This window comes from Galeopterus variegatus, unplaced genomic scaffold (genome assembly GCF_000696425.1).
Source record: "Galeopterus variegatus unplaced genomic scaffold, G_variegatus-3.0.2 Scaffold6608, whole genome shotgun sequence".
NCBI classification, from domain to species: Eukaryota; Metazoa; Chordata; class Mammalia; order Dermoptera; family Cynocephalidae; genus Galeopterus; species Galeopterus variegatus.
This window is the reverse complement of record NW_007732719.1, coordinates 49,933-121,967: the sequence shown is the minus strand read 5'-3', so window position 1 is coordinate 121,967 and position 72,035 is coordinate 49,933. Positions and strand designations below refer to the sequence as shown.

The 72,035-nt window shown below is 39.3% G+C and overlaps 2 protein-coding genes across 2 annotated transcripts; one reads left to right on the top strand and one right to left on the bottom strand.

Annotated features, from left to right (window-relative positions):
• Positions 1-13,010: 13,010 nt before the first annotated feature.
• On the top strand, positions 13,011-40,662 carry VBP1 (von Hippel-Lindau binding protein 1). Its single transcript, XM_008591075.1, has 6 exons — positions 13,011-13,123; positions 15,703-15,827; positions 25,324-25,390; positions 26,523-26,621; positions 37,248-37,386; positions 39,598-40,662. Exons 1-6 carry the CDS (start codon positions 13,031-13,033, stop codon positions 39,666-39,668), a joined length of 594 nt encoding a protein of 197 aa, XP_008589297.1. The 5' UTR covers positions 13,011-13,030; the 3' UTR covers positions 39,669-40,662.
• Positions 40,663-65,921: 25,259 nt separating this feature from the next.
• Positions 65,922-72,035, bottom strand: RAB39B (RAB39B, member RAS oncogene family). The gene is made up of 2 exons (XM_008591073.1): positions 71,677-72,035; positions 65,922-68,858 (listed from the first exon to the last, which is right to left on the bottom strand). The coding sequence occupies exons 1-2, from the start codon at positions 71,889-71,891 to the stop codon at positions 68,432-68,434; spliced, it is 642 nt and encodes a 213-aa protein (XP_008589295.1). The 5' UTR covers positions 71,892-72,035; the 3' UTR covers positions 65,922-68,431.

Here is a 72,035-nt window from a genome sequence, read left to right as displayed (position 1 = left end):
CCTGTCACTACAAAAAAACCAACAAACAGCAAAGACAAACAATAAAATGGAAAGAAAGGGGAAAAAAAGATATATGAAACCACCATAAAAATCAATAATATGCCAGGAGCAAGGCAATAACTTTCAATAACAGCTTTGAATGTAAATGGATTGAATTCCCCACTTAAAATATAGACCAGCTGAATGGATTGGAAAACTAGACCTTTCCATCACAACCCTAAATGTAAATGGATTGAATTCCACTTAAGAGATAAAGCCTGACTGAATGGATTAAAATGCTGGACCCAACTATAAGCTCCCTATAAGAAACTCACTTTGCCTGTAAAGACACACACAGACGAATAGTGTGGAATGGAAAAAATATACCACATAAATGGAAACCAAAAATGATCACGAATTGCTATACTTATGGTTAAAATAGACTTTTTCTTCCTATCAAAGAAAAGCCTAGGACCAGATGGCTTCACTGCTGAATTCTACCAAACCTTTGAATAATTAATAACAATTCTTTTTCAAACTATTCCAAAAAATCAAAACAGAGGCCATTCTCTCAAACACATTCTATGAGGCCAGCATCACCCTGATACCAAAACTAGACAAAGACACAACAAAAAAGAGAAAACTACAGGTCAATGTCCTTGATGAACATAGATGAAAAAATTCACAGCAAAGTACTAGCAAACACAATTCAATAGCACATCCAAAAGATTATACACCATGATCAAGTAGAGATGCCAGGATGCTTCAACATGCACAAATCAATAAATGTGATAAACCACATCAACAAAATGAAGGACAAAAAGCATACAATACTCACAATAGACACAGAAAAAGCACTTGACAAAATTTAATATCCCTTCGGGCCAGCCCGGTGGCGCACTGGATAGTGCACTGCTTGGGAAGTGCGGCGGCGCTCCCGCCCGAGGGTTCGGATCCCACATACAGACCGGTTCCTGCTCACTGGCTGAGCGAGGCGCGGAAGCAACGCCGAGGGTTGCGGTCCCGTTGCCGGTCCTGGTCCGGTACGGGGGCGACACTGAGGGTTGCGATCCGTTGCCGGACACGGAAAAAAGACAAAAAAAAAAAAAATGTTAATATCCCTTCATGATAAAGACTCTCAATAAATTAGGTATAGCAGGAAACTATCTCAACACAATAAAAGCCATATATGACATACCCACAGCTAACATCATCCTGAAATTTCAGCCACAGCAATTAGGCAAGAGAAAGAACTAAATAAAAAGCTTCATAATTGAAAAAGAAGTCAAATTGTCCCTATTTGCAGATGACATGATCTTATATGTAGAAAAACCTAAAGATGCCACAAAAAACTCTTAGAACTGATTCAGCACAGTTGCAGGATACAAAATCAATATACAAAAATCAGTAGTGTTTCTATACTCCAACAATGAACTAGCAGAAAAAGAAATCAAGAAAGCAGGTCCATTTACAATAACTACCAAAAGAATAAAATGCCTAGGAATAAATTTAAAGCAAAGAGGTCAAAGATCTCTACAATGAAGAACACATAACAATGATGAAAGAAATTAAAGAGGACACAAAAAAATGGAAAGACATTCCATGTTCATGGATTGTAAGAATTAATGTTGTGAAAATGTCCATACTACCTAAAACAGTTTACAGGTTCAATGCAGTCTCCATCAAAATACCAATTACTTTCTTCACAGAAATAGAAAAAACAATCCCAACATTCATATGGACCCCGAATAGCCAAAGTAATCTTGAGCAAAAAGAAAAAGCTGGAGGCACTACACTACCTGACTTCAAAATATACTACAAAGCTATAGTAACCAAAACAGAATTGTACTGGCAGTAAAAACAGACACATGGACCAATGGAACAGAATAGAGATCCCAGTAATTAATCCACATATTTACACCCAACTGATCTTTGACAAAGGTGCCAAAAACATACACACTGAGGAAAGGACAGCCTCCTCAACAAGTGGTGCTGGGAAAACTGGATATCCATGTGTAGAAAATGAAACTAGACCCCTATCTCTCACCATATATCAAAATCAACTCCAAATGGATTGAAGACTTAAATATAAGACCTGAAACTATAAAACTCCTAGAAGAAAACACAGGGGAAATGCTTCAGGATATAGGATTGGGTGAAGATTTTAAGAATAAGACCTCAAAAGCATAGGTAACCAAAGAAAAAGTAAACAAATAGGATTATATAAAACTAAAAATCTTCTGCACAGCAAAGGAAACAAGGGAGTGAAAAGACAACCTGCAGAATGGGAGAAAATATTTGCAAAATATGCATCCAACAAGGGATTAATATCCAGAATATACAAGGAACTCAAACAGCTCAATAGTAAAATAATAATGATAATAATCCAATTAAAACATGGGCAAAGCAGCTGAATAGACATTTCTCAAAATAAGACATACAAATGGACAATAAGTACATGAAAAAATGCTCTACATAACTAATCATGAGAGAAATGCAAATCAAAACCATACTGAGACATCATCTCACCCCAGCGAGACTGGCTATTATCAAAAGGACACAAAGTAAATGCCGGAGAGGATGTGGACAAGGGGGAACGCTTCTACACTGTTGGTGGGACTGTAAATTAGTGCAGCCACTATGCAAATCAGTATGGAGGTTTCTCAAACAACTATAGATAGAGCTACCATACGATCCAGGAATCCCACTACTGGGTGTATAACCAAAGGAATGGAAATCACCATTTCAAAGGGAAACCTGCACTCCCTTGTTTATCGCAGTTCTGTTCACAATAGCCAAGATATGGAACCAACCTAAATGTCCATGGATGAACAATTCAATAAAGAAAATGTAGTGTATCTACACCATGGAATACTACTCAGCCATAAAAAAGAATGAAATTCTGCCATTTGCAGCAGCCTGGATGAGCTGGGGGAAAATTATGTTAAGTGAAATAAGAGAAATACCATATATTCCCACTCATAAGTGGGAGTAATAAACGCACAAGCACAAAATAATGAGTTGAACTTTCCGAAGGAGAGAGCAGAACTGTGGTTACTATAGGTGGGGAAGGGGAAGAGGGGGAGATAGTGAGAGGTTGGTTAATGGACACAAAACAGCTAATCAGGAAAAGTACATTCTATTGGTGTCCTGCCAAGCTAGGCCTCTGTATTAATTAGTCCATTTCTGTTGCTTATAACAAAATACACAGAACTGGGTGATTTATAAGAAAATGAAATTTGTTGCTTACAATTTCTGAGGCTGGGAAGTCCACAGTGCAGGGAACACAGCTGGTGGTGGTGACAGTGACCCCTCACATGCAAGGTGGTGGAGCAGAGAGAGCAGAGACAGACTCTGCTCCTCTTTTAAAGCCCTACACACCACGCCCCTGACCACCATTTTTAATCCATTCACCACTGCACAGTCCTACAGTCTAATTACCTCTTCAAGGCCCCACCTTTCAATAACCATAATAGGATTTCCCATCCTCAACAGTTACAGTGGGGATTGAGCTTCTAATATATGGACTTTGGGGGACACAATTCAATCAACCCACAGCAGCATCTGTAATTAACACTAATTTACTGCATGTTATTGAATGACTAGAAGAGAGGAGATTGAATTTCCCCATCACAAAGAAATGAATAAGTTTTGTAGTGGTGAATATGCTAATTACCGTGATTTGATCATCACACATTGTATACAATATAACTCTGTACCCTACAAATATGTATAATGAGTACGTTTGAATAAAAAAATTTAAAAAATAAAAGCTCAGTACTTTTATCCCTTTCCACCAAGTGGTACTGTGGGTGACCCAGATGATTCCTGATTCCTATTCTCTGCTTCCCTAGACTCAAACTGAAAGATGTTTCCAGTGCTTTTCCTCTCACGATATTGACCCCCAATCTGAGTTCAATTCGACAAATATTTAAGTTCTACTGGGCATGGGTTCCTGTAACAGGTTACCGGGAATGAAAAGATGACTAAGACAAAGCTACTGCCTTGGAGGGACTTGCAGCCTTGGAGGGAGGTGGACCCCCAAACGCGATTTAAGAGACCAGTTTCCTTCTCTCCACAGTGATCAAGGCAGAATCCCCTGTCCGCCTCTAGCCATAGGCCTCGGCTCTGCCGTGGCTTCCTGTTGTTTCTGGCACTGGTCTCCCTGTGTCTCCTTTCCTGTTTCAGCTCCTTACTTTATCTCTTCTTTTCTTGAAAAGCAAAACAAAATAAAACACAAAAGGAATATATGCATTATTAAATATTTGTGTCTCTGTGTATACAGGGACAGCCTGTAGTCCCGTTTCTTAGGCACTTACAAGGTAATTTATTATATGTAAATAATTTCTTATACATACAGAAATTTTAAATCAATATGAAATTAATATAATATTATTATTACAGATAAATATATAAATATGTACTCATGTATGTATATATAAGGATAGATATTAACATATAAATATATGGGCAATACTAATTGGAATTTATAATGCATGAAATCAAAGATGCCTTGTAGAGAGGACAGGATACTTTGTCACAAACAGAATACGCAGCTTCTGAAATAGGCTCAGTGGCAGAATCTACTAGTAAGCCTAATCTTCGTGTTTACATGAACCAATTAACTAATTCAGTAAACATTTTCTGAGAAATCAAGTTTAATGAGGCACTGGGGACAGAAAGAGGAAGAAAGGTCCCTGACTCAAAACAAGTTTTGATCAGTTGGGGAGTTAAGAAAATACCCCAGCTATGCAATTAGCATACAGTGCAATAAGTAAATGACATAGGAGTGTAAACAGGGAGCTGTACATTTGGCTTAGGGTGGGAGGATACTTGATTTGGTACTTGAGGTACAAAAGGACCAGAGACAAGGGCATTCAAGACAGATGAGACAACATAGGCAAAGGACTTGGTGGGGAAGGATTTGGTGGGTTCACAGACCCATGATAGTTGAGTGTGGCTGGAGCTTAGGAAGTAGGTAGAAGCAACAGTGGAAGATCTCACGAGTCAGATTGCTAAGGAGTCTGGTCCTGCAGAAAAAACCTTTCAGTACGGGAGCGAAATGACAAGTGTTAGATGGTCTGTCTGTGCTGGTAGCCCAGGTAACGTATGATCAGGGAATGACCCAATCGAATGGGCAAGGGGATGTGGTTGCGCGGAGGCGTGTGAACTGCAACTCGACAGGACCTGCGCAGGGATTGCACAGAGGGCTAGGCGATGTGCAGTCGGGGAGCTGGCACCCCGGACTGAATTGTGCGCCGCTCCCCCAAGGCCCGCCTCCACAGCTCCTGTGCTGAAGCCCTGATCTCCAACTGAGTGTACTTGGAGACAGAACTTTGAGGAGGTGATAAAGGTGAAATGAGGTCATCAGGATGGAGCAGTAATCTGACAGAGCTCGTGCCCTTATAAGAAGAGACGCAAGACAGCCCTCACCAGAAAGTGACCCTGCTGGACCTTGATCTGGAACTTCTGGCCTCCAGAACTGTGAGAAAATACTTTCCTGTTTTTTAAATCACCCAGTGTGTGGTATTTGGTGGTAGTCTGAGCAGACTAGTGCAGGGTGACAAGTAAGACAGCGGCAGGAGGACTGAGGGCAGGGGTGGGGCTGGAGGACTACGAGCCAGGCTGGAGAAGACAGGGTGAGATTGGAGGACAGAGAAAGCTGGAGGGGTTGGAGTAATGCAGAACGGGTGGGTCTGGAGAACTGAGAAGCAGGCCGGGGCAGGGGCGATCAGAGAACTGGGGCAGAGCAGTAGGACATGGGGATGTGGCACAGACTTAGTCTGAGGAGAGCTAGATACTGCTGCTGCCACACCAGTCAGCTCAGTTCAAGGCGGTCTGTGTGTGTCAATAGAGGACCCTCTGAGCACCTTCGGTAGCTGCGTAACAGGCTTTACCTCACACCATGTGTTCTTCAGTTGTTTGGCCCCTGTAAGGGCTGCTTGAAATCTAGTTATGACTCTCATCTGATCTGAAGCCAGGCCCCTGGGTGGAAGCTCAGGGCCTCATCCCCTGGAGACTGCCATGGAGTGACAATTCGCCTCCTTTCTGTCCTCATCGAGAGGCTCATGGCATCATTTCACTGACATGGTATTTCATGGTTGGACCCGCCAGACCCTCAGCATATAATTGCTGTTGCTGGTCTCTAAGCAATAGCAAGCAGAGGGCAATGGTTTCCCGTGACTCTCTGTCTCACGGTGGGTAGGGTGGTCCCTGAGCTACATAAGCTCACCTTGGTCTGGGACATTTCATCATAGATTCTGCTCTCTGCTGGTTTGTTGTCTCTTGAACCTGTGTCCATACACTGTTTTCTTTGAGACATCATCTATGTTACAAATAAAAACAGATTATAGTATAGGAAAGGTGATTGATTTTTTAGAGATTATCCATTCCAGCCCTTTTTAGTAAGAGGAAAGGGAGGCCCGAAGAGGTTAGATGACTCCCAAAGTTTCTTGGCTCCAAATCCAAGACTTTTCCCATCATGTTCAAGGCAGACTGGTCTGACCTCATATAAGTCAGAGGATTGGTGACCTAAATGATGGTCTAGGTTGAGGACTGGTGTGGTTCCTATATCTTGGCCTGGGACCCATATCCATGTGTTTCATGCGTCTATAGTTGGATGCTTGGGTCTTAGTCTGTCTGTTCCTTTTCTAGGGATTGTATGTAGGTAGATGTTCTGGGTTGAATTTCATCCCCCCCAAATTCATATGATAAAGTCCTATGCCCCAGTACCTGAGAATGTGATAATATTTGGAAATAGAGTCACTATAGATGTAGTTAGTTAAGATAAGGTCATATAGGAGTAGGGTGGTCCCCTAATCCAATATGACGGGTGTTCTTGTGGAAAAGGGTAAATGTGTTCACAGATACACACAGCCAGAGAAGGCTATGTGAATATTGGAGTTGTGATGCCACAAGTCATGGAACTCCAGAATCGAGGAGAGAGGGCTGGAACAGATCTCCCCCCACAGCCTTTGGAGGGAGAGTGGCCTTGTTGACACCTTGATCCAAGACTTCTGGCCTCCAGAACTGTGAGACAACATATTTTTGTTGTTTAAGCCACTCAGTATGTGGTACTTTGTTACAGCAGCTCTAGCAAACTAATACAGTAGAGGAGGCACCTGGCTGAGGCCTCACCCAGAGCTCAGTGGGAATTCTCTTTTACTCTAGGTTCCAGATTCAGCTGAAGAGAACCTCTTCTATTGCTGTGTGGACAGTCAAAGGCAATTCTCTTATGCAAGGTGTGGTCTCACCATACTTGGTGTCTCTGACACAACACTGCTTTGCTCAGCTATGTGGCTTTTCATGTTGGTGTCCTAATTTCTGAACTAGATTATCTACAGTTATATGCTATGTTGGATTCTTCTAGTGTAATTTATCATCACCACCTCAATGTTGAGCACATTGTAGATGAAGCTCAGTGTGTGGCCCAGAGAAGCAAAGACAATAAAAACAAATCCCTAATATTAAGAATTTATGGGTTGATAGAGGCACTCATCCCAGTTTCTCCTTTTCTTTGGTACTGACATGGGACATTTTACAGTCAGCTAGAAAAGAGTTGGTCATATTCAGGGCACTTCAACATATGCACGAATAACAGGTCCAGTGAGCTGAGCAACATCATGGGGATCCAATGTTTTAGAGGCTAGTCCTGAGCCACACTGAGTGCCCTCTCCTACCTCATCTGTAGATGCGAAGAATGGCCCTTCTTCTTCCCCAGGAGGCTGTGAGGGATTGACATAGCATGAGCTGTGTGATTTCTCCTCATCATGAGGCCGTTTGAGTTATGTCTCATGTCCAAAACCCTCTCCCCTTAAATTCCTCTTTCTGTGCCATTCCCAGGCCCTTCAATTATCAGGACAGTAGCTGATATTTATTGAAGACTTACTAGGTACCAAGCATGGGTCCAAGTATTTTATATGTGTAATTCCATTTAATCCACTTAATAATATGTGCCAAAACCCTATAATTATGCATATTTTACAAAGGAGAAAACTGAGACTTATAGTGTTAAAATAACTGGCCTAAGATCCCATAGTTCCCAAAGCTCATAAATAATCAAGTGGTGACTGCCACATAAGCTGACTGCAAAGCACATGCTCTTAGTCTTAATCATTGTGCTGCGAATGCTCCATCCCTCCCAATAATTACCCAGGGAACCTTGTGGCTGAGAATTTACCCAGACTTACACCAAAGGTCTTTGCATAGGAACCTGAGGAATCAAGCCCAAAAGAGATTCAGGGACATGGAAGCAGAGTTTGAACCTGTCTACATCAATGCTTTTTATTGTGTTTGATGGGAAAAGAAGAGCTTGGGTGAACATGAGATCAAAAGGATTAGCAGGTTGCAATTACCCACCCACGGTCCCAAGATCAGGTTTTCTAAATTCAGAATGGCATAATTACAGAAGATTCCAGAGGGATCTAGTGGGATGTAGTGATGACCATGGGATGCAAACTTAGTGCACATGCCTCAGTGACTCATCAGAGGTCATAGTCAAAATGGAATAGCAATAGAAGTGACCCTGGAGACCCTCTAGTCCAAACCTCATTTCACATGTGAGGACACTGAGCCAAATAGGTGAAGACACTTGCCTAATGAGGCACACCTTGCTTTTGGCAAGGCTAAATTAAAACCCAAGTTCTAGGGCACACTACACTGGCAAACCTGGGAATGGATTCTGGAGACAAATCAGGGTAGTCCCCAGGGTCATCGTTCTGGGAGGTGGTTAGGTGGTGGGCTGCAGGTTGCAGAAGGGTTAGTTTCCTGGAACAAAGGACCTCTCCACGTTACCTTAGATAAATAACTTCAGTCCCAGGAAGAAGGCAATTGCATTTCTACATATCCACCTTCTGGGAAATTCTACTGAATGAAAGCACTGAAGGTGCAGTGGGAACAAACAGTGAGAGCGTGACCAGCACATTCAACAACTCAGGGTAGTGAGTATGGAGGCCCATTGAGAGGTCTGGAAATAGGAGATGTGTGTATCTTGACTTCCTGGGAAACAGGAAGAGGCTGCGCAGGCTTGTCTGCATGCAGGGGCACTATCACAACTGGGTACCCTCCAGGAGAGTTCCCATGCTCCTAGGGAAACTATGCTTTCTGCTTGTTAGGTTTGGCCAGACAGAGGAAAAGAGAGAGAGACCTGAGTAAGAACCATTTCTGCCAAAAGGTTTATTCCACTAATGTGGAGGGGAGACTGAACCAGATCAGTTCCCGTGAACGAAGGAAAGCATGGGCTTGACAGGGCTTTTAGGAAGGGTTCAGACAGAGTAATGGGCAATTTTGAAATCTGTGGCATGCAAGGTGACACAGTCCTTGTGGTCCGATGACATCTGGTAGGTTAAATCATAGGCTCTTGATTAGCCACTATCTCAGTACAAAGCATTCCAGCCCTAAGGCTGCTAGACACAACCTATAAGACGTTCCCTTGATGATGATGGTAAAGTTTACCCCTTCCCAGGAGAGGATCTCAGTTCCCAGAGCAGAAAAGGGAAAGGGGCGGGGGAGTAGGGGGAAAGTTGCTTAACCTGCCTGTGCTGATGTTAAACTAGCCATGAGGCCTAATACTGTTCTCAAAGGTCAGGATTAGAAAGTCTGAATCAGAAGCTTGAGCAGAGGCTGTCTCAGAACACCCTGAAATGCTTGGCATTTCTCTGAAGGCTTTGGGCTGTTTTCCAGTGGACTTCCTGAGAGAAGATGCCCCCAACAACCAGGCCTGGCAAAATAGGAAGCACATTTCCCCAGCCTCAGGATTCGCAGCTCTCTAGCTTTCTGAGGCTCCGGAAGAGTAGGACAGAGCCAGTTACACGCACAGGGCTGCCAGGCAGAGATGGAGTCAGAGTGGTTGCTGTGGGTTCCAGGCTGTTAGCTCTTGGTCCTCCGAGGTCTGGAAGATGGTAAAGACATTACCCTCTTCTCCCAGGGGACTCTAACTGTATGTAACATCTTTTTCTTCCTTGTCCGCAGAGCACGTCAGTGTGACATTGAAGGTGCTATTCACAGAAGTCATTAAGCTCCAGCTTCCCAAAATATGAACCACTGGTGCACTGGAGCTGGCTTGTACCAATGTGTAAGGCAAGAATTGATTGTCAAATTTTAAGAAATTTTGCAAGATGGTTGTTAAACTCAGCCATCATTCAAAATTAAATTATAAAAATAAATTATTTTAAAGACCAGGGTAAGGGCCAGCCCAGTGGCGCACTGGAGAGTGTGCCACTTGGGAGCGCGGCGGCGCTCCCACCGAGGGTTCGGATCCCATGTGGAGACCGGTTCCCGCTCACTGGCTGAGCGCGGTGCGGGCGCAACACCGAGGGTTGCGATCCCATTACCGGTCAGTAAAAAAGACAAAAAGGAAAAAAAAAAAAAACTAAAATAAATAAATAAATAAATAAAGACAAGGGTAATAAATACTTAAAGTTACTTTCTAGTTAGTTTTCTTAGATTTCAGTGTTATCTATACTCTTGAGGTTATTTATATCTATTGTAGCTCTACTTTGTAATGATGTTACTACTGGGCATGTCCTCCCAACTCCATATGGGTTTAAATCAGCCATGTTGAAAATATTTATACGACAGAAATTGGCAAATGTTACAAACTAGGGCTTATTTTACTGTTTGTTGCTCTAGACTTAAGAAAGTGATGGAAGAAATGTTACTAATGCAGATTCCGCTTAAAAGTGGGTCATGTTTGTAGTCATTACATCATCAATAGGACAAAAAACTAGGCAATATTTTTCTGGTATTTGAAAAGCATTACCCAAATGAGTAAAGGAGTCATTCACATCATTGATGAATACGTGCCAATACATAAGCCTTTGTTGAATTCCTTTTTTTTATTACTTAACTTAAATGAAAATATCAACCAACATTCATATCAGAAGTACACCAGTTCATCAGTTGCAACCACACATTGTGTAGGAATATGTGTTTGGAAAAAATCAACAAAAACATTCTGCGAGAATCAATTGGTTATATGGAATTTACAATAAAGTTTATTAAATAAAATAAAATTTTATTATAATTTATGAAATTGTGTGCCACATATCCTTTGTAGCAGTAAAATTTAGAAAAAAATGTGCACCTGCCTCCATAGAGAATCAGTTGAACATTTATCAGCACACCACCATGTAAAATAATATTTGTTTAAGAAGTTATTCTGATTCCTGATGTATGTGTTTTAAGTTTCTTTTTTTTTTGTTTTATTTTAAAGTGTCCATGGTGAAAAGCTACCACTGTTTTAAAAGTCTGTTTTAAAAAAATGCTTTTACTAAATCAATGTAAAGATTAAGCATAAAAGTTGTGGGCTACTGAAGGGGTACTAAAGAACAATCATATTTAAGTTCAGGTAATAGCTACATTGGGAGCTGTCAGAGGGAAGCTCTTTTTATTTACTGGAAGACAATAAAATGACCACATTTAGAATTAATAATCCTAGTGCATGCTTGGAAAAGGCTGCAATGAGGCTTCTTCCTTCTGCTGCAGCCATATAAGGAGGGAGGTAGAAGAGCCAGAAGAAACTGGCATATAACTTTCTAAGCAAGAGGAGCCTGGAGAGGAAATAAATTCAGCAGTGTAAATATGCGAATCAATTGTCTGTATCTGTAAGGGAGTAGAACGAACGTGAGCAGGTTTTTGGTTTCAAGCTATACAGAAAAACCTGGCTCTAAAAGTCAAATAATATATTTCTTAGAGGGATTTATTCCAGAATAAATTAGAATTAGTGATGATTTGGAAGAAGGCTTTGATTAGTTATACCAATGATTAATACAGACATGGATTAGTGAAATTGAACGAAACTTGTGAGATATCACGTTTTTTTCTTTCGGGGACGTGTTGAGGTAGGAGATAGTAATGAGGAATGGTGTTCCCTTCTACTTCCCTCCGCAGGAACAGAGACATTATCTTCACGATGCTGCTTGTCTGAGAAAGAGCCGTGGCTGGCAGGTCTTCATCCTCCCAAGCCGAGGAGCATGGAAGCCATTGGAGAGCTAGTTTGGAGTCCCGCTTCACTAATATCTAGCTGTAGGATTTTGGAGAAGGTATACAGGTTCCCTGAGCTTTAGTTTCCTCATTTATAACATGAGGAAAACAATTTCTTCTTATATATAAAGAAGGACTATCTATGTCCATTTGCTCGGTCGCACGTTGATTATTTATGGAGACAAACGGGTACCAGCGATCGCCTCTGAGAAAGGAAACTTACTTTCCACGGCACGACTTCCCGTACTCGTGGCAAAATTTACAGAAGCGGATGAAGCACTGCTTCACTGGTGACCACTCCAGCGAAGGCAAAGGCAGGGACAAACAGGAAAGAGACCAAGGAATAATCACTTGGGTCTGTATGACACACTTGCTTTTAAAGGGTTGTAGTGGAGGAAGATGTTGGATAAGTCCATGGGCCTAGAAGCTTCGGCAGAGTTCTTAGGATTTTGTATGTAGACTAAGTTTTAAGAATGTTTGAGCTGGCGTGACGAAATTCTGATCAGAGGTGGCATTTGGGAAAGGCTGGTGAGATGGGCGGGGTATTTATCAGACTCAGGCCAGTGGCTCCACTCGGAAACAGACACAAAGAGCCCTTCAAGGAGCAGGAAGCTGCCTGGGTTGTTGGGACCAGAAAGGCGGAGGCCGAACCCTCCAGGTGGCGTCTGTGGCCCAGGTTCAGTCAGGTCCGAGAGACGATCGGGTTGCTGTGGGAGCCGTGACGGAGGGTGCCGCCTGTTCTGGCGAGGGCGTGGGGTCCGTCGTGGCTCCCATTCCCAGGGCTTTAACCCTGTCCGCTCACAACATCCCCAAACTCCTTTTCCCAGGAGTTTTTCTTGCAGCTCGGACTCCTCCTTCGCGGCCCCGGCACGCTTGTCACTCACTTGCGCGTAGCCAATCAACACCTACAGGTTAGGCTACTCGGCCAAAGGGGAAGGGGCGGCTCCTCCCTGAGCGCCAATGAATGCTCAGACTTACACGAGGGGGCGGGCCTTCAGGGGCGAGCAAGCCAATCACGGACTCCCGGCGGCCGGTGGCCTGCAGACGGTCGCGCGCTTGCTTCCTCAACATGGCAGCCGCTAAGGAAGGTTGTGGTACGAGCGAAGTGGCGGCAGGGAACGGGCGGAGACTTCATCTGGGGATTCCTGAGGCCGTGTTTGTGGTAAGAGGCACGCTGTCCCCCGGCACCGTGGCCCGAGGCCGCGGGCTGCTTCCTACCCCCAGCCCCCGCCCAGGCCTCGACTGTTGGGGGAAGGAGCTGAGCTGAAGGCCCAGGCAGGGAGCGCCCGGCCCGCTGCCCTCCCCGCACTGGGCGGCCCGGGCCCGCCCGGAAGAATCGCGGCCTGAGGAGGCCCTAGAAGGGGAGGGGCGCGGGCCGGCCCACGCCTGATTTCGTCCCCTGCTCCCTGGAAAAGGCGAGGCCCGAGCATGTCGCGGATCAGCCTGGACGCTGCAGCGACAGACAAATGAACATTTAGAACGCAGTTAATAGGCAGGACAGATGGCGCTAGCCGGGAGACATGGGAGAGGAGACTGATGGCAAAGCGGGGTATGGGAGTCGCGTGTGAAGTCTTTTGTGTCTTGCTGTGAAGTTAGGCTTTATCCAGTAGGCAGTGAGCTGTCGTTAGAAGGTGTCTGAGTAAAGCCGCGATGTAATCGTAGTTGGTTTTAGGCCCATCATTCTAACTACTTAGTAGAGAACGAATTGTACGAAGTTGAGAGAGGAGGCAGGGAACGCAGTTTGGAGGCTTCACAGAACAGGGAGACCAACCCCAGTCCAAACAAAGAGAAGGAGGTAGACGCTATCAACTCCATCCTCCTATCGAGCTATTCCAGAAATAGTATTTGAAAACTACTTGAATAATGAGAAAAAACCTGTCACTGGCTTTCCGGGCCACCATCATCTGTCTTTCCTCATTTAGTTGTACTGAGCTACTATTAAATCTTAATGGAATTTTCTCGATCTTTTGGTTTGTTCCTATATTGCCTTACCTATACCTTTTTGCTGTGTCTTACTTACATCCTTCAGAAGACCCATTTCTTTCGTTTAGACCACTCTTTGTATTGTACATTTGTATTTGCTGATTAAATTTTCTAATTATTTTCTTTAGCGATTTTGTGATTCCTCCCTGAGCTGTGCCATCTTATTTCTTTACATTTATCTCTCAACTAAATGTAACAAGAGATACAATTTGTTGAGTGTCAGGCATATCTTAATGATTTTACAAAACTCCAGGAGGTGGTTACTGTCATCAGTCCCATTTTACAGATGATGATACCTGAGGCACAGAGCCGTTGAGTAACTTGCCCCAGGTCACACAAGATGTAAGTGAAGTATCCAGGACTTGAATTTGGGCAATCTGTAGGGTTCCAGAACCTCAGCTTACCACACATGCTCTGCTACTGGGAGGAAAATCGGGTAGTTCTCTTGCATAGTGCCACTTCTCCTAGTCCTAGCACAGTGGACACTCAGGAGCCATCTTAGTATATAAGCTCTTAACTAGGTGTCTAATTGAATTTCCATAGTGCCTTAAATATCATAGTGCTCAGCTGGAGATGGCTTCAGAAATCTAATTCAAGAGGATAAACTTTATCTGAGAGCTTTATAGAGTCTTATCTTGAAATGCCTTTTTTTCCTAAAAATTTGTGGGCTATTTTTTCTAGACCTTAAAAGTCCTACCTACATGATGTAATAAGCAACCTACATTTTACCTAATTATTTTTATACTCCCAAACTAATGGGAGTAACGTGGTATTGCAGAAAGAACATTGGCTTCTAAATAGACCAGAATTTGAATCCTGTCTCTGCTTCCCAATTGCTGCCTAGCCTTGAGCATATTATTTTACCGCTTTAACCCTCAGTTTATTTAACTGAAGTTCAGATGACAATATTCACAGAGTTGTTATGAGAAACAGAAAATTTGCTTTCAGTATTGACCTACTACTACATTTGCTGTTTCTCATAAAAGCTCATCTACTTCCTGATCCTTATTTAATTAACTCTCTTTTCTTCAAGGACCAGCATATGTGGTATATATTAAACAGTTTTTAACACTAGTTTTACTGCTTTTCTTTTGACTAATTATTCCTATTAAAAAAAAGATTGTTCTGTTTGCCTTTATTTCAACCACTTGATATTTAAGGAAGCATTTATGGCTTGCCTTGAGAACCTAATGACTATATTGAGCATGATTTCTATGGCAGAATTTGTAGAATTAAAAATAAGTAGATAAAGTTGATCATTTCAGCACACAACCTGTTGAATCATTTTGTGACTAGGGCACATGAATAGGCAGTGTGTTTGATTGTTGGTAATTTTCATACTTACTACTAGGGCCACATGGGAAATGCATAAAAGAGGCAAGGTCATCCTTCTTTCCCTTTTTTTTTTTGGTGACCGGTAAGCGGATCGATCGCAACCCTTGGTTTGGTGTCGCCTGCACCGCGCTCAGCCAGTGAGCACACTAGCCATCCCTATATAGGATCCGAACCCCGTCAGCCCCTTCTTTCCCTTTCTATAAATAAAAATTAAAAGAGGAAGGTGAAAGAATAAATTAGCTATATGTGCACTTTCTGAAATGGTCTCTAACTTTTTACAACTCCTTTTTTTGGTTAAGAACAAACCTTTAGAGAGAAAGAAACAAAGATTTTTTCTTTTATATTTTAAAAACAAAGCAATCAAAAAATCAGATTAGTGGCATGGATTCTAAAATTGGCGATGTATTATTTTTGATATTAAAGGAAGATGTAGATTCTTTCATGAAACAGCCTGGGAATGAGACTGCAGATACAGTACTAAAAAAGCTGGATGAACAGTACCAGAAGTATAAGTTTATGGAACTCAACCTTGCTCAAAAAAAAAGGAGGTAAGTGTCAAAATTTCTAAGTTAAGTTTTTAATCTTATATGACTTGAACTTTCAAAAAATTGCGATATAATTTACATACAATAAAATGTCCAGATGTTAAATGTTCATTTTGATGGATTTTGACACATTTATACAGTTCTGTAAGCATTGCTCAGATGAGTATATGGCATATTTCCATCACCCAAGGAGGTTCCCTCATGCTCCTTTCTGGTCAACTCCCTCCTCAGTTCCCCAGCAACCACTGTTCTCATTTTTTTCACGCTAAATTAGTTTTGTTTGTTCTTGAACTTCATATAAATGGAATCATATAGTAACTATTGTTTTTGTGTCAGGTTTCTTACACTTAGTATAATGCTTTGAGAGTCATTCATGGTGTGTGTATTGGTAAATTAGTTCCTTTTTAGTGCTGAGTCATGTTCCATTGTATGTGGATGTACCACAATTTTTATCTCTTTTTTATCTCTTTGTCTACTGATGGGATTTGGGTCGTTCCCCCTTTTTGGCTTTAAATCTTTGTGTGGACATATGTTTTTATTTCTCTTGGGTAAATACCTAGGGGTGGAATTGCTGAGTTTTATGATAAGTGTATGTTCAATTTTATGAGAAACTGTCAAAAGTCCCCCAAGGTAGCTGTACCTTGGAGGTACACTCCCACCAGCAATGTGTGAGAGTTCCAGTTGTTCCACATCCTTGCCAACACTTGATATTTCCAGTCTAAAGATGGTTTTGAAAACAGAATGAATATTGAAGACCTTGTTCCAAAGCATCTAGTACCATAACATCTTAGATGTCTAGCTCATCTTTCTCATTTTGCCAGTGAAATGAGGGACCCATGGAAGTTATGACTTTCTGTGATTTCATAACATATAAGTATAGGACAAAGATATCTATGGTACTAACTCTTTGTTTCCCTATATTATTTTAGATAGCTATAAAGTCAGTTTGCTATAATAAATATTTACGGATATCTATTTGCTATGTGCATGTGCCAGCATTCTTCTGTCAGTTAAATACTGGGATGCCAACTAAAAACACTATGAACAGTATGTTCTAATTTTGGAAAAAAATGTATGTATGCACAGAAATGTCTGGAAAAATCCATACTAACGGTCTATTAACAGTGATAATCCCTGGGTGGTGAGAATATGGTGTTTTCCTTATTTTTGCTTGTCTTTATTCTCAGTTTTCTACAATGTACATGTACTGGTTTTGTGATAATAAAAGTTTTTATTTTTTAAAAAAGAATAAAGCCATTGGATTCAAGATTGCCTACAGGGAGGTTATAGATACAGAAGAAAATGGCCCTTGGGACCACTCCCTGGGAGAGAGGAGGAAATTTGTATATCAAAGTTATATCGCTAACTCTAGTACTGTGGTATCATAGGGTACTCACTCCAACCTTACATATGCTTTAGGCCTGAATGTGTGGTGTGTAGGGGCATAGTAAAAATTGCAGTATATACCTGCAGCCCTCCTAATTAGATGCACTTGGGATGCATCAGTGAGCAAAACAGGCAAAATCCCCGGCCTTGGGGAGGTTACAGTCCAGTGGGATCTAGACAGTCTAGACAGTAAACATTTGATTCAATACAGTTAATATTTATTATAAACTTACTATGCGTCAGGCCTTATCCTAGGATACATCAGTAAACAAAACATGAAAATGGGTGTCCTCATGGAGCTAACATTCTAGTGAGATAAATTATATAGTGGGTTAGAAGGTGATAAGTGATATGCAGATAAGAAATAAAGCAGAGTAAGGGGTATGGAGTGTTGGGAGGTAGGAACCACTGAGGGTTGTGAGAAGAGGAGTGGCATGATCTGACCTTTCCCTGTTATCTGAATCACTTGGGTTGCTGGTTGATAATATTCTCAAGAAGGGCAGAAACAAGGAGGTCCGTTAGGAGGCCCTCTCACTAATCTAGGTAAGGTTGATGGTGGCTTGCATCAGGGTGGTAGCAGTGGGTGTGGTGGGAAAGAGTCAGATTCTGAATCTATTTTGAAGTTAGAACAAGCATGAAGGGGAGAGCTATAATCTGAGATGGGGAAGACTGGGTGGAACAGGTTTGGGGAAAATCAGGAGTCGGTTCTGGACACATTTGAGATGCCTTTTGTACATCCGAGTGGACATGTTATGTAGGCAATTAAATATATGAGTCTAAAGTTTGGTAAGATCTGGAGATAAAAATTTGGGAATCATCAGTGTAGAGATGGTATTTAAAGCCAGGGGACTGGATGAGCTCAATCACCAAGAGAGTGTGTGTAGGTGAAGAGAAAGTGATCAAAGATCTGGGCACTGCAACAGTAAGAAGTTAGGGAGAAGAGGGGTAACAGCAAAGTAAGATAAGGACTGAGAATGGACTTGGACTTAATAAAGGGGAAGTCATTGGTGTTCTGGATGGGAACAATGTCAGTCCAGTGTGTGTTAAAAGAGAATGGTAGAATTAGAATAAGGAAAACTTTCTTGAAGAGTTTTACCCATTTTAATGTGGGTTGGTTGTCTTTTTTATTTGTAGGAGTTCTTTATGTATCGGATACTAATCCTTTCAGGTTATAAGTGTAAGAAATTTTTCTTCCTTTTGTAGTCTGTCGTTTTTCTTTCTTTATGATTTCTTTTGATCAGTTGCTCTTAATTTAAATGTTTTCAGTCAAAATTTCCCTTTATAGTTAACACTTTTTGTATATTGTTTAAGAAATCCTGTCCTATATTTCATGTTCAAAAAGACAAACTCCTATGTTTTCTTCTAAAAATTTTAAAATTTGCTTTTCACAGTTAAGTTCTTAATCCAACAGAAATTTATTTTTATGTGTGGTGTGTGGTAGGCTTCCAATTTCTCTTTTAACATGAATACAGTGTGGATATAATATTTGGCTCAGCACCATTTAATTTTAATGTAGTCTGATTCAACAATCTTTTTCCTAATGGTTAGTGCTTTTTGTATTTTGTTTAAGAAATCTTTGCCTATCCTAACTTCATGAAGATATCCTCCCATGTTATCTGCTAAAAGCTTTACTGTTTTATCTTTCACATTTAGATCTACAATCCATGGGTTACTCAGAAGTGTGTTGCTAAATTTCAAAACAATTGTGTGATATTCAAGCATGTTTCTTTGTCATCCATTATAAATTGGTAGATCTACCATCTTGATCATATTGAGGTTTGAAATTTTTTTTTGCAACACTGCTTCATAGGTGTATTGGTCCTTTTTTGTGTTGTAATAACAGAGTACCTGAGACTGGGTAATTTCTAAATAACAGAGGTTTATTTGGCTTACGATTCTGGGACAACTGAATCTCGTGCGGGCCTCAGGCTGCTTCTACTCATGGCAGAAAGCAGCAGGCAGCTGGTGGATACAAGTAGATCCCATGGTAGGAGGAAGCAGGAGAGAGAGATAGGGGAGGTGCCAGGCTCCTTTTAAACAAACAGCTCTCGTGGGAAATAATAGAGCGAGAACTCACTCATGACCTTCCTCCTTGTAGGGTGAGCATTAATCCATTCAGGAGGCATCCGCCCCCATGACCAAACTGCTCCCAACATTGCCAAGTTGGGGATCAGATTTTGACATGAGTTTTGGGGAGACAACACATCCAAACTCTATCAGTAGTTTTGTGTATTGTTCTTCCATTATGAGGCAGACAATATCTAGTTGTCTCTCTAGGATGCTCAATGCCTAGATCCATTAATTTTGAGTTGTAAAGTGATGATACTTGAATTCATTTATTAATAAGCTGGCATACGTCTATAAAAAGATATGTCCCCTCATATACTTTTTGGTAAACGTGGCTGCAGGAAATCAGTTTACCTCTCAGAGTTTCTTCCCTTGCAGGAATCTTAGCCCTGTAGTTCCCATCACCTCAGCACCTCTCTGCTGCCTTCCAACAGAGAAGTTGTGTATTTTCTTTGGCTCTTGGAATGGTTGGAGGTGGGAATACTTGTCTGCTGCCAGCTGCTCCATCTTACCCAAAACAATTTCTGTCTTTTTTTTTTTTTTTTTTTTACTTTTTAGTCTACTTTATGTTTTTGGCAGCTGGCCAGGATGGGGATCCAAACCTTTGACCTTGGTATTATAACACCTCACTTGAACCAACTGAGCAAACAGGCCAGCCCCTTTTTAGTCTATTTTATTAGGCACATGCAATTACAGGGATTATTAAGTCTTCTTGATGAATTTAACCCTATATATAATAATGCTTATTGTCTTAAAGTCTGTTTTATTGGATACTTATAGTTACCCCAACTTTTCTCTCAGCTAATATTTTCTTGGTGTATCTTTTTCTAATCCCTTTACTTTCAACCTATTTATCACATATTTAAGGGTATTCTCCATAAACAATATATGGTCGTTGTTTTTAAATCCAGCCATTTTAGATAAACTAATTTAACTTTTTGGGTATTTCAAAATCACCCTTTCTTTTATTGTTATTTCACCATAATTTGTCTCTGTGTGGATATCTACTTACTTAACTTCGTTGATATATGTCAGTTTCCTGTAGCTATAGATGCTTGTCTAGTTTGCCTTTATCCGTAGAGGATTTTGCTTTTGCCAGGAGCTGTGAGTCAGTACCAACCTTGGGCCATTTGAGCCCAGTTCCAAATTGTTACACTTTTTTCTGTGAACTCCCACACCAAACTGCAAGCCCAGGCTCAGGTCGACAGCTGGTATGGGCACCTGCCCTCACCCCAACCTTTTGCCAGTCTTCACTGTTCAACTCAAATTCTTTTCTCGTTTTTTCCCTTTTTATTTTTCTGGAATTTTCCTCACCCCTATGATGTTAGCTATGCAACAAAACTATTTTTGTGCATAAGCTAGTTGTTTTGCAGCATATAGCTCTATGTAGTTTGGGTGCTAACCTTTTTCTTTACATAAGTTGTAAATCTTTTTTTGCAGCCTGTCATTTAACTCTACTATCAGGCTATATAAAAGTTCTTTAGTATTTCATAATTTATGGGGTACAGAGTTGACTATCAGTATTTGTGTACAGTATGTGATGATCACATCAATATTATTAGCATGTTCATCATTACAAATCATAATTATTCTTTGTGAACTTTACCCAATTGCTGCCTAACCCCCCTCTCCCTCCCCTTCTCACCTTTAGTAACTATAGTCTGTTTTCTCATTCTGAAAGTTCAACGTTTTATCACGGTCTTCTTCCTCCCATCCTCCCTTCCTCCCATCCTCCTTTCCTCCCTTCCTAGCCCCCACCCCTCCTTGCCTCCTTTCCTTCCCTTCCTCCTTTCCTTCCCTTCTCTCCCCTCCCCTCCCTTCCCACTTATGAATGAAGACATGCAGTATATCTCTTTGTGTGCCTGGTTTATTTCGCTTAACATAATTTTCTCAAGCTCTTCCATGTTGCTGCAAATGGCAGAATTCCGTTCTTTTTTATGGCTTAGTAGTATTCCATTTTGTGTGTATATATGTGTGTATATCCAGTTATCCATCGATAGACATTTAGGTTGGTTCCAACTCTTGGCTATTGTAAATAGCACTGCGATAAACATGGTAGTGCAGGTGTCCCTTTGACATGATGATTTCCATTCCTTTGGGTATATACTCAGCAGTGGGCTTGCTGGATCTTATGGTAGTTCTATCTGTAGTTGTTTGAGAAACCTCCATACTGTTTTCCATAATGGCTGTGCTAATTTACAGTCCTACCAACAGTAGAAGAATTCCCTTTTCTCCACATCTTTGCCAGCATTTGTTATTCCCAGTCTTTTTAATAGTGGCCAGTCTAGCTGGGGTGAGATATCTCAGTGTGATTTTGATTGCTCGTAATAACTTCGTATAGCATACATTATACGAAGTTATACTGAGAAACCTCCATACTGTTTTCCATAATGGCTGTGCTAATTTACAGTCCTACCAACAGTAGAAGAATTCCCTTTTCTCCACATCTTTGCCAGCATTTGTTATTCCCAGTCTTTTTAATAGTGGCCAGTCTAGCTGGGGTGAGATATCTCAGTGTGATTTTGATTTGCATTTCCCTGATGATTAGTGATGTTTAACATTTTTTTCATGTACCTGTTGGTCTTTTATCTTTTAATTAGGAATTTTGTGATTATCATTTTTTCATTTTTTTCTATCATATGTTAATTATTTTCCTCTCTCCTGCTGGATTTCCTTTTCGTTTTGGATGTTGACACTTCCAATTCTGCCTTCCATTTCTCTCTTCTCTTTTGCTGTTTTTTGTCATTGTTTTTCAGCAAATAGATGGATATCTATGAATTTTTTTTTTTAATACCAAGTGATTTTGGTTGGTTCTTCTTAGAATGACTTATTTCTTCTTCATATTACCAATATCCTTTCTTTTCTTCTTGAGGTATTTTTAAATACTTACTATATAATCTTATCTTTTGGTATTTGTTAATTTTATTTTATGTGATAAAGGTTGTTGCGTTTATTGTCTTTATTTTATTGTAGTTTAGTTGATCAGATTATTCATTTCTTTTGTCAGCTCATATTTCCTGAGGGCTGTCAGTTACATGTGGAAGTGGGGATGACTTAAGTCCCTCCTGGTAGGTAGGGTGGAGGAATGCTGCTGCTGTTATAGCCGTGGAGTATGCCTTCTCCCCAACTGGGGGTCTCCGCCTCTGGGGGATTCTTTCTTTTCCTCTGCCCTCAGCTTTCTTTACTGTCATCACCTGAGGGAGTGGGAGTGGGGGCTACTGGGGACCAGAACTTATCATTCTCAGCTTCCCAGCTTGGCCCTCTCCCTGTCTCTGGCCAATTCTGCCATTTTTCTACCCTGTGACAGTGATGGGGTAGGTTATGTGATTTGATCAGGACAGCTCGGAAGTAGGAGAAGAATATAGCTGGAACATTCTCCTTCAGCATCATTCTCCTTTTGAAGACTTGGTCTACTTCCCTTCTAAGCTGCTGTCTCCCCTTTCACTCCCCTATCACCTCCCAGGACCTAGAGATCTCCATTGTTCTTATAATAACAAAAACCTACAACTGACCTGAGTGCCCTTTGACAGGAGAGTGGAAAAGAAGGTGTGTTATATTTGTAATGGACTATTACACAACAGTGAAAAGGAATGAACAAATCTTAGGAACTTAATTGAGTTAAAAAAGCAAATCCCAGAAAAAAATGCATTTAGCATGAGACATTTGAATTCAGCTTAGAAACCAGCAACACTAAATAATATATTGTTTAGAGATACACACAAATGTGATGAAACTTTTTTGCAAGTGACCTGTACAGGGATTTGAACTCTTAACCTTGGTGTTATGACACTGCGCTCTAACCAGCTGAGCCAACTAGCCAGCTCTGATGAAACTATTTGAAATAGAAAAAAGGGACTGTAAACTCAAAGTTCAGGGGAGCTGCCATCTTATGGGGTGAATCAGGGTGGGAAAGATTGTATTGCTTGAGCATGCACAGTGACCTTGTAGACCTGGTTCCTAAGTTGGCTGGGGCTGCAGCTGATTGATTCGTTAAATGCCTTATAACATACATTACATGTAATGTTCATACATACAAAAATAAATCTTAAAAATCATTTACATGACCAAAATACTTGATCTGAACATACTTCTTATGTTGCATATGTATCAGATATTTTACAAATGAATACATCTTTTTGGCATTTACCTATTTGAACGTATCATGCAAAAATAAGCAAAACTGAGTGATCTACAGCATCCATGTTGAATTGTAAATAGTTCACAGAACATCAGCCTTCAAATTAAGTAAAAAAAATGATTGCTGAGTGTGTTTCTAGATGATTCACTGGACTTTATTTTCAAATAGTAACATTAATTTTTTTATTAATTTTTTTGTTTTTTAACTTATCAGTATACAGTGTAGTTGATTTTCATGTCCCTTTACCAATTCCTCCTTATCCCCACTCTCTCTCCCCTCCACTCCCCCATCAACATCATATCTGTTCACTTATCTTAACAAGTTCAAGGAATTACTGTGATCTTGTCAGGTCAGTAGCACAGGGTATAATTAAGTTTACCCTGCTAGCCTTCTCCACATACAGTGCAACTTCCTTTATATGATGCAATACGTTCATTTTCATTACCATATTTAAATTTTGTTTATATACTGGTCTCTAGTAATATTTAGTTAAGTTTACCCTGAAAGAGCAAGAACTTTGTTTTTATATTTTTATCTGTTTTGTTACAAATTACATTATGATTTGACAGAGACCCTAGAACTATTTCGTAGATTTCTCCATGCAAAACACATTAAAGCCTTGGGCAGTTTCTAATCAACTGTAAAGAAGAGCTAAACTCCAGTGACAAAAAATGTATCATTGTTTCCTCTCTTTAAGTGACTTTGAGTATTTTCAGTGCATTATTTTTGTCTGTTATATTTTAGTCAGTGAGGTTGATTTTATTTGGGAGTCATTTGCTAGTAGTTTGCTAGTAGCTATAATATAACTTATCTGTTGAGTCTGATCAGTCTCCTCATGCCTATCATTGTTTTTCTAAATTTCCTATGTTTAAGCCAATGATCCATTTATAATTTTAAAAGTAATTGTTACCTAACTTGAAAAGAAAATAGCATTTATCAATATAAACTTTAAGGAAAAAGTACCCAAAGCTTAAAAGAATCACTAAACTATACTCTATCATAATGTGATGTGTTAGGCATTCAGGTGATATTGTGACAAGTGCACACACCAAGATGTCACTGTGTTTTGCCTGGCATTTAGATGACTGTGATAGATGTTTGCATACTGAATGCCCTCACCAGGAGCAACTGTATGCAGCACTGGATAGGGGCTTGGCGGTTTTGAATTTAGAATGTGATATTTGAATGTATGTTATTTTTAAAATTAGTTTTAAAATTAATCTATTTAAAATGCAGTTCTAAGCAAATGCAGAACCCCTGAAGCACCTCTGTAGAATGCGGTCTGCTGTAGAAATGTTGAATAACAAGGGTGTTTGACATATACAACAGGGATTTGTACACTGTAGGCATTCCATAAATATTTGCCATTATATCTCAAATACTTAAATATTTATACCTTAAATGTTTTATGTTTTATTAATATGTTTTATTTTTATAGAAATGTTTTATTAAAAGTTTTATAAATATTTGTCTTAAATACTTATATCTAAAAATATCTTAAATTTTTAATAAATAAAATTTATTAAATAACTCTAAAATACTTTAAGTATTTTATATTTGTAATTAGTTCTCAAGCATATGTCAATAGGTCGGCTGGTTAGCTCAGTTGGTTAGAGCGTGTTGTTGATACACCACAGTCCAGAGTTTGATCCCTGTTACTGGGCAGCTGTCCCCCAAAATAAATTTTTAAAAAAAGAACATGTCAATAGATGTAAAGCTAGTAAGACTGTGTCCTGGTTGGCTGGCCGGTTAGCTCAGTTGGCTAGAGCGCTACCTTGTAACACCAAAGTCAAGGATTCAGATCCCTGTACTGGCCAGCCACCAAAGTAAATAAATAAATAAAAAATGACTATCCTGGTATTTATTCTTGCCAGCAAAATACTAAGTTAACCTTTTTCTTGTTCACAGACTTAAAGGTCAGATTCCTGAAATTAAGCAGACTTTGGAAATTCTCAAATACATGCAGAAGAAAAAAGTAAGAGCATTTTTGTTTGTAAATATGAGTGAACCAGCATAGTTTGGCAGAAACTCATCTTCCTTGATTCTTTGGTCACTGGTATTTGATCTATGCTCTAGGAGCCAGTCTGCCTTCTTGATACACTGATGTTATAGACAGTGTGCTTCTGTAATAAGTGTGGCTTTGTAGCCTTCCCCCAAAAGTCCGGTTTAATCTAGGGCCCATAGACTAAGTGTAGTGGTAAAAGAAGTGAACGCTAGAGTAAGATGGCTGAGCATGGATTACATTACTTACCCGTAGTGTGTGCACAACTTAAATACAATTTGAAATTGTTTTAGGTACAAAAAGCATATGTCTTATATTGAAGTAGCAGTATCTAAGGGTTTTTGTTGGTGGTTGTGGTTTCCCTAAGAATAAGGAGCGAGTCCAAGATTTATATAGCTGGAAAGAATCTTAGAAATTATCTGTTTCAGATTTTCATTTCACACTTGTGGACACGGTTCAGAGAGATTACACTTGACCAGTGCGACTTAGCTAGTTAGTGGCAGAACTAAATTTGAAAGTCTTCTGAGTCTTAATCCACTCATTAAATAAAAGCCGACTGTAAAGATGAAATCTCATAAGTATATTGTATTGAAAAGATTGTATGCGTGTGTGCATATGATTTTTTACTTGACTGGTAGAATAACTACACTTCTAGTACGTGATTATATGTGGCGAACTTTGTAAGAGACTTCAGAAACTTACTGGTTGTACAGGATGCACCAATTAAGTAATAAGAGCCAATTCACGTACTCTGTGCCAAGGTACTGTTTCGTGTGAGAGTGTGTGGGTGTGGTGTGTGTGTGTGAGTGTGTGTGTGAACTCAGTGCTTACCACTGCCTTTGTAGGTGTAGGGGATATTATTGTCATCATTTTACAGATAAGGAGCGTAAGCACAGAGATAGTGAAGCGCCAAATTTACACGGCTAGTAAGTGGCTGAACCAGAGTCCATGCCTAGCCATCTGGCTCTAGCGATCGTTTCTTTTACCACTATACTTAGTCTTCATGGTGACCTTTTTAAAATGTCTTAGGTTCAGCTGTGTGATCTCTCCTTAATAAACTTGATGTCCAACTGGCCTGTTTATGGTACTGTCATTTTTTTTGAAGGAGTCCACTAATTCACTGGAGACCAGATTCTTACTGGCAGATAACCTGTACTGCAAAGCTTCGGTTCCTCCTACTGATAAAGTGTGTCTGTGGTTGGGGGTAAGTAAATGTTATAGCTGCAGCTGACATATTTGTAATCCAGTGTGTTTTCCCTAGCAAAATGGTATTGTTTGAGATATGTAAAGTGTTCATCTCCCTTAGATGTGGAAAGAATAAAGGGCCAGAGTTCAAGTGGTCCATATTAGAAACTGACTGGAATTAGGAGTGTGATGAAGATCATACAAAGTACATGCTGAAGTCTCTCCCAGTCAGTACAAAACTGACCAAACCCTACTTCTCCAGCTAATGCTTTATCTCTCTTAAATAAAATAAAAATTATTGCTGAACTTCAGATAAATGTTTCTTCCCCATAACAGTTTAATAGTTCTAGAAAGATCCCTCTAAATTTAAGGGGGAAAAGATTATTACAAAAACCTTGAGGTTAGAGGCTATTTTTTAACCGTCTATTTCAATTTTAGAGTATTTCATAGACCTTGTCTGTGATTTTCCTGTCTTGCTCAGGCCCTTGATCAGCCAGCCAGCTGTTCACAGGTCTTGGTTCCTCAGGCAAGTTCCCATACAAAGTAGCAAGCCAAGTGAACTGCTCCCAGCTCTCCCAGCTTCCCCCACTGTGAGGATTTTTCCCTTGCTGCTGTCCTGTAGGATCTGAGAGACACTCTAGTGCTATGAAAGATATGCAGATTAGTACATGAAAACTAGTGTGTCTATCCCTTAGTTCATCCTCCTGATTTTTATTAGTTGTAATGTTTTCAGAGTTTGTACAACATTTACATTTTATTCTACAGCCATAATTCCCACACTTGTTTAGTCTTAGTTCTATATTTAAAAGGAAGGATTCAATGTTTATTACTAAGACTTAAAAAATACTTCGAAGTGTAGAAACTATACCTGAATGTCTCGGTGTAGAATGATTTTCTGTATTTATGTTTTTTGGGGTTTTTTTGTAGAAATTCTGTGACCTTTTGATTCACAAATTCAAGTATTTATTTCAGGAAAGATGAGTTCTGTTGTGTATTTGAATGTGACTGTTGTCCCATTTCTTTATTATCTTTTTTGAGAATGATAAATATGCATATGTTGGATCTTCATCTGTTTTCAATATCTGCATGTTCTCTGTTTCCAAATATTTGTTCTTTTTCGTTTTGTGTAATTACCTCTGGCTTCCTCCCCCTGACTTTGGGTTTTCTCTTGTAGTTATTCTGTTTTGTTGCTTCTACTCTGTCTTTCATAACTGTTCTATATATTTGTTTATTTTCTTTGCTGAGCTCTTCTAGCTCTTTTCATCTTTCTTTTGTTTTATACCTCTTACCTGAATGCTTGGATTCTGATTTTTCCTGTAGACTGGCACTTGCCACAGTCTTCCCCATCTCAGTAAATGGCAGAACCTTTTGCCTAGTTGCTCACAACAAAAACCTTTGAGTCATCTTTGATGTTTTTTTATATTTCTCAACCAGTCCTTCAGCAAACCCTATTGGTTCTTTCTTCCAGATATATTGAGGAGCCAGTCACTTGTCACTTCTCTGCTGCTACCACACTGGTCCAGGCCACATTTGTCTCTTGCTAGGGCTCTGGGAATAACATCTGTATTAGTTTGCTAGGGCTGCCATAACAAAGTATCACAAACTGAGTGGCTTAAGTAATAGAAATAGATTGTCTCATGATTCTGGAGGCCAGAAGTCTGGGATCTACCCCAGAATCAGGGTTGGTTCCTTCTGAGGGCTGTGAGGAAAAATCTGTTCCATGCTTCTCCCTTACCTCCTAGTGTTCACTGAGAATTTTTGGCATTTCTTGGTGTGTAGAAGTATTACTCTGGTATATGTTCACCTTTACTCTTTTTATAAGGACACCAGCCATACTGGATTAGAGACCACCCTAAAGACCTCATTTTAACTTACCTTTGTAAAGTTCCTATCTCCAAATAAGGTCACTTTCTGAGGTACTAGTGGTCAGGATCCCAACATATTTTTTGTGATGGAGACAATTCAATCCATAATACCTAATTTTCATGTAAAATTGCATTCACAGGTACCAGGGGTTAAAACTTCAATATATCTTTTTGGGGGACACAGTTCAACCCATAGTAATGTTCTAATTTACTTTCTTCTACCCTTTACTTCCTAAAGCCTTTCCAGTACGGCAGGTACAGTGATCCTTTAAAATCTCAGTTAGGTCACACTGTTATTCCGCCCAAAATCTTCCTGTTGTTTTTCATCTCATTCCAAGGAAAAGACCAAGTTCTTTGAGTGGCTGACGAGTTTCTACACAGCGTGGTACTCTCTGTTACTTCTCTTATGTAATGCCCCACTTCCTTGCATGGCCACACTTGGACTTCTTGGTAGACCTAGACCACGCTGAGAGTGGCCCTGCCTCAGAGCCTTTATTCTGGCTCTTTCCTCTGCCTGAGTTGCCAGAGTAATGCTTTTAAGACATGTCAGATTATGTTACTTCTCTGTTCAGGATTCTAGTGGTTTCCCCTGTCACCAAGGGTAGAATGCAGAGGCTTCCCCTCCATAAGTCAGTCCCTTTCCTTCTCGTTTCCTCCTATTCTTTTGCTCACTCTGCTCTAGCCATAGTGGCCTCCTGAGTGTTCCTGGAACCTGCCAGCGTGGACCCCCTGCCTTTCTACTTCTGTGCTCTTCACACTCAATCCTTCGAGTTCTCTGCTGTAATTGCTAGTTCCCCCCGAGAGACTTGCTCTGACTTGTCTGTTAGCATCCTTTTGTGTCACTCTGTTTATCTCGTACTGTTTTTCTTCAGAGCACTCAGCACTCCCTGATATATTATTGATCGGTGTGTCTACCAGTTGCCTGGCGCATAGTAAATGCTTAATGATTTTTCTTAGATGAATGACATTTTTGTTATTTTATCAGACTTATACACACCAATGTTTAAAAGAACAAATAGGACAGAAAGTCTTAAAATAGAAAGTGGCAGTCTCCTGCTCCATCCTCAGATGCAGCCACTTTTAATCATTTCTATACATCTGTATGTACCTAAATATTGGGGATTTGTTGTTGAGTATGTAAAAAGGGGATTAAATTATACATATTGTTCAGTACCTAACTTTTCACTTAATATCACAGATATCTTTCCTTGTGAATAGATATAGTTTGCCTCCTTGGTTTTATTGGGTTCATAATATTCTGTGGTGGTGCTATGCCATAGTATTCCCAAGTCAAGGAGTATTTAGGTTGTTTTCAAGTTTTTTGTATAGTGAATAATGCTGTAGTGAATATCTTTGCACATATAAACTTGTACATATAGGCATATATACATTTTATTTTTCATTGACACATAATTGTACATATTTATAGGGTACTATGGGATATTTGGGTACACATATACAATGTGTAATGATCAAATCAGGGTAATTAGCATATTCATCACTACAAACACTTGTCATTTCTTTGTGTTGAGAACATTCAAAATTCTCTCTTCTAGCTATTCAAAATTGTACAGTGAATTATTGTTAACTGTAGTCACACTACAGTGCTATGGAACACTAGAACTTATTTCTCCTATCCAGCTGTAATTTTGTATCCATTGACCATCCTCTCCCTATACCAACCTCTCTCCCCTTCCCAGGCTCTAGTAACTACTACTCTACTCTCTACTTCTATGAGATCAACACTTTTAGCTTCCACATGTAACTGAGAATGTGCGGTATTTGTTTTTCTGTGCCTGGCTTCTTTCACTTAACATAATGTCCTCCAGGTTCACCCATGTTACACAAAGGCATATTTTTGTATGCTGCTTCAAAATGGAATTGCATGTTTAACATTTTGGTAGATACCATGAAATTGCTTTCACGAAAAGACTGCACCAATTTATATCTTCTCCAGCAGTATATAAAAATATCCTTTTATTGACAGCCTCACCCACATTTTTAGGTTTTTGCTAGTTTTATAGTTGAAAATGCTATCTTATTATAGTCTTTTGTTTGACAAGATGCTAATTCATATTTTCTCTTCTGTTTGCCTGCCTAATTATGTTCTCGGCTCATTTTTCTGTTGGATTCTCTTTTTTTTTTTTATAGATGTCCAGGTTTTCTTTATATGCTATATATTTATGATACAGAATCTTCTGTTACATATTGCAAATACTTTTTCTGATCTGTAACATGTTTTTGTGTGTGGTACCTTTTATAGAGGTTTTAAAGTTTATCAACATTGTCAGATATTTATAATTTTATATATCTTAATGTACTCCTTTCACCAAATTTGTAAACTTTTTTTCTAATATTTTTATACTTAAAAAATATTTTTAAACTTACTTGTTAAAGATAACATGAAAAGATAAGCAACTCAATAGATTAAGGTGAGTGACTTCCAAAAAGAGGATATCCAATGGCCAGTAAACATATGAAAAGTTGTTCAACTTTATTAGTAAACAGAGAAATGCAAATTAAAAGAACAATGTGATCCCACCGCACATCCATCAGAACAGCAGGGTGATACTAAGTGATGGTAGGACGTGGGACAATGAGAGCACTGATTCACTGTTGCTGGAGATGTAAATGGATACAGTAACAGGGGAAACTGTTTGGCAGTATCTATTAAAGCAGAACAGACGCCATAATAGTTCTATGCCTATCTCAGTCTCTTTGTACATCTTGGTATATATAGCAGAAATGTGTATAAATAGTCACCAAAAGAGAGGTATAAGAATGTTCATATCAGCACTTTTTCGAGTAGCCAAAACATGGAAAGGACTCAAATATTCATTACAGTCGAATGGATGACTAAATTGTGGTATGTCCAAGCAATGGAGTACTACACAGCACAGAGGAGGAATGAACTCCTGCTACATACCACTGTAACAAGGGTGAGTCTCACAAACACAAAGGTGAGTGAAAGAAGCTTTCTTACTTTTCTATTGCTGCATAACGAATTACCACAAATTTAGAGACTTAAAATGACACCCATTTATTACCTCCGAGCTCTAGAGGTCACATGTCCATATGGGCTTGCCTGTGTACTCTGCTCAGGGTCCCACAAGGTCAAAATTAAAGTGTCAACAGGTCTGTACTGGAAGCTCTGGGGGAGAGTCCACTTCCACCCTGTTTACATTGTTGGCAGAATCCAGTTCTGTGTATATGTAGGGCTGAGGTCACTGTTCCCTTGCTGGCTTTTAGCCAGGGGTCATTCCCAACTTCTTGAAGTACCTGCATTCCTTGGATCGGGGCCCTTTTTATCTTCAAAGCCAACAATGGCATGATTAATCCTTCTTACACTTTGAATCTTTTCAACTTGCCCTTCTGCCACCAGCCAGAGTTTTCTGCCACCAGTTCCCTGTTCTAAAGGGCTTTTGTTATTAGATTAGGCCTACCCAGGTAATCTCTGTATATTAAGACCAACACTTAGAAATAACATATCTCATCAGAGTCACAAGTTCCAGAGATTAAGGTAGGACAGTGTGGGCACAGAGAGCCATAATTCTGCCTGCTACAGATATCAATCACAAAAGAGCATATACTTTGTGATTCCATTTATGTAAAGTTTAAATATAGGCAAAACTACACTGTTAGAAGTCAGGATAATGATTACCTTTGGGGTGGGGTTGCTGACGGTAACTGGAAGGGGGCACAAGGAGGTTGCTGGGGTGTTGGTGATGATCTGTTCCTTGATCTGGATATTGGGTTCACGGGTGTGTTAAGTTTGTTAAAATACATCAAGTTATGTGTTTATGATGTGGGTACTTTTCTATATGTGTATAATGTTTAAATATAACAAAAAATCAGAAACCTGCATAAAACAAATTGCAAGTTAACGAATCTGTTATTAGTGAGGGTTCAATCGGAGAAACAGAACCAGTAGTATGTACCTAGCATACGTATAAACTTGTGTACAAAGATGCAAGTTGGTGTGTGCGTATGTGTGTGTAATACCTCATAAATTCATACTGTTACTTCCAATTCAAATTCAGGACAACAGAGTTTTTACTTAACTTGTTCCTCTGTTTTCTTCTTTCTTCTATGCCAAGAGTCCTGGTTCTCCAAAATACCAAGGCTGATAGAATTAGACTGGACAATATTACTCATTTGCTTTATTCCTTATCACACGCAAAGCATTCCTAGAATAACACCACTCAACACTGCTACCACTGACATTTTTCCATATGCTCTTCCTGTCCTTTCCCATTCTTTATAGGGTTGTGCCCGTATTGTTGGAGCACAGAGCCATTATATACTCTGTTCCCTCGCTTGTGTGCACACGTGCGCTCTCTCTCTCTCTCTCGTCCTTCATTTATCCTTGTTCTCCATTGTAAATATGTACATTGCTGAATGTACATTGCTGTCTTTGTGTTGATGTCCCCCCAGTCATTTTGGTCATCTGATACTCATTCTCTAGTAGTTTCTTTAGCATTTATGGGAACAATGTTCTCTCAGTTCTCGCATGTTGCTAATAACTTCTGTGGCCTTTTTACCTAAAAATCAGTTTTGCTGGTTGTAAAATCCTCAACTCATATTTTATTTCCTTGAGCATCTTATACATTGCTTCATCTTCTTTAGTCATGAAGCATTGCTGTCAAAAAGTTTGATGACAAACTCATTTTCTTTTTTTTTATTTTAATTTTTTTGTGTGTGTTAAAATACACATAAAGTTAACCATTTTAAAGTGCGCAATTCAGTGACATTTAGTACATTCACAATGGACCAACTGATTTTCTTTCCTTTATAAATGACTTGTTCTTTATGCCTGGATGCTGAAAGGAATTCTGAGTCAATTTCCCCAGGTATACAGTGTACCCTTTCATTTTGTCTCATTTTGTGCATGCGTGCGTGTATCTGACATTTCAGGAACATTTTGTTGAAATGAACTGTTTAGAATTTTTTCTGATCCCATACTTTGGTTTTCTTCTCTGGAGGTTCCTGTTATATTTATGTTCAGTCTTTGCCTATATTCACTGTTGGTCACTTTGTCTTTAATACATTTCCTCTCATCATTTATTTTTATATTTTTAAGAAATTTCCTCATCTTCTGTACATCTTAAAGGATTATCTGTTGTAATTATTGGCTTCTGCATTCCTTCCAGTTTAGTCATCATTTCTGAAATAAATTTTTCTTTTATTTCTAATTCTTTCCTGAATTCTGTCACCTTATTTCTGAGTTTTCTAATTCTGGTTTATGTTTGTTCTTTCATATCTCTTAGTGTTATTTATCTTGTTTTGAAATACATTATAATTTTCATCTATTTTATGGGCATATCTTTCTGCTTTGCTTATGTTGTGTATAAAGAAGTTACTTTGTTCCTTATTCTTTTTTTATTATTATAACTTTAATTGAATTTGGCTTTGATCCATTTCCATAATTATTTTTATGTAAAATTAATTTTCCTGAACTTTAAGGGAGGAATGATTCTAGAGCTCCTTTTTGGTTGTTCATATAAAGCAGTAAAAACATACAGCTGCTGGGATCCCTGGCTTTGTTTGCACCACTACTCCCTTCACCCCCACATACACTTTTTGTCAGTATTGTTTCTATCCTATTATCTTGCTGTCCCTGTTACTATTTGGAGTCTGTTCCCAGCATGTCCTCCTTATTGTGGGGCCCTATTGTATAAGGAAGTTGTAAGGTTAGTTGAGGTTTATTTGGCTTATGATTCTGGAGCAGCTGCATCTGGCACGGGCCTCAGGCTGCTTCTACTCATGGCAGAAAGCGGCAGGCAGATCACAAGTCAAGAGGAAGCAAGAGAGAGAGGGGGGGGGGAGGTGCCAAAGTCCTTTTAAACAACCAGCTCTTGTGGGAACTAAGAGTGAGAACTTACTCACTACCTGTCTAGCTACACAACCACGCCAGATGTCGGGCTCTTTTACCTGCTGGTAATCCTGCCGACTGGGCCAATTGTCGAGCTAGGGCTGGGTCTGGAGCTCACAGACCCCTCAAGCCCGTTCACAGACTGGGTCACAAACCCTTCACATGCCAGGCTGGGTCACCAGATCCCTTCACACACAGGTCTGTGAGCTAGGTAACTGGCAAACAGGTCCTTGGGAGCTGCAGGTTGGAAAGCATGGCCACTTGTGGAGTGGCGGCCACCTGAGGTATACACCAGCCAAGGTGGTGGCACCGCATGCACACCAGCTACACACACACACACACACACACACACACACACACAGTTTGTTTACTGAACCACCTCCAACTGGGCCCCAGGGGAGAGGGCCTGATTAAATTGTTCTATTTTCCCAACACTACCCCACCCCCACCCCCACCCCAGGGAGGGTATAATCTATTCACGAGAGGTCTTCCCCCATGACCTAAACAGCTCCCAGTACTGCCACATTGGTGATCAGATTTTGACGTAGGCTTTGGGGGGACAACATATCCAAACTCTGTCACACCTTTTGGCTTTTGTGAATAATGCTACTATGAACATTTGTGTACAAGTTTTTGCGTGGGCATACATTTTCAATTTTCTTGAGTATATACCTGTACTGTTTTTTGGGGGGGGTTGGGGGGGCGAGGCGGGTATGGAGATCCAAACCCTTGGCCTTGGTGTTATGAACACCATGCTCTAATCAACTGAGCTAACTGGCCAGCCCCTATCCTGGTTTTTAATGTTGGCGTTTGTGGGGGTTTTTTTTAAAGGAACTTGGGGAGATTCAACAACTGCTGCTGTTGCCACCATCTTCCTAAAATCCCCTGATTTTGCCCATTAATCTTTTTTTAATTTAGAGCCCTAATTAACCTGAAAATTATAAGAAATACTGTGAGGAAGAATGTTAACTCTGATTTTCCCCCAAAGGGGTATCTAATGGTCTCAGCATCATTGAATTTTCAGTCCCTTCTCTCCCTGCAGATTGATTTTCTCAATCTGCCTGGATCCATTTCTGGGTTCTCTTCTGTTACTTTGTTCTATTTGTCTGTTTCTGATCAATATCACAATGACCAGAGGAGCTACTTACAAAAAGGAGTAGGAAGGTTTTCCAGGCCCTGTAACAGCAAGTTCAAAGGCCTCAAACCAGGACCTAGCTTGAAGGGACAGAAAGGCCAGACCAATGTGTCTTCGGTACTGCAACAGAGGATAAGAGTGATAGATGGTGGGGCAAAGGCTCATGTTGTTAGCTGTGGTAAGGAGTTGTGGTTTCGTGCAGGGTTTCAGACAAAAGTGGTGGGAACTGATTTCCTTTTGCTGATTCACTCTCTTTTAGATGGTTGTATGATAACACGTGTGGTTGGATAAACCATTTTCAAATTTGTCTCTTTTTCTTTTGGGGGACAGGATTATTTGTTATGTTTTTTTGTTATTTCTAGTACATTTTTTAGTCTAGTGAGTCACACGAATTTTTTTGTTTCCCAGTGCGTATAAAAGTTATGTTTATACTATATTATGTGCAGTAGTGTTATGTCAAAAGAAAATGTATATATCTTAATTTAAAAAATACTTTATTTGGCGAATCATAATCTTTTTGCTGGTGGAGAGTCTTGCCTTAGTATTGATGGCTGCTGACTGATCAGGGTGGTGGTTGCTGAAGGTTGGTGTGGCTGTTTGTGGTATGGATTGATGCTTCCATTCATGGAAGATTTCTCGGTAGCATGTGATGCCGTTTGATAGCATTTTACCCAAAGTAGAACTTCTTTCAAAGTTGGTATCAGTCCTCTCAAACCTTGCCCCTGCTTTATCAACTTAGTTTACATAATGTTGTAAATCCTGTGTTGTCGTTTCAACAGTGTTCACAGCATCTTCACCAGAAGCAGATTCCATCTCAAGAAACCACTTTCTTTGCTCATTTATGAGAAGCAACTCCTCAGGTGTTAAAGTTTTATCATGAGATTGTAGCAATTCAGTCACATCATCAGGTTCCACTTCTAATTCTAGTTCTCTTGCTATTTCCACCCCATCTGTACTATCTCCACTGAAGTCTTGAACCCCTCAAAGTCATCCATGAGGGCTGAATCAATTGCTTCCAAACTCCTGTGAATGTTGATATTTTGACTTCCTCCCATGAATCACAAATGTTCTTAATGACATCTAGAATGGTGAATCATTTCCACAGGGTTTTCAATTTACTTTGCCCAGATCCATCAGAGGCATCACTATGGCAGCTATAGCCTTACTGATTCTCCCATTTATTTGCTAACTGTGCTAGTGTAAACAATCTGACCTCTTAACTGTAAAGAAGATAACTTTTACTTCTCCAGGGTTGTTAGGATTAAATGATTAATGTATGTATCTATATTCTCTAACCCAGGAGTCAGCAAACTTTCTTTAAAAGGCCAAATAGTATTTTTGGGTTTGCAGACACACTGTGTCTGTTCCAGCTATTCAGTTCTGCCACGGTGGCGGGAGTAAGATTTTATAAGATAGTAAATAACATGTTTGGAGTGAATACATAAATCTGTAATGGTTGAAAAGAATTGTGAGCTTTTTTACTCATGATAAAACCTCTAGGAATAGTAAAAATCCCTGTGGAAAGTCATTGGTACAGTGGCTAGTATGAGGTGATACAGATTCTGGTAGAAACACAAATGTATTATTCCACTTCCATGCAGTAAAAATATACTTGAGCCCAGAAGTGGAGCAACTGGGTTCCAACATAACCTACCTTCCAAAAAAAAGGTAACAGTCTGGATTTGGCCTGAGGACTGTAGTTTGCTACAACCTGCCCTAACCTGTAAAGCACTATGTAAATGTTGAGTAATTGTCATGATTTTCTCTCTTCAGGCTAATGTAATGCTTGAATATGATATAGATGAAGCTCAGGCATTGTTGGAAAAGAATTTATCAACTGCCACAAAGAATCTCGATTCTCTTGAGGAAGACCTTGACTTTCTTCGAGATCAATTTACTACCACAGAAGTCAGTATCCTTTTTTTTAAAAAAAAGGGGGGGGGGCGGGGAGAAAGATGAAAAAAAAATTTTTGATTGTAACTTCTTAGTTGCATTGCAATGGGAAAAATGTTTTTATTCTTAGGCTAATGTGAGGTTGCAGATTTTATAAGACAGTAAATAACGTTTGGAATGAATACCTAAATAAGTTTGCAGATAGAGTGATGAGTTTGAAATGTCAGCAAATTCACATTGGTGAATGAGTACTTTTCTTTCACATATTTTCCCAAGACACTGTTAGAGCTAGTTAAATAGTTTAATCCCACAAGCATTTATTAAGGGGTCTCCTGTGTTCCTGCAACTGCACTGAGCCATACGAGGCATGGAAGTCAATGGGGGAAAAAAAAAAGAGTGGCAAAGTCTTTCTCTGTTAGAACTGCTCTGTAAAACAGCTAAATGATAGTTTCATAGCAAACTATAAATAAATTCACGTATGCCACACCAAGGCAATTTAAAGTTTGGGAAAGACAGATGGGAACTGGAGTTAGTTCAAGGAAGGCTTTGTTTTTATCTAAGAAGATAAAACTTAGGTTGTTTTTAAAGGCAGTGTAGGATTTAGATCAGCAGAGGGAAGAGATGGAGGTGGAATATTCTGGGCAAGGGGAGAACAGGCATTTTGAAACCAAGATCTTTGTTTCTCTTCTCTGACCTGTCTCCTCCTCGTTCCTGTCACACTCACCCAGGACAAAAATCTGAGTCTTCCTTCATAGTTTTCCCTTCTTACTACCAAGAGTGAACCAACGACCAGATTCTCGTCAGATTTCCCTCATAAATCTCTCTGCCTATTGCTGTTACTCTCTTCTAGAACCTGCACTCAGTAGTTTTCTAATCTCCTCCTTCCATCTGTCTTTCACACTATTGCCAGCATGAATTTACTAAGTCACACATCTTATTTTTATTCTTCTGGTTATGTATGATATTTCAGTGGTTCCTTGTTGCATGTAAGGTATGCATACAGGCATTCTGTGAAGTGTCCCCAGCCAAATCTCACCTCATGCCACTAACTGATTCTTGCCCTGGCTCTTCCCCAGTGTACCCTGGGTTCCAGATAACCCCAGTCGTTATTCTCCTCACCCCCCAAATGTACCATACCCTTCACATTTCTAAATTTTGTTCCTGCTACCTGGAGTGATTTTCTCCTTATTTACGTGGGGTACTTCTTTTTATCCTTCATATCTCACCTCAAGCATCAGAACATTCTTGAACATTTTCTAATCTCAGAATGTTTTGTTGTTCTTTCCTTACTTAGCACTTTGCATGTAGTACTTTGTTTTCTTTGCCAATGCATGAGCTCTTTTAGTGTAGGAGCTGTATTGTGTCTCTCTCCTCCAGTGTGTAGCATGTGGGCAAGCATTTAGTGTTTGGGTTTGAGAAGGCAGGCCTGTTTGAGGCCTACTTCAAGGATCATCATCTGACTGGTAATGTGGAGACTTCATCCAGTTGTGAGATGATGAGGGCCTAGGAGGGGTGGTGCTTAAGGAAAGGAAAAGATGTTAAACGTGAGAGAAAAGACAGGATCCAGTGATTTTAAGATAGTTATAGGAACCAAAAGAAAGGAAATCATCTAAGATGAGTCCTACAAGCTTAGAGAAATGTCATTCATTATTGCTAGTGCTGGTAAAGGTAAGGAAGGTGTACAGACATGTGAGGTAGCTAGGGCAGCCAGTCTCTGATATGTACTGACTGTTGTACTAGAGTCTGAGCTCTATGAGGGAAAGGACTTCACTTGTCTTACTCAGCACTTTGTACAGTGCCTAGTCAGAAACACGGTAGACGCTTAATAAACTGAATGAATGCCTCGTTAAACCAAATGGAGGGTAAGAAATAAAATTATTGATAATTGTACTAATTTAAATATTACAAGGCAGGAAATGGGTTGAGCCATCTTTGAGATTTCATGGATGAGGGACCATCTTTAAAATTGTTGAGAGTGTCTAGCACATATTTGTTAAATATATTGCCATAGTTGATGAGCTATGCTAAACAATTGTTGATGTGAGGCCTTGACTTGGTTTTGATAGAATTCCAGTAGTTTCTTAGCAATTGACATAGACAACAGCAGTTGTCACCAGTATTTGTGTATGTGTGATTTCTATGTCTTTGACTCATTGTGTGAGTGAATACTTAGTTATTGCATATGTTATCTTTAGAATTATATTCACATTTTCTTTGACTATTCTTGCAGATATGGCCAGGGTTTATAATTGGGATGTAAAAAGAAGAAACAAAGATGATTCTACCAAGAACAAAGCATAATGCTACCAATTAAACATACAGTTCAGTTTTTCAAACGTGTTACTTTAAATATTCCAACATTTATCCTTAAAGATTGATATAACTTTGAGTAATTTTTTTTAACAGCAAGAATGATTTAAACTTTAAGAAAAGATAAACATGATTTTATTTATGTATAAAAACAAAATTTGTTTCAAATATTTTATGAAATTAGCAATATTTTTTTTTTCACATTTCCCAGCAAAGTTAATGCTGCTTTCATCTTTTTTTTTTTTTTTTCCCCTCTGTCATAAGAAAACTCTTACCTGAAATGCCTAAAAACTGTGAGGTATGCTGTGGAAGCTGAATGCTGGACACTAGCACAATTTACTCTTTATTGGCTGATCTTACTTTCACTTGATGTGGTTAAACCATTTTAGAAATAGGGAAGACAGTTTGAATATTTGTAAACTTGTTTTTCTTTAGTACATGTGGGACTTTATGGTCCTCTGTTGCTGCTGTTTGCTTTCTGTAAATGGGGTTTCATGAATTACTGCTTAACCAATAACTATTATGATATTCTTCACATTTGGGGAAATGGTAATTTGCCTTTCTACATGGTAAGAGGGCTATTGAGACAACGCTTTTTCTAACCCCAAATAATTGCACAGTGTCTTTGCATTGCCAATGTAAGGGAGATCTTGGCCAATATGAAATAATATTACCCATTCAAAACTCTTTACTAAGGTGATTTTGTGTTTCTTAACAGTTCTCCAAGCATCCTGAACAGGAATATTAAGATAAATGTAAATCTGTAATGGTTGAAAGGAATTGTGAGCTTTTTCATTCGTGATAAAACCTCATAGGAATAGTAAAAAAATCCCTGTGGAAAGCCATTGGTATAGTGACTAGTACTGGGTGATACAGATTCTGATAAAAATACAAATGTATTATTCCACCTCCATGTAGTAAAAATATACTTGTACAATGTTTTGTACTTGTATTTCATGTTATTAAACCAGTGATGTTAAAACTGTGTCACAGCACTTTTTTCATGTTACTCTTTTGTCTTAATCCATTTGGGCTGCTATAATAGTATACCATAGACTAGGTGGTTTATAAACAACAGGCATTTATTTCTCACAGTTCTGGAGGCTAGAAGTGCAAGATCAAGGTGCCAGCAGATTTGGTGTCTGGTGAAGGCCTGTTTTCAGATTCATAGACAGTACCCTCACATGGTGGAAGGAGCAAGGGAGCTCTCTGAGGCCTCTTATAAGGGCAGTAATCCTATATGAAGGCTCTGCCCCCATGATCTACTAACCTCCCAAAAGGCCCCACCACCTAATACCATCACTTTGGGGGTGAGAATTTCAATATAGGAATTTTGGGGCGACACAAACATTCAGACCATAACATTTTTCTAAAGTTAACATGGGTCTTTTCATATATTTATGAATTTTATTTACTTGTACATATAATTAGCATGTTCAAGAACTTATATTTGTAGAAACAACATAAAATCTTTTTAGAAGGAATACAGATAAGCAGACAATTGAGAAGTTAATCTAGAAGATACCAAAATTCCTTGATTCAGTTTTTCTTTCATAATTTTAAATTCCCATATTTTAGAATTTGAGTATTATAAATGTCTTGAGATATTTTACATGCTGTCTATTCTCCCAGACGTTAGTAGGGTAAATAAGTATATTGGTGCAAAAATTTGCTCTGAAGGTCTTTATTTTGTCTTAGTTTAAGTCCATGAAAGTCTAAACATGAGTTTTCAGGTAATGCAAGGAATATGAAGAAACAGAGCTCTTTAGAGATATGAATTACAGGACAAAAATTATGTTAATTATTCAGCTAAAAAACCCAGTATATGTCAAGAATGATATTAGGCTCTGTTAATTAAATGAAAGAAAAATATTTAAATCTTGCTTCTGCCAGATTACTTCTAATTACATTTTCAGAATAACAACCATCCTGATTTGATGTGATATTTTCAAGCTTAATATTAGTATAGTATATACTAAGAGAAGATAGGGGCAAAAGGTTGACTATGAAACTTCATAACAAATGTGTTGGAAGTGGATCTTAAATTTTAACTCTTTTCCATTATAAAATAGATATTTATTTGAGAAAATTTAGAAAATAGGAAAAAAAGACCTTTAAGTTCCACTTGTAGTCCCCCTTAACATTTCTGTCTGTCTTTTTCTGTGCATAGGTTTTTTAAAAACATAGTTGAAATGATTTTGTCTTTAAATTTTAATCCATCCTTCTTTCTTAACATGAAATTTGCCTATTAGGTAATTCTATTGCATTAACATCATTTTACTAGTTTCATAGTGGTATTCTAATGGGTGAGCCATAGTAAACTTTCATTTGCCTATAGTTAGACACTTGGATTTTCTTAAAAAATGTTTCTCTCCTTCTGAAAGTTCAATGATAAAGGGATGGAAAGATAATGCAGGAAAATTCTAATCTAAAGAAGCCTAGTTTAAGTTATCAATGTCGCATAAAGTAGTTTTAATATAAAAACATTATTAAGACAAAGAGGATGAATTCATAATGATTAAAGAATTCATTCACTGGAAAGACATCACAGTTCTAAATGACTGCACCTTAATTATATAGCCTCAAAACATAGAAAGTGAAAGTTAACTGAAGTAAAAGAAGAATCAATAAATCAAACACAGTACTGCCTACATGTTTCTTCTGTAGCCTTATGAGTTTTTCTTTTGTCTGAGGATCTGGAGAACCCAATTGAATTGATGGATATATATAGGACCATGTACCAATAACTCAAGAATGTTTCTTTGTGAATAGTGTATTTTAATTTGTTTGTAAATCCTTAAGCACAGATAGAACAATCAGAAAAACAGACCACATTCTAGTTTATAAAGCAGGTGTCAGTAAATTTTAAGGAACTGATATGCAGTATATGTTCTCTGATTACAGTGTTACTAAAGTCAGAATAGTTCCTTTATTAATTTTATGAAGAAACTCCATACTGTTTTCCACAATGGCTGTTCTAATTTACATTCCCATGAACATTGTACACGGGTTCCCTTTTCTATACACCCTTGCCAATACTCATTCTCTCTTGTCTTTTTGATAATAGCCATCCTAACAAGTGTGAGGTGATATCTCATTGTGTCTTTTTAAAAACTTTTTCTTATTTATCATTAGCATATTTCTTACTACATTTTTCTTACAAATAGTGATTTTTCTTTATGCCCTTTACCCAAAGACATCACTTCCCAAACCCCCTTCCACCCTGCCCCCATCTCTAGCATCCTTAGGTTTGTTGTCCCCTTCTGAAAGTTCAATGTATTGTTGTGGTCTTTTCTTCCTTCCTTCCTTCCTTCCTTCCTTCCTTCCTTCCTTCCTTCCTTCCTTCCTTCCTTCCTTCCCCTTCCTTCCCCTTCCTTCCCTCCTTCCCTCCTTCCCTCCTTCCTTCCTTCCCCTTCCTTCCCCTTCCTTCCTTCCTTCCTTCCTTCCCCTTCCTTCCTTCCTTCCTTCCTTCCTTGTTGAGGAATGAATGAAGCATTGTTAAAAGACCAACAGGCAAAAGCTTAAGAAGTTGTTTTCTCATTTTGAAAGCCTAGAATCCTGGGTGTTTTGCAGGTTTGACGACTTAAAACAGACACAAGCCAAACTGATGTTTTCTTTCCTCTAGCTGTTGTTTGTTATGTTTTCTTTTCTCGTACATGAATTGTGCTTTCTGTCATCCCCTGCTACCTCACCTCTCCTCTTCCACATAGACAGTGACATCTGTAGGGGGAAGCACTTTACTGAAGGCTACACAGCAGCTACATTCACAACCAGGATGAAACCTAGATCTTCCTGACTTTTGGGTGAATTTCCTCCCTTTATACCATGATGCCTTGCTCCTTTATTTAGAAATAGCTAATAGCTGAGTTTGGTAAAAATGTTAACTTAAGTACAATTCCTTAATGAATAAATACTCTCCTTTCTCTTTATATTTGCTATTCTCAGCCCTAAACCTCAGTGATACCTTTAAGGGTCTTAAGCCATTTTTTAAAGGTTTGTCTTCGTTGGTTCTAATCCCATACTCTTTTGATAGACATGTCTATACCTGTTTGGTGCTAATATGGGATGGGGTTGCATCACAGCTAGTGTTGGGTTCAGTTACACAATTGAACTCCCAAGGAGACCTAGAAAGGTCATATCTGACACCAGTCTACTCTGAAGAACATGGGACAGGCAAGACAGCATGCCAGAGGGCAGCTTTAGGCACATTTCCTCCATGGGAATTATCACACCAGTCCCCATAGACTACACAGAATGGTGCAGGAGTCACTCTGGCTTTAGAAGCTATGAGGAACCACTCCCTCTTTAACAATCCCTTGTGCATGTGCCATCCCTGAGTCCCGGCGAGGGACAGGGCCCAGGAACAACTAGTACACTGCACTCAGGGAGCCCAAGCTGTGGCTCCTAGCAAGTGTTTATGTTCATGCACAGCCTTCCCTACTTGGATGCAGGGTTCCACCCAGGGCATTTTACCAGAAGCAGTCTCACCCAGTCACGGTCCACTTTTATCAGGTTTCCAGGGAAACCTAGCTAGAAAGCTGATACAGGGTCAGATCAACACCTCAAAGGAGGAAGGGATTTGGAACACCTCACTCAACGTGTTGGGTCTTGCACAGTCATGGCCCAGTTTTTGACATTAGCTTACTTCCTTATTCAGTTCCCTTTTATAAGTCCCCTTAGCTAATAATTGCCTCTGCAAAAATGGTAGTAATAATTCAGATATTTTAGTGGGACAGATGGAAGCATTTCTGTATAGGTTAGGTGAAAGAAAGGCATTAGCTGGGATGTCCAAGTAGTTAGATCCCAAAGTTTCTTAATATAATGAATTGAAAAAACCAAACCTAAAACCTTAAAACCTTAAATCCTTAACCCAAAACCAAGTGATGCTATAAATTTAGTGAATCTATGAAGTCATTGCAAAGTACAAGATTTTCAGATTTGTGACCAAAATGAGTCAATAACAAAATTTTTCAGTTTTACATTTTTTATTTTAAAATTTTATAACTACAGCCATTGTCATAGAATAGATTGGCCTGCTAACTAACTGTATTTTCTATATGTTAATACTTTTCTGTACCTAGGGAGATCCACTTACATGACCAGTTGTGAGAAGGCACTAATTTGAGATTGAAAGTGTCCCAAGCTGGAGAAATTGGTTCACGTATTATGTGCACAGAGCTCCTTTTCTTGTTTGGGCTGTTAGCAGATCACCCAGAGTTTCATCTGCTCATGAAAACTTTGCAGATGGTGCGCTGAAATTCAATTAAAGAACAGACTTTCATTTCTGTCCCTGTCTTATCTGGTGTCAGATTTGGTTATAGCTACATTAAACAGAAAGGATGGGCCTGGTGTGCACAATATTTTTGAACTGTGTATAAAAGATCATGCCTCTTGATTATGGTTTTCAAATTTTATATTTTAGTTGATTCTGTGATAACTCTATTTGCCTTTTGGGGATACTTTATGTGGAGGTAGGCAGTGATGAAATAGGAAATTTCTTCCAAACTTTTAGTTCCCCAAGTAAACCCATCTTAGACAGGATCAGTTTTTTCTCCCCAGATCAAAGCTGTGGATTCTAGAGAGTAAAAATGATAAAACTAAAAGCAAAAGGTCAGTGGATAACAATCTCTTGCCTTTGCCTCAGTTCTCATGTCCACAGCTACTTCAGTCCATGACTGGACTAGATTGGGCAGTGATTTCTTCTCAATCCAGTGGTTCAGGTCAATTTAAGAGTAAAATTTTTTAAATTAACTTTTTTAATTGACAAGTAAGAATTGTATGTACTTGTGGTATAAAACAATGTTTTGATATATCTATGCATGTATTACATACTTATTTTTTGAGGCAAGAATGCCTAAAATAGACTCAGCAATTTTCAAGTATACAATATATTTGTGTTTTTAAAAATTATTTATTCTTTATTATTGATTATACTTATTCATGGGGCAAGAACTGACTGTCAGCACCTGTGCCCAAGATGTGGTGAGCAAATCAATGCTATCAGCATTACCACCACCTCTAATTGCAATTGTTCCCTGTGTTCCCCACCCAACCTTACCCCAACCCCCCCAGCAGACCTAGGTCTGTTCTCTCCCTCTGCAAGACCAAAGCACTACTGTGGTCTTTCTTTACTTCCTTCTTTCTCTCTTAGCTCTAACTTATGAGTGAGTACATGTGGTATTTTTCCCTTTGTGCCAGGCTTATTTCACTTAACAAAATTTTTTCCAAACTCATCCATGTTGCTGCAAATGGCAGAATTTCATTCTTGTTTGTGGCTGAGTAGTATTCCGTTGTGTATATATACCACATTTTCCTTATCCAGTTATCTGTCAAAAGATATTTAGGTTGGTTCCATATCTTGTCTATTGTAAATAGAGCTGCAGTGAACATGGGAGTGCAGGTATCCCTTCAACATGATGATTTCCATTCCTTTGGTGAGATTGCTGAATCATATGGAAGATCTATCTGTAGTGTTTGAGGAAACCTTCATACTGTTTTCCATAATGGATGTGCTAATTTACAGTCCCACCAACAGTGTAGAAGAGTTGCCTTTTCTTCACATCCTCGTCAGCATTTGTTATTCTCAGTCTTTTTGATAATAGCCAGTCTGACTGGGGTGCAAACCAAAACCATCTCATGTGGTTTTGGTTTGTATTTCCCTGATCATTAGTAATGCTGAGCATTTTTTAAGTACCTGTTGGCCATTTGTATGTCTTCCTTTGAAAAATGTCTGTTCAGCTCCTTTGCCCATTTTTTAATTGTATTATTAGTTTCTTTTTACTGTGTAGTTGTTTGAGTTCCTTGTATATCCTGGAAGTTAATCCCTTGATGTATAGTTTGCAGATATTTTCTCCCATTCAGTAGGTTGTCTTTTCACTCTGTTGATTGTTTCCTTTGCTGTGCAGAAGCTTTTTAGTTTGATTATAATCCATTTATTTATTTTTTCTTTTGTTGTTTGTGCTTCTGGGGTCTTATTCATAAAGTCTTTTCCCACTCCTATTTCCTGAAGTGTTTTCCCTATATTTTCCTTTAGTAGTTTTATTGTTTCAGGTCTTATATTTATGTCTTTAATCCATTTGGAGTGGATTTTGGTATATGGCAAATGGTAAGGGTGTAGTTTCATTCTTCTGTATATGGATGTCTTATTTTCCCAGCACCATTTATTGAAGAGGCAGTCTTCCCCAATGTATGTTCTTGTTGCCTTTGTCAAAGATCAGTTGGCTATAAGTCTGTGTCAGTTGGCTACAAGTTTGTGGGTTGATTTCTGGGTTCTGTATTCTGTTCCATTTGTCCAAGCGTCTGTTTTTATGCCAATACCACACTGTTTTGGTTACTATGGATTTGTAGTATAATTTGAAGTCAGGTAGTGTTATGCCTCCGGCTTGATTTATTTTGCTCAGGATTGCTTTGGCTATTTGGGGTCTTTTGTTGTTTCATATGAGTGTTAGGACTGTTCTTTCTATTTCTGTGAAGAATGTCATCGGTACTTTGGTGGGGATTGCGTTGAATTTGTAGATCTCTTTGGGTAGTATGGACATTTTTACAATGTTGATTATTCCAATCCAAGAGCATGATATGCTTTCCACCTTTTTGCATCTTCTTTAATTTCTCTCAGTAGTGATTTGTAGTTCTCATTGTAGATCTTTCACCTCCCTGGTTAAATTGATTCCTAGGTGTTTTATTTTTTTGATGACTATTGTAAATGGGCTTACTTTCTTGATTTCTTTTTCTGCTAGTTCGTTATTGGAGAATAAAAATGCTATTGATTTTTGGGTGTTTATTTTGTACACTGCAACATTACTGAAATTGTCAATCAACTCTAAGCATTTTTTGGTAGAGTCTTTGGTTTTTCTCTGTATAGGACCATGTCATCTGAAAATAGGGACAGTTTTACTTCATCTTTTCCAATCTGGATGCCCTTTATTTCTTTTTCTTGCCTGATTGCTCTTGCACTTCTAACACTATGTTAAATAGGAGTGGTGATAGTGGGCATCCTTGTCTTGTTCCTGTTCTTAAGGGGAAAAGCTTTTCCCCATTCAGGATGATATTGGTGGTAAGTTTGTCATATATGGCTTTTATTGTGTTAAGATATTTTCCTTCTATACCTAGTTTGCTGAGAGCCTTTATCATGAAGTGATGTTGATAGGAATAGCTACTCCTGCTCATTTTTTATTTCCATTTGTGTGGTATATCTTTTTCTATCCCTTCCCTATTAGTCTGTGTGTATCTTCACAGGTGAGGTGGGTCTTTTGAAGACAGCATATAGTTGGGTCTAGCTTTTTAATCCATTCAGTCAGTCTGTGTCTTTTGAGTGTGGATTTTAATCCATTTACATTTAGGGTTGTTATTGAGAGGTATTGTCATAGTCCTGCCATTTTATTGCTTTCTGCTTAGATGGTTTATGTATCTTTTGTTCCTTTCTTCCACTTTTATTATTCATCTTCAAAGTTTGTGGGGTTTTTGAGGTGATAAGAATTTTTTTCCTTCCTCTTTGCATTTTTGTTTTACCAGTGGGTTTTGTTCTTTCTTGTGTGTTTGTGGTAGTGATTATCATTTTTTGGATTCTAGATTTAGGCCTCCCTTGAGAATTTCTTGCAGGTCTGGCCATATGTTGATGAACTCCCATAGTTTTTGAGAAATACACTATTTCTCCCTCATTTCTGAAAGATAACCTTGCTGGGTATTGTATTCTTGGCTGGCAGGTTTTTTCTTTTAGTATTTTGAATATGTCATCCCATTTTATACCTGTCTACAGAGTTTCAGTTCAGAAGTCTGCTGTTAGTCTAATGGGGCTCCCTTATAAGTGACTTGATGCTTTTCTCTTGCTGCTTTTAGGATTCTCTCTTTGTCTTTGAGCTTTGCCAGTTTGACCATAAAATATCTAGGAGAGGATCTTTTTGGATTGAGTCTGTTTGGGAATCTTAGAGCTTCCTGGATCTGAAGGTCTGTGTTTCTCCCTATATCTGGGAAGTTTTCCATTATTTCATTAAATAGATTTTCAATACCTTCACCTTTCTCCTCCCCTTCTGGAACATCCATGATTTGACACTTGAGGTTGTCTGCTAGCTCTTTCAGACTTTCTCCAATTTTTAAATTCTTTTTTCCTTTTTCTTTTTTTTGTCTGTCTGGGTTATTTCATAAAGAATGTTTTTGAGATCAGAGATTCTTTCTTCTTGTTCTAATCTGCTGTTTAAGCTCTCAGTTGTGTTTTATTTTTTTTTTAAATTTCATTGAATGAATCCTTTAGTTCCAGGGTTCTGCTACATTCTTTTTTAAGGTATTAATCTCTTTGTAAATTTCCTCCTTAATATCCTGGATATTTTTTCTTGTTTTATTGTGTTTTCTAACTGAGTCTTTTCTTATCTCATTGAGTTTCCTTAAGATAGTTACTTGGAATTCCTTTTCATTTGTTTCAAGGGTTTCTTGTTCTGTAGGGTCTGGTACTTGAGAATTACTATATTTCTTTGGTGGTGTCATGTTTTCTTGTTTTTTCATTCTTCTATTATTTCTACATTGAGTTCTGGTTATCTGGTAGATCAGTTGCTCCTTCTATTACTCTGGAGTGTACTTTGAGAAGAAAGTCTTCCTCCTCTTTTTTCCAGGCTCCTCTGGTGACTCTCCTTGTGTCAATGCAGTTGAATGTGCAGCAGGCCATCTACACAGGGGTCATGGCTGCTACTGTTGTGACTAGCTATCCTTGCAGCCATTGAAGCTGTGATGATAGCTATTGTGGATTACCTCCTTGTAAACGGTATGAAGCCTCCCAATCTAGTCCCAGTGGGTGGGTGGTACTGGGTCCTCCTTGTTGGCTGGCGACAGGCAGGCTTCCTGGGGCCTCCTTTTTCCCTGCTTGTGTGGCCCTGGTCCCAGTGGGCAGGCGGTGCACTGGGTCTTGCCTTGTTGGCAGGCATGCGGGCTTCTCAGAGGCAGTTTTTTCCCTGCCTGCACGGCCCCTGTCCTGGGAGGTGGGTGGCATGCTGGATTCTGCCTTGTTGGTGGGAGGTGGATGGGCTTCCTGGGGAGCAGCTTTTTCCCTTCCTGTGCAGATCCCATCCCAGTGAGCGGGCAGCACAGTGGATCCTAAATACATTGTCATTATCTCTAGTCACCATGATGTACAGTAGATCTCTTGAACATATTCCCCCAAAATGAAATTTTGTGTCCTTTGACAAATGTCTCTCCAACCCTCTCCCCCACACTCCCAGCCTCTGGTAACCACCATTTTACTCTCTGTTTCTTTGACTTTTTTAGATTCCACGTATGAGTGAGGTCAAACGATATTTATCTTTCTGTGCCTGAAATATTTCACTTAACGTGATGTCCTCCAGGTTCATCCATGTTGTTGCAAATGACAGGATTTTGTTTTTAAGCTGAATAGTATTTCATTGCGTATATTTTCTTTATCCATTTATTCATTGATGAACACTTAGGTTGATTCCATATCTTGGCTCTTGTGAATAGTGCTGCAGTGAACAAGGGAAAGCAGATATCTCTTCAGCATACTAGTTTCAAATCCTTTGTATATATACCTAGTAGTGGGATTAGTGGATCATATGGTAGTTCTGTTTTTAATTTTTTAAAGAACCTTCATACTGTTTTTTATAATGACCATACTAATATATATTTCCACCAGCAACATACAAGAGTCCCATCTTCTCCACATCATCACCACACTTATTTTCATCTTTTTGATAATAGCCATTCTGACAGGTGAGAGGTGATATCTCATTGTGGTTTTGATTTGGTTTTCCCTGATGATTAGTGATGTTAGGCATTTTTTATATATACCTGTTGGCCATTATGTCTTCTTTTGAGAAATGTCTATTGAGATCCTTTGCCTATTTTTTAATTGGGTGATTTGGTTTTTTTCTATCAAGTTGAGTTCCTTATATATTTTGATACTAACTCCTTATCAGATGTATAGTTTGCAATTATTTTCTCCCATTCTGTAGGTTGTCTCTTCACTCTGTTGATTGTTCCCTTTGCTGTGCCGAAGCTTTTTTGTTTGATGTAATCTCTTTTGTCTATTTTTGCTTTTGTTGCCTGTGCTTTTGGTGTCATATTCAAAAAATTATTGCCCAGACCAATGTCATGGAGCTTTTCCCTTATGTTTTCTTCTAGTAGTTTTACAGTTCACATCTTATGTTTAAATCTTTAATCTATGTTGAGTTGATTTTTGTATATGGTATGAAATGAGGGTCTATTTTCATTCTTCTAAGTGTGGATATCCAATTTTCTCAGCACCGTTTATTTTTTTTATTTTTTTTATTTTTATTTTTTTTTTTTTTTGTCTTTTGTCTTTTTCCGTGTCCGGCAACGGATCGCAACCCTCAGTGTTGCCCCCGCACCAGACCGGGGACCGGCAACGGGATCGCAACCCCCGGTGTTGCTCCCGCGCCTCGCTCAGCCAGCGAGCGGGAACCGGTCTGCATGTGGGATCCGAACCCTCGGACGGGAGCGCCGCCGCGCTTCCCAAGCGGCGCACCATCCAGTGCGCCACCGGGCTGGCCCCTCAGCACCGTTTATTGAAGATAGTTTCCTTTCCTCATTTTGTGTCCTTGCCACCTCTGTCAAAAATCAATTAACTGTTAATGTATGGATTTATTTCTGGGTTTTCTATTATGTTCCATTGGTCTGTATGTCTGTTTTTGTGCCAGTACCATGATGTTTTGATTACAATAGCTTTATAATATATTTTGAAATCACAGAGTGTGATGCCTCTGGCTTTGTTCTTTTTGCTTAAGATTCCTTTGGCTAGGGCCGGCCCGGTGGCGCACTGCTACAGTGCGCCGCTTGGGAGCGCGGCGGCGCTCCTGCCGAGGGTTCGGATCCCACATACGGACCGGCGGCTGCTCACTGGCTGAGCGAGGTGCGGGCACAACACCGAGGGTTGCGATCCCGTTGCCAGTCCCGATCCGGTATGGGCGCGACACTGAGGGTTGCGATCCGTTGCCGGTCACAAAAAAAGACAAAAAGGAAAAAAAAAAAAAGATTCCTTTAGCTATTCAGAGTCTGTTGTGGTTCCATATGAATTTTAGGATTGTTTTTTCTATTTCTGTGAAAAATGTCATTGAGATTTTGATAGGGTGTGCATTGATTCTGTATATTAACTATGGACATTTTAACAATATTAATTTTTCCAGTCCACAAATATGGATTATCTTTCCATTTATTTGTGTCTTTTTAAATTTTTTATCAAAGTTTTATAGTTTTCAGTGTACATATCTTTCATCTACTTGCTTAATTTTTTTTAGTCTTTTTTGTTTTATTTTTCTCCTTGCTTAAATTTATTCCTAAGTGTTTTATTTTTTGTTAGCAATTAAGTGAGATTGTATTCTTGATTTTTTTTGATAGTTAGCATATAGAAACAGTACTGATTTTTGTATGTTGATTTTGTATCCTGCAACTTTCTTGATTTTCTTTATCAGTTCTAACAGTTTTTTTGTTGTCTTTAGGGTTTCTGTATATAAGATCATGTGATCTGCAAACTGAGAGAATTTAACTTCTTCCTTTCCATTTTGCATGCCTTTTATTTTTCTATTTGCCTAATTGCTCCATCTAGGACTTCTATTACAATGTTAAATAAAAGTGTTGAGAATAGGCATCCTTGTCTTGTTCCTGATCTCAGAGGAAAAGCTTTCAACTTTTCATTGTTCAGTATAATGTTAGCTGTGGACTTGTCATACATGGCCTTTATTGTATTGAGCTACATTTCCTCTTTACTTAATTTGTTGATACTTTTATTATGAAAGGATGTTGAATGTTCTTGAATGACTTTTCTGCATTTGTTGAGATGATCATATGGTTTTTGTCCTTCATTTCGTTAATATGATGTATCACATTTATTGATTTGCATACATTGAACCATCTTTACATCCCACGGATAGATCCCACTTGATCATGGTGAATACTTTTTTAATGTGCTGTTGAATTCGATTTACCAGTATACTGTTGAGGATTTTTGCATCTGTGTTCATCAGGGCTATTGGCCTGTAATTTTTTTTTTTTTAAAGATGACCGGTAAGGGGATCCCAACCCTTCACTTGGTGTTGTCAGTACCACGCTCACCCAGTGAGCTAACCAGCCATCCCTATACGGGATCCAAACCCGTGGCCTTGGTGTTATCAGCACCACACTGTCCTGAGTGAGCCACAGGCCGGCCCTGGCCTGTAATTTTTTTGTTCGTATTTTTAGTGTCCTTGTTTGGCTTTGGTATCAGGGCAATACTGGCTCCCTAAAATGAGTTTGGAAGTATTCCCTCCTCTTCAAATTTTTTGGAAGAGTTTGAGAAGGCTGATAGCAGTTTTTCTTTAAATGTTTGGTAGAATTCAGCAGTGAAGTCATGAGGTCCTGGGCTTTGATGGGAGACTTTATTCCTGATTCAATCTTCTTACTCATTATTGGTCTATTCAGATCTTCTATTTCTTCATGATTTACCCTTGATAGGTTTCATGTGTCTAGGAATTTATTTATTCTAGGTTATATATTTTATAGGCATATAATTATTCTCATCAATCTGTTATGATCCTTTGTATTTCTGTGGTATCACTTATGATATGTCTTCTTTCATTGCTGATTTTATTTATTTGAATATTCTCTTTTTTTCTTCAATTAGTCTAGCTAAAGTGTCCATTTTGTTGATCTTTTCTATTGTTTTTATAGTTTCTATACTTATTTCTGCTCTGATCTTTGTTATTTCCATCCTTCTACTAACTTTGGGCTTGGTTTGCTTTTGCTATTTTGGTTCCTTGAGGTGTAAGTTGAGGTTGTTTACTTGGGATCTTTGTTTATGTAGGAGTTTATTGCTTTAAACTTTCTTATTAGAACTGCTTTTGCTGCATCCCGGTGATTTTGGTATGCTGTATTTCCATTTTCATTTGTCTTAAGATGTTTTTAAATTTCCCTTTTAATATTTGACCCATTGGTTGTTTAGGAGCTTGTTGTTTAATTTGCACATATTTGTGAATTTTCTGAAATTACTTTATTATTGATTTATAGTTTTATACCATTGTGATTGAAGAAGATACTTGATTTGATCTCAGTTCTTCAGACTTGTTTTGTGGCCTAACATATGATCTATCCTAGAGAATGTTTCATGTGTGCTTGAGAGGAATGTGTATTCTGTTGCTGTTCGATGGAGTGTTCTATATATGTCTGTTAGGTCTCTTTGGTCTAAAGTGTAATTCAAGTCCAATGTTTCATTATTGATTTTCTGTCTAGATCTGTCCACTACTGAAAGTAGGATATTGAAGTCTCCTACTATTATTGTTCTATAGTCTTTCTCTTCAAATGTATTAATATTTGCTTTACATATTTGTGTGCTCTGATTTGGGGTATGTATATATTTACAATTATTATATTTTCTTGATGAATTGATCCCTTTATCATTATATAATAACCTTCTTTGTCTCATTTTATACTTTTTGATTTAAAGCCTATTTTATCTGATATAACTATAGGTATCCCTGCTGTATTTTGTTTTCTCTTTACATGGAATATCTTATATCTTTTTCTCTCCTTTCACTTTCAATCTATGTGTGTCCTTGAATGTGAATTGAGTCTTGTCAGAAGCATATAATTGGGGCTTTTTTTAAAAAATCAATTTGGCCACTGTATGTCTATTGATTGGAGAATTTGATCCACTTACATTCAAAGTAATTATTGATAAGTAAGGATTTAGTACTGCCATCTTGTTAATTGTTTTCTGGTTGTTTTGTGGATCCTTTGCTCTTTTCTTCCTCTTTTACTGTCTTCTTTTGTGATTAGATGATTTTTTCTAGTGGGATGCTTTGATGCCTTAATGTTGTTGTTGTTGTTGGCTGGCTTGTATGGGGATTCAAACCCTTGACCTTGGTGTTATCAGCACCGTGCTCTAACCAAGTGAGCTAACGAGCCAACCCAATTCATTACTTTATTATAAGTTTTGCTTTATAATTACCATGAGGCTTTCATAAAATATCTTAGAGTTATAACTGGCTGTGTTAAGCTGGTAACAGCTTAACTTTGATCACATAAAAAAAGTACACTTTGGTGTTGTTGTTTTTGGTGACTGGCTGGTACAGGGATCTGAATCCTTTGGTCTGGGTGTTGTAACACTGTGCTCTAACCAACTGAGCCAACCGGCCAGCTGAACTCTACACTTTCACTCCACCTCCCACTTTCTATGTTTTCAGTGTCCCAATTTGCACGTTTGTATATTGTATATCCCTTAACAAATTATTTTAGCTATTATTATTTGTAATAGTTTTGTCCCTTCACTTTTATAGTAAAGATGTAAGTGGTTTACACACTACCATTACAGTGCTAGTGTGTTTTGAATTTGTGTATTTACTTTTACTGGCGAGTTTTATATTTTCACTTTTTTGTGTGTTACTAATTAGTATCCTTTCCTTTCAGCTTGAAGAGCTCCCTTTAGCATTTCTTGTAAGACAAGTATGGTGGTGGTGAACTCTCTTAGCTTTTGTTTGTCCGGGAAAGTCTTTATCTTTACTTCATTTCTGAAGGACAGCTTTGCTGGGTAAAGATTTTCTTGGTTTGCAGTTTTTATCCTCCAGTACTTTGAATAAAGCATCACATTCTCTCCTGTCCTGTAAGGTTCTGCTGAGAAATCCACTGCTAGCCTTATTAGAACTTCCTTATACATGATTTGCTTTTATTATTTTGCTGCTTTCAAGATCTTATCTTTGTTTTTGATTTTTGACAGTTTGGTTATAATGTTTTTTAGTGTAGTCTTATTTGGATTGAATCTTATTAGAGAACTTTGGCCTCCCTATACCTGGATACAATTATTACTCCCTACCCCAAAGAAATGCATATTATGCTCTCTTTCTTGCTTTATTTTCCCCAGATTTGGAAAGTTTTCTGCTAGTGTTCTTTAAATAAGCTTTCTTAACTCTAGGGTTGTTGTATGCCATGGTTTGCCAGGGACGGAACTGGTTTATTTCTGTTGTAGAGGAGTTAACACGTATCAGTTATTTTAAGTGCCCCTTTCTACTTTCAGTAGTGTCTCAGCTTAGTTGAAAAACTATGTGGTTACCCTACTTATCACTATCTAACATTCTATATATTTCCTCTATTTTATTTGTTTTCTGTCTCTCCACCCTCGAATGTAAGTTCTATGAAGGCAGGAATTTTTGTTCTATATCTATTCCTAGCACCTACAACAGTGCTTGACATATAATGAGCATTCAAATATTGCATGAATGAATGAAACATTGTTTAAAGTCTGTTCTGTTACGATAAAACATACTCAAATGTTTAAAAAGAAGTCTGGCCCCTTTAAGAAGAGTTTATGAGGACAAATGCCCTTGAAGTTGCTGTTGGTATGAAAAAACATATTTATAGAATTGCTATTGGAAGCTAGTAGAGATTGAAAAAGCAAAAGTTCAATAATTGCTGTGAAATGTCATGCTTCATTGACGCTACATTTCATTATGTGCTAAGAAAAAGGTGAGACTTCTTAAATTCAAAATCAATGCTTTCCATGTTGGTTTGTCAGTGCCTCATTGGAATAAAAAATATTTTCAGGTTTTAGCTCTGTTTTCTCCCCAATTAAGAATAAGTTTCTACCTTTGAGAAGCTCGTGTTTTTGTAAAAAACTTAGATGTATAGCGACACAATTACAACAATATATGATGTCTGCTGTAATATAGTATGTGTTTGTATTCAATATACAATATCCACAAAGCAGGGACTTCTTAATATTGCTTAAATGAGGTGGAGAATATTTCTAAGTTACAGTGATTTACAGGTTATCTTCATATGATTGAGTTTTGAGAGTTCTTTACATATTCTAAATATGTCTTTTATCAGGTATTGTAAATATTTTCTCCAGGTCAGTGGCTTAACTTTATTTCCTTAACAGTCATTTGAAAAGCAAAAAGTTTTCAATTTTGACGAATTCATATTCATATTCATCAGTTTTAAAAACTTTTGTGTTTTTGTCATATCCAAATTTCTATTGGGTTTCATCTAGAAGCTTTTGTTTTAGCTCTCACTGAAAGGACGGAGGACCCGAGCTGATAAGACGACAGGACCCGAGCTGACAGTTCGCCAGAGAAGTTCCACTTTATTCAAGGACTGCACGTATATTTATAGGGAGCTGCGTTCCAGGTTTGGATAGGGGGTGGACGGGCAGTAGCTGATTGGACGGGGCTGGGCAGGAAGTGAGCCCTGACCTGTGACTGGTTGAGGTTTTGGCACCGGTGGGCTTTTACTGCGGAGAAGAACCCAGAAGGGTGCCATATTGCCAGGGAGTGCCTTCCCCCTCCCCCTTCGCTTGAGTGCCCACAGTGTCCTTACACTCACATTTAGGTCTGTGATCTAATTTTAGTTAATTTTATTGTATAGTGTGAGGTGAGGGTTGAGGTTCATTTATTCACATAGGCATGTCCAATTCTTTCAGTACCATTTGTTAAAAATATTATCTTTTCCTCCATTAAATTACCTTGGCACCTTCGTCAAAAATAAACTGACTAAGGGCCGGCCCGGTGGCGCACTGCTATAGTGCGCCGCTTGGGAAGCGCGGTGGCGCTCCCGCCGAGGGTTCGGATCCCACATACAGACCAGCCGCTCACTGGCTGAGCGAGGGGCGGGAGCAACACCGAGGGTTGCGATCCCGTGGCCGGTCCCGGTCCGGTATGGGCGCGACACTGAGGGTTGCGATCCGTTGCCGATCACGAAAAAAGACAAAAAAAAAGGAAAAATAAATAAATAAATAAATAAATAATAAACTGACTAAAATTTGACTTGTGGGTAAGATGAATGAAGTACACTCCCTCTTGTCTCCACTGCTGAGTGCAGCTATAAACCCTAAGGCAGAATGTTTGGAACAGTTATTTTGAAGACGCTGAAAAGAAAATACTAGTAGGCCATCAGGGAAGAACAACAGAATTTGAAGTACCACTGAACTTGTTTTGAGTTTACCATTTTTTCTGTTCTTCCTGCCATGTGGACCCTGACATGGTGCAGTAGAGCAGGGTAACTAAACTGGAAAGTACCAGAGATGGGGGACAGAGATAGGGAGGAGTTCTGGAAAGCAAGCCCACAGTGCTGATCATAAACTACTGTTACTGACAGGCCAGGCTTGCCCTGCCGTCTCGCATTAAACAAATGACTTGAAAGTCCAAAAGTTGGTGCAAGGATTGGAAGGTGTATTCAGATTACAGGTACTCAACTAAATGTCTAACCAAGCAAACAAACAAAGAGAAAAGAGGAGCAGTGGGGTCCAGTTCAGCCTAGTCCCAATCGGCAGGGCCAACCTATTCCCTTAACAGGAATTGATAAAAGCAGTTCTCCCCACTGTTTTCAGCATAAAGAAGAAAAGTATCGACTAGATTTAAATCAGAAAAACAAAGCGTAGCCAGGAGCCCTCCAGGGTGCCCCTGCATAGTAGTGGATACAATCCGACCAAACAGAAGGGGGCTTGGAAAGTCAGAGAAAGGTAAAGAGAATAAAGCATTGCCTTGTCAAATTTAGGCCAGGGACTGCAAGAGAGATCTCCCAGCAGCAGAGACATGGGAGCAAAATAGTCCCAGTGGCCACTTGCCTCTTGCAGCTGGAGTCTTTTCTGGTGTCCAAAGCTTTGCAATTTTTGCCAGTGATTAAATTAGGCTCTCAGATTCCAAAGTCATGGAAATAAACAATGCACCCAAATAGTAAAGCAAACAAGGCTTTATTAAAAGAGGAGATAGACTTATGCATAAGGGGGGTAAGAAGAGTAAAGCTAGCCCCCCCCCCCAGGGGAGCTGCTCAGGGTCTTTTACAGGGAAAGGAGTTAAGGGGTGGCAGGCAGCGTCACTGGAGGTGGTCTGTTCTGTCCTTCCTGGTTGCGTCATGGGCTCATGCTCAGTAGGCAGTGGTGTTCATCATTGTCACCCCAGGAGGCTCATTGTAGCAGTCACCTTGATGTTTTGTGCACAGGTGGGAATTCCTAAAAGGGTCTTAGGTTAATCTGTAACTTTTACAATTATAGTAAACAAGCCTTGGGGAGGGGTTTTGCAACTCAGTAAATATCTGTTTCCTCTGTTATGTAGGTCTGTTTTGTCAGGGCAGCCCCGTGGGGTAATCATTTTCCCTGAGGGGTCTCATGACTGAGGAGTGGAAAAGTAACAAAGTGTCCTCTGCAGGGAAAATGGAGTCAGTTTGGTTCACAGGCCCAGCCTTACTCTTCTTTCACTACCAGGCTCCCCCTCTGACCTGCACACGCTTGAACGTACTCCTAATCATCATACACAAGACTTTGAGAACTGAACAAAAGGATCCACCACTGCCCGCTTCCCACATTGGCCACTGGGTGGTGCATGAACACAGGAAAGATGTGAGTGGCTCAGCAAAGGTTTTTGAAAGCTGAACTGACATTGGAACCACAGCCCACAGAGGGTAGGTTTGAACGTGTGACGTGGAGTTACCCATTACCAACATTCTCCATAGGATTTAAACAATCTCATAACATACAAAATGTTCAGAGCACAATAAAACATTAGTTGGCATATGAAGAACCAGGGGAATATTCATTCACACAAAAAGGACAAAGTATGTATTTATGTAGTTAACATAAAAAATAATAAATTAGAATGCAGAAAAAGTAAAACTGATAAAACCAACAGCTGGTTCTTTGAACATATGATAAAAATAGATAAACCTGTAACAACACTGAATAATAAAAAGAAAAAACACAAGTGCACACTACAAATGAGAGGTTTCTATCCACCAGTACAGAGATTTTGAAATTATACTAAGTACAACTGTATGCCAATGCATCTGAAAACCTACATGAAATGGATAATTTTTTTTTTTTTTGTCTTTTGTCTTTTTCCGTGTCCGGCAATGGATCGCAACCCTCAGTGTTGCCCCCGTACCGGACCGGGGACCGGCAACGGGATTGCAACCCTTGGTGTTGCTCCCGCGCCTCGCTCAGCCAGTGAGCAGGAACCGGTCTGCATGTGGGATCCGAACCCTCGGGCGGGAGCGCCGCCGCGCTTCCCAAGCGGCGCACTTATCCAGTGCGCCACCGGGCCGGCCCCGAAATGGATAATTTTGAAGAAAAACATAAATCACTAAAATTTACTCATGAGAATGTATGTGTTAATCTAGTCAGGCTACATGATGCTGTGGTAGTCACTCCCAGTCCTGGTGGCCACACGTCCACTGCAGGTGAGAGGTCGCTCTGCTCCATGTGGACATTACTATCTGGGACATTTCCCGTCATATGGCCATGATGGGAGGGAAATATAATTCGATTCCAGGGAAGGGCAATGAATATACATGAAGAACAAAACAGTCCATTTAATGGTTGAAAACTGAACTAACCATAACCATAAACCAAATGGAAAAAATTGTGAAAGATCTACACCCCTTTCCACACACACAAAAGGAATGCCGAACCCCAAAGCTCTTATGAGTAAATTCTATCAAATCTTCAAGAAAATAACGGTTATTGTGTCTTATAAGTTGAGGAGATGCTGTATAAATTGCCTCCCAATGGAGACTCCAATATGTAATAGTGTAGTCCTACAGAATACTGTTTTGCTTTGTTTAATCCACAATTTTCCAAATTTACTTGACCATAGATGCCCCTCACCCTCAGACTCCTCTTAATCCCCAATGGAATACATTTCTGCAAATCCTGTTATAAACCAATCTCAAACATACATATAAATGCAAAGATCCTAAATAAAATATTAGTAAATTAAGTCAAGCAGTATTTTAAAAATACACCACAAGCAAGTAGAGTTTATTTTAAGAATGTAAATAAATTTTAAACATAAACGGATTTACTAATATAATTAATTACATTAACAGGTTAAGGGAAGAAAACCATTTGATTTTCTCAATGGGTTACCAGAAAGATATTTGAAAAACAACATACATTTTTTTTTTCTAAAAGCACTTAGTAAAATAGTAATGCAGTGAAAAATCACATAGCTTTATAAAGATAAAGTTGAAATGCTATTATTCACCATTTACTCCAAGTTCTAGCCAGTGTAAAAAGACAAGAAACGGAAATGAAGCATACATATTAGAAAGGAAGAAAAAACATTATCATTATTTGTAGATTGTAGCGTCTACCTGGAAAGCAGAAGAGATCAACTGGAAATTATTTGAAGTAATAAGAGAGTTTCGTAAGGTGTCTGGTTACAAGATATAAATATAAACAAATCTACAGATTTCCTATACACTAGCCATGACAGTTAGAACGTGTAATGAGAAAAAGAGCCCATTCAAATAATAGCAGAAGTTATAAAATATCTGGGAATAAACAAAATGGCTAAACTAATAAAAGAATGATAAAAAGTTACTGATAGGCATCAATGGAGAACTAAAATAATGAAATGACATATTCTTGGGTAAATATTGTAAAGATGCTCATTCCTGCCATATGTGAGTGACAGTAAATTAATACAATTTCAATCAAAATCACAACCCTACCTCAGGGGGAACTTGAGACATTTATTCTCAAGTTCTAACTAATATAACTGCATGACAATAGTGAAGATAATTTTGAAGGGACAAAATATATCTACGGATAGTGCTGGGACAAATAGCCATTTGGATAGGCCTTCCCAGCTCCCGAACTAGAAAACTGTTGTATTGGTCAGTTTTCTCCCACTGATAATAGAATACCTGAAACTGGGTAATTTAAGAAATGAAATTTATTTATTATAGTTTCGATACCTGGGAAGTCCAGGGTCTCTTATTACTTCACATAAAATAGTTGTCATTCCTATTTCCACATACTATACATAAGTCGATGCCTAAGGAAACCCAAATCCATTATAGGAAAACAGTTGCTATGGTCTGAATGTTTGTCTCCTCCAAAGCTCATGTGGAACTTAATTCCCAATATTGTATTTGAAAGGTGGGGCCTTTAAGAGGTGATTGGATAAATTTTGTTTCTTCATAAATTACCACTTTCAGATACTCTGTTATCACCAGTGACTAATATAACAGTTTTCTAGTTTTCGGGTGGAGAAGGTCTATCTAAACCTGCCACTATCGCCACAAAACATTAAGACAAGACAACATACTGTACAAGAAAGGTAACGTAAGGTTCATGGTACAAATTGTCTTCTTCACACTTTGTTCTGCAACCACCCAGTCCCCAAAACTCTGACACAAAGACTCTTTCCAGTTTCTCGTACACAACAGATTTGGTCACCTAGATATTAGAGACTTCTGTATTACCAACCACCAGAAAGTTTAAAAAGTCAGAAAAACCTGAAAAAATATTTGTAACACATATGATGAATAAAGAACTAGTTTCCGTATATAAGGAGATTTTACTAATAAATAAGAAAAAAAGCACACTTTTATTATTTAGGCCTACTTTCAGCTTCAAGTAACAGAAAACCAATAATCAAAGATATACGTATTTAAAAATACTGATACAGTATTCATCTCTCAAATTTAGAAAAGTTGAAAGATTGACAATAATGCCCAGTATAAACACGATCATACGCTCTTTATGGTCATTCAGTGAAATGTTTCTGAAGAGCAATCTGATCAATTACACCAAAAAATTTTAAGTGTGTATATTCTTTGATTCCACTTTTAGGATTTTGACTTGAGGGCATAATTGATCAAATACACAGAGGTGTATTTGCATTGTAGAATTGCTTTATAACAGCAAAGAATTGCACAAAATCTAAGGAGGATTGATTAAATAACTTATTGTATGTTCATACAGTGAAATGCTATTGTATCACTTAGGAGACTTTCAGCTACAAGTGGAAAAAATGGTATTAATTAAAACGGGATTTATTATCTCATGTGACAAAGAGTCTTAATATAGGGTGACTCCAGGGTAGTTAAATCTGTAGCTCAATGACATCAGCAAGGACCCAGTTTTCTTCTATCTCTGCTCTGCAATTTTCAGTATGTGAACCCCCTGATCACGTTCAAGAAATATGTACAGGCATTGATTGACTGTAGAGATATAGTTGGCAAAAACAGACAAGCTCTTGCCCTCATGTATTTATAGAAAATACACTGCTTGTGAAGAGGTAACAGCACAGTATGTGTTACATGATACTGTTTATGATAAAGATCCATTTAGGTACAAACATATTATAATACCTAACATTTTCTGAGTATAGTTATTATGTGATGTTTACCAAGTGCCAGGGCCTGTACTAAGTACTATATATGGATTATCTCGCTTCATCCTCACAACCCTAGGAGTTAAATACTATTATTATTCAAACTTATACATGTGTAAGCTGGTACTCAGAGAGATTGACTCACGAGTATATTAACTGGTAGAGTCAGAATTTGAACCCATGTTTGTCTTACTTTAAAGTCCATACTCTTAACCACTATGGTAAACAAACTTTTGAAAAGTAAAATAAAAAAATCCAGAAGGAAATAGACCACACTTTTAATAATCATTTTCTTTAGGAACTGATGTTTGAATGCAGTTGACTACAAGAGTTGGGAGAAAGGGGAAGGAAAATAAAGTCAGGGGGTAGACTGGCAATGGGTAGTGGTTGATTGACTAAAGGTCCTAAAGAAGTTCAAAACAGGGATCATGGGACGGAGTGGACAACCAGAGCTTGTAATCAGTGAAGAGTTCCAGAGGCTGCATAAAATTTGGAAATTCTTCAGGACAGGGACACGTGTGTATTTTACTGAAGTGAAGTAAGAGTCAGGCCATTGAATTAAAGTAGGGCAAGAAAATAATCATTCGTTCAAGTACTTACCGATTATACAAGCACATTCTATGTGGTACAGGTTGGAGAAATACTGGTGAACAAGATGAATGAGATCCCTGCTTTTGTTGAACTCCTAGTTGGAGAGGTAGGCAGAGGCCAGGTTCTGGCAGGGCCTTGTAGCCATGTTAAGAAATGGAAGGTTTCTTTGGATTTTTTCTAAATGTGATGAGAAACTACTCATGGGCTTGAAGCAGGGGAATGACTTGATCTGATTTATGTTGTGAAAAGATCACTCTGGCTGTTATATTGAGAATGTGTCATTGTGGTGGGAGCAAGAGACCAGTTAGGAAGATATTGAAGTAGTTCAGGTAAGAGTTGATAGTGGCTTAGACAAAAGTGATAGCAATGGAGATGAAGGAAAAATGGAGTTCACAGTGCTTGATGATGGATTTAATATGAGAAGTGAGAGGAAGTGAGGAATCAAGGATAACTCCCAAATTTGTACCTTCAGCAAGCAGGTAGATGGTGGTATGTTTATAGAGATGAAGAAGGCTGGGGTGGATAGAGCGCATTTTAATAGATGTTGACTTTGTATTGGATATGTTGAATTTGAGGAATTTGTGTCTAGTAGGCAAGTTGGCTGAATTGGTATAATGCTCAGAAGAGTGGGCTGTAGTCTCTCGTTTGGGAGCCAGAAATGCAAAGACTGAACTAAAGATATGGGAGTAAGATTGTCTAGGGAGAGGACAGGATGGAGAGCAAGAAAAGGATTGGGCGTCTGACAGAACTGAGAGCACCCGCTTCCTGGGAGCCTTGGTGTAGGCAGAAATCATTTCACCAACACTGTGCTGATGAAAGGCCACTCATGACTTCCTGCTTCTTCCAATTCTAGAAACGCATTTTAGTTCTATCTTTGTGAACCCACTGCTGCACTGTGATACTACTGTCCACCCCTTCCTTTTTTGGTACACCCTAAACTTTGTTGTTCTTCAAAGAAGACTAAAGAGTAAAACCCCGGGTTGAGCTTTCAGTAAGGACTTATGGGGCCCTGTCTTCCCTAAGATCAGGAAGCTGCTTGCAGATCTTGGAAGCGGCTGGCTCCAGAACTTGATGGAAGTGAGGGAGAAATCCATGCAAATATCTCAGAAAAGAAAATTCTGGACAGAGGGAAGAGCAAGTACAAATTCCCTGAGGTGGGAATGTGCTTGTTGTGTTTGAAGGACAGGAAGGGAACCTGTGTAGCTGGAGTAAAATGAACAAGGGGTCAGCAGTAAGAAATGAGGTTCCAGAGTGATGGAATTCATTTTGAAGGGTTCTTCTGAAGGCCATTGGAAGGACTTTGGGTTTTAAGCTGAGTGAAATGGATAACCATTGGAGAATGATGAGTAGATGATTGCTTATAACTAGTTTTTATCAGGCTCCCTCTGGCAGGGGACGAGATCGGCAGCTATGACAACATTACCAGGCAAGTGCTAGTGGCCAGCACCAGCGTGTGAGCAGTGAAAATGGTAAAAAGCTGTCAGATTCTGGTTATATTTTTAAGGTAGAGCCAGCATAATTTCCAGATAGATCGGATGTAGACTGTGAAAGAAAGGAGTCAAGGGTGACTCCAAGGTTTTTGACAAGAGTACATGAAAGACAAAGTTGCCATTTACTGAGGAAGGGAAGGCTGTGGGAGGAACAGATTTGGGAAGTAGACGAGGAGCCTGATTCGGGACATGTTAAATCTGTGATGCCTGATAGGACATTAAAACGGAGATGTCAGGTAGGCAGTTGGTTATGAGGGTCTGCAGTCTATGGAAAAGAGACAAACAAAACAGATATAAGTTCAGGACTCAGTGGCTTATAGATGGGATTTACAGCCGCGGGACTGAAGGAAGTCACCAAGGGAACCCATAGGAATGAGGAAAACATGATGAAGCCCTGGGGAGCATTTGAAGGAGAATTGAATGATAAACCACACCCAATGCTGTCACGTCGCTTGTTTCCTTTCTTCTTTCCTTCCTCCCTTCCTTCCATTCACTCATTGCTATAAAAGTGATAAAGCCGTGTGGAACTTAGCCTACCCATGCCCAGACTCAGAATTAAACATCTTTCCCTTCTTTATTCTCTCCCAAATATGTACTATCAACCCTGAGAAGTGTGCTGAACTATCAACCCTGAGAAGTGTGCTGAACTATTGTGTTCCAACCTGGGCCCCTCACTCCAAGTGAGCCCGATACAAAAAGCTCACCAGCGTAGGATTGGAAAATACTGAGGCAATTTAGTCTGGAGAAAAGAAGACTCTCTGAGGAAGACAATAGTTGTAATCAACGACCTGGTGACAGAATTGAGATCCTTGACTAAAAATTGCAGTGATGAAGATTTAGGCTTGACACAACTAACTTTTCCCAAAGTGGCCAGGAAGTAGTGAGGTCTCTGTGACTTTCAATATGATGGTCATATAACTTCCAGAAATCATATTCTGTCTCTGGCTTTGAGATACTGGTGAATACAGCCGTGCATAGTATATGTCACATCTTACTGACATCCTTGGTAGCGGTTGCTGGGCTGTAGTGACAGACTCTGGAAATAGCTACAACACACACCTGGATCACATAATCAACCATTTTACTAAATACAAGCATATTTTCATTCACATACAGCTAAATAAAGCATTTTTCACATTTCACTACAGTGCACAACAAAGTGAAGAAAAAGTATACAGTACATTTTATTCTGGCATATGAGACAATCTAATCCAACATGCACTTATGGTCTTTGTTACAAGTTATCTTTTCTTCACCTATGTAGTAAAATAGCTTCTAAAGCTTCATCCTTAGTATTATATGAACACCTGATTTCATCACACATTTTCTAAAACCCACTTATTTCAGTGACAACAGCACTGAATTCTACAAAAATGATTTTTAAAGTTTCTAGACCTTGTTTAAGCAGTTAAGCTCAGCCACCTCTGCTGGATCTATGCTGAGTATTTTTAAACCTGCCTTAAAAATGTCAGGAATGGGAAAAGTATACACATAATGTATTTTAGTCAAGAAAACTGTAGAGAAGTTTTGTTTCTATCCTTATTTGAACTGACAAGAATCTAGTCAGCTCTCATTTATCCACTGGATAATCTTACTTTCAGAATCTTCTACATATAATTAAGTATAGTAGTTGATAAAATTTTGTGTTAACCCAATTTGCGGTCTTTTACAACCATGAATCTGGCAATTTAGTTACCTGACCCAAGCAAGCTCATGTAAAATGGATATGGAGATGATCAGTTCACTTACAGTTGATGTTGCAAATTGGTCCAAGGTGTTTTGCTCATTCAGCTTGGGGCACAGGGGGCAGAACAGTTTTCCATAATTTTCATTATTTCACTTCTTTATTTTGGCGGAAGCAACTTCCCAAACTTTCAGATTCAGTCACATTCATACTAAAGTTCAGTACTATATCTCAAAGCCATTTTCCATTCTTAGGCTTTCCTATCATAATGGATATGATAAACCTGACTCTAATCATAATAGTTTTTACCGTCAAAAGTATGGCTTTTGCCTAGCTCAACTGGCTACAATCCAAAATAGTTTAAAGCATCACCTCTCAAGAACATAATGGAAACTTCAAGGCAGCCATTCCAATTTGCTGTTTGTTCACCTGAGAATTAAGAGCTGACTCTTTAGGATTGATGGGAACCCAGTGTAGGTATTTGGCAGACAGGTGGCCAAGGTCATTGTGGTGTGAGTATTTTATCCCTACACCACTTCCCATTGATGTATTTGGTTCCTTTCAAGAAAATGTCCATTGTGTTTCAGTGATAAGAACACTTACAGCCCATACAGTTTTAATGTGTTTTCAGTTGTGCAATTATTCACTTGTTTAAAGCTCTCTTGTCAATAATACCTGAATGGGCTTTACCTTTGATTCATTCCCAGGTACCATCAGGATTATAGCTGAGTTACAGTCAATAAGGAAAACATATCCTAACATGTAGAGAACATTTATTTACAGTCACATTTCTTCCAAAGTAAATAAATTCATAATTATTTATTAATCTGACAACAAGATAATGCAAGGAAAAGAACTAGAAGTTAGGAGTCCTTGACCTTGGCCAAGTGAGTCTCCTGACTCTTAGTTTACTATTCTGTAAAATGGGGACAAGAACCTCACAGGCCTGTTATGATGAGCAAATAAGTTGCTCAAGTAACTGTAACGTATTTGTGAGGGTTACAGAGACTCCTGTTGAGCAGGTACTCAGTACACAATTGACAAGCGAGTATTTGCATCAGGGCTCTCTTCAGAGGCAATCCGTGTGTTGGAACTGTCAGGTGCCTGAAGCAGCAGGCAGGCTGTTTACTTCCAGATTGCAGCCACCCATGCAGTAAAACCCCAGGGAAGATCCGAGGGGGAGCTAGGGTATGGCATCTGGGTTACAGTGTTTCTTCTACTAATATGATACTTGGCATGGGACAATTTCATTCACATGGCTGGTAACTCTACCACAAGGGTGGACGTTTTCTCAAATGTGATATTCAAATCATTTTACTAGACACCAGACCTTCGCAAATAGCTGGTTCATGCCCCTCACTTTCCAGGTGAGCCGTTAGAAGCTATAAGAGGTACCTTTCAACCAAACCCAGGACACACATTTGGTACAGGCTATTCCCACTGAATAAGTTGATTCCATAGTCTTTGTCTCATAGTCTTAATTAGTTAGGGCCCAATGTGACACTTTTTTTTTCCCTTTACATATTTCTTTATGTTTATGACCTATGAATGAGCTGAAATACCAAGAAACAATTGTCCTGTCTATAGGTATGTTTTCCCGAACCCCGGGGCCTTAACATGTGGCCCACGAGGGGCATATGGAGCGGTCACTGTCCAGCATGGGCCACAAAACAGTGCCTGGCCTGGCCCATGTGAGCAATTCAGTCCCTCGATCACAGCACCCAGGCTCCCCATTCACGTGCACACGAGCCTGTCAGAGCCCCCGTGGAAAGGAGGCTCACTTGGTATCCAAATGGAGGTTGAGCTTTCTTCAGTCACACGAGGATTATATTTGTTTCAGTCACTTTTAAGTTCGGGTGGGAGAGCATGTTTCGGAAATCAAAGGGTGGACTAGCACAAACATCTCCTCTCTGATTTGACAACCTCTTCGGAAGAGTGAACCACATTTGGTACAAATCCACTCTTCACCCCTTCCCAGCCCTCCTGAATTGTAATCTCGCCCCTTTTAACCAGCTCATAAATGTCTCTCGTCAGGTCTGTGAAGGCTTTCTCCACATTAATGGCATCTCGGGCTGACGTTTCAATGTACTTCATGCCATATGCAGCAGCCAGTTTCTCGGCCTCATGGCGAGTCACTTGCCTCTGTGTATCCAGGTCACACTTGTGACCCACCAGAACAAATACAATTTGGTAGGGCTGAACGTGTACTTTGGTCTCTTCTAACCACTCATGGACATTCTGGAAGGACCTGCGGTTGGTAATGTCAAATAAGAGAAGACCACCTACTGAATTCCTGTAGTAGGCGCGAGTGATGGATCTAAAACACAAGAGAGAAGTAGAGTCAAGACCGTGCCCCGCAACTCAGTGCAGTCCAGGCTTCCTGGTGGCTGACGCACTCTTTTAGTGAAAGCGATTTTTTAAAACAAGGGAATATAAATGCCATTCAATGAGAATAATATGTGGGTTTTCAACTGGGCGAAACTTGGAGATAACGTCTTCTAGAAATGAAAGCCCACGGACATAGGCTTTCAGGCATTTCCCCAGTTCGGCACTGAGAAGGGACCCTGGGGGACCTGGTGCAGAACCACGACCAACTCTCTGAGCCCCAGACCTGAGTAACTGACAGAGACATAGGCACGTAGGTCACAGGGTTATCAGGAGGCAAGATGAAGTAATGGGTATTGAAGTGTTCTGTGACATGCACAGTTCATTGCAAAAGGTAACAGTTGAAGCAGGATTTTTTAAAAATAAAAATGAACTTATGATAGTTAACAGAAAACAGTTATAAGTATATAGGTACTTTGCAATATACTCTACTTTTTCCATCGATCATTACCATAGTTCTCTTTCCACTGCTGTTATTAATCATCATCATCCTCTAACGGGGGTCCTCAGTCTGTTCTGTGGGGAAAAAAAACTGTGGAAACGGGAAAAAGCCGGACAGTGAAGGATTCAGCATCAAAGTGCCGACTCGGCAGCCACCAGCTAGGAAAAAACTGCCTAAATAGCTGAAGTTTCCCCTTAAAATGACATTATTTATTTAAATCATTGCAATTAGGATATTTCTAAAACCTATTATATATTGCCTGTACTTAAACAGAAGAAAACTCACATTTTAACTTCTTGTCACAAATATACAGTAAGGTATTTTGCTTCGAGTGCGTTAGACTTTTACACGTCTACGATCACTTGCTGTAGACGATGGTGATTTTTGATCTGTGTCTATTTTTAGGTTTCTGTCTCCTTAGATGAAGAAGATAAACAATGAAGCACTCAACAGCTTAAGGCTTAGTTAAGATGAGCCAATGTTAACAGAGCAGACACTGTCCAGGGCACAAACAGTTCAGGCTACATGATGGCAAATGAATCCAAGTCTCCAGAACCAGGCAAATCAGCCCTGGGGTCTGAAAACATTTTTAATTCCCTTATGTTTGAAGATTCATGGAGACTGGTAGATGTACCAGAAAATTAGACATGAACAAAGGTTTTGATTTGTGAAAAGCTTGATTCAAGAAATCAATAGGCAAGCTGGAGATCCCTGTCAAAACTCTAGAATACATTATTACATTAATGGTTTGTGAGTATTAACAAAAAAACCTGACAAAGCCCTTTCTAAGCATGACATAGTATGCATAAAACTTAAAATCTTCCCTACAACAACTTAAAGTGAAAAGACAAATGAAAAACTGGGAACATATCTTAAAGGTATGACAGAAATGGGTTAATATTTTCCTTTTTTTTTTTTTTTCAGGGTGGCCGGCTGGTATGGGGATCCAAACTAATATTCTTAATCTGTAAAAAGTTCTTACAAATCAATATTGCCTAGTAACTATAAACAGTGGATATGAACAGGCTGTTCATACAGAAAGAAATTCTAACAAACATATAAAAGATACCTTTCTTCACTTTTGAGAAATGCATTTTTTCAAAGTAACCTGTACAAGGATATTTGCCACAATATTGTTTGTGGAAATAGGGAGCTGGAGATAAGTTTGTAATTATCTCTTCTCCCTACACATCTTAAATGACCTAACCAGTATCTTCTATGCTCATTAGTGTCCAATAGATAAATGAGTAAATGATCATAAACATGGGTTTTTGAGTCCTTTTGATATGGTTCCTGATGCTCCACCTGACTTCATTTCAAATCTTTCTTTGCGAAGTTTTCTGTGTATGCTCTGCTGTCTGTAACTTCTGTCTTTTATACATGCTGTTTCCTATCCCTGGCTGCTTCCTGCCTTTGCTTGGGCAATCATGCTCATGTAGCCTCATCTTCTCCAATTAACCTTCCTTCCTCTGTGTTCATACATATAATTACCAATAATGCATACTACAAAAGAAAAGCAAAGGGTTGTAAGAGAAAAATATATTCATCGATTACTCATTATGTGCCAGGCGTTACAGTAAGGAGTGGGCATAACAATATGAAGAAGACACTTTTGTGTAAATGCTGATTATCTATTCCCCCTATTATGCTAGCACAGAAGTTCCATGAGGGAAGGGGCTCTGTGTGTTCTCATTACATGGCACCCCCTTGTGTGAATTTCCTCGTGCTGTTTCCTAGAAACACGTCCAGTGTCTGGCACATAATAGGTGATCGCCGAATGTGTGCTGGTTGCAAGAAGGAATCGATTAATTCATCAGTATCCGACGATTTCCTTTATGTTGGGACATATCCTAGTGCGTGTGTGTATGTATGTGTGTGTATATATATATTTATATCTGTGTATGTAATATACACACACACAGAGGTAGACATAAAACATAATACACACGGATCTATATGTATCTATATGTATAGTTATGTTAGGATGACCTGGGCACATTTCTGGAAGTATGTAAAATAGGGACTTAGGCTGATGAATTACAGCGATCAGTTTCAGCTAGTTGACTAGGGGCATGTTGGTGGAGTTGTGGTGCAGGTCATACGCGCTCCTGGCCGGCCTTCCCCGCCAGGGCGCTTCTGCCCCTGCACTGAACTCCCAGCTAGCTGACGGTGGGCTTGAATAGAATCCCCCAGACCCTCGGGGTCGCCCCCGAAGACCGCGACGAGGACCGGGACATCCTGCCTCCCCAGGGGCTGTGCAAGCCCCGAAGCCCCTCCCACGGCTCACGGGCCCGGGCTGCGCTCCCACCTGAACCTCTCTTGACCCGCGGTATCCCAGATCTGGAGCTTGATGCGTTTTCCCGGCTCGATCTCCACCAAGCGGGAGAAAAAATCCACTCCCACGGTGGGGTCCGAAACCTGGGCAAAGCGGCCCTCGGTGAAGCGGCGGATCAGGCAGGACTTGCCCACCGTGGAATCCCCGATAACAATGAGCCGGAACTGGTATAGCCAGATGGCCTCCATGGCGCGGCTCGGCAGGGCTCCTCGGCCCGGGCCTGGGGCGGCGGGAGGGGCACCCCGCCGAGGCCTCAGGGAGCGCAGCTCAGCCCGGATCTAGCTGGGCCGAAAGCCCATCGCCGGCCTGGAAGCCCCCAGCGGGGTAGGCCC

What these genes read in the sequence shown, in the direction of transcription:
- VBP1 (XM_008591075.1), top strand. Translation starts at nt 13,031, where the DNA reads ATGGCAGCCGCTAAGGAAGGTTGTGGTACGAGCGAAGTGGCGGCAGGG. An exon ending in AATACATGCAGAAGAAAAAA is followed by an intron (nt 25,391 to 26,522) that starts GTAAGAGCATTT and finishes TTTTTTTTGAAG; the next exon opens with GAGTCCACTAATTCACTGGA. An exon ending in ATTTACTACCACAGAAGTCA is followed by an intron (nt 37,387 to 39,597) that starts GTATCCTTTTTT and finishes CTATTCTTGCAG; the next exon opens with ATATGGCCAGGGTTTATAAT.
- RAB39B (XM_008591073.1), bottom strand. Translation starts at nt 71,891, where the DNA reads ATGGAGGCCATCTGGCTATACCAGTTCCGGCTCATTGTTATCGGGGAT. An exon ending in GCGGGTCAAGAGAGGTTCAG is followed by an intron (nt 68,859 to 71,676) that starts GTGGGAGCGCAG and finishes CTTGTGTTTTAG; the next exon opens with ATCCATCACTCGCGCCTACT.